The sequence below is a fragment of the Varroa destructor genome, unplaced genomic scaffold (assembly GCF_002443255.2).
Source record: "Varroa destructor unplaced genomic scaffold, Vdes_3.0 BEIS01000005.1, whole genome shotgun sequence".
In the NCBI taxonomy this organism is placed as follows: domain Eukaryota; kingdom Metazoa; phylum Arthropoda; class Arachnida; order Mesostigmata; family Varroidae; genus Varroa; species Varroa destructor.
Genome location: NW_019211458.1, coordinates 41503947 through 41576035, shown reverse-complemented (window position 1 = coordinate 41576035; position 72089 = coordinate 41503947). Strand labels below are relative to the sequence as shown.

General features: G+C 37.8%; 1 protein-coding gene and 4 long non-coding RNA genes across 7 annotated transcripts; 4 read left to right on the top strand and 1 right to left on the bottom strand.

Annotated features, from left to right (window-relative positions):
- The first annotated feature begins 4650 nt into the window (after positions 1 to 4650).
- On the top strand, positions 4651 to 10621 carry LOC111251899 (uncharacterized). The gene is made up of 4 exons (XR_015328826.1): positions 4651 to 4832; positions 6273 to 6385; positions 6887 to 7032; positions 10450 to 10621. It is a non-coding gene; the product is annotated as an uncharacterized LOC111251899 (long non-coding RNA).
- Positions 10622 to 18283: 7662 nt separating this feature from the next.
- LOC111251379 (cholinesterase-like) lies at positions 18284 to 42099 on the top strand. Of its 2 annotated transcripts, XM_022807895.2 has the most exons (3): positions 18374 to 20137; positions 37542 to 37694; positions 41358 to 42099. In XM_022807895.2, the coding sequence occupies exons 1-3, from the start codon at positions 18591 to 18593 to the stop codon at positions 41602 to 41604; spliced, it is 1947 nt and encodes a 648-aa protein (XP_022663630.1). In that variant the 5' UTR covers positions 18374 to 18590; the 3' UTR covers positions 41605 to 42099. The 2 variants fall into 2 exon arrangements, with proteins under 2 accessions (XP_086846623.1, XP_022663630.1); XM_086990497.1 differs by lacking the exons at positions 37542 to 37694; positions 41358 to 42099 and adding an exon at positions 21549 to 24746 and having other exon boundaries at positions 18284 to 20137.
- Positions 42100 to 55853: 13754 nt separating this feature from the next.
- LOC147755707 (uncharacterized) lies at positions 55854 to 56721 on the top strand. The gene is made up of 2 exons (XR_015328889.1): positions 55854 to 56305; positions 56464 to 56721. It is a non-coding gene; the product is annotated as an uncharacterized LOC147755707 (long non-coding RNA).
- A 446-nt stretch (positions 56722 to 57167) lies between these two features.
- Positions 57168 to 60062, bottom strand: LOC147755706 (uncharacterized). The gene is made up of 2 exons (XR_015328892.1): positions 59357 to 60062; positions 57168 to 58675 (listed from the first exon to the last, which is right to left on the bottom strand). It is a non-coding gene; the product is annotated as an uncharacterized LOC147755706 (long non-coding RNA).
- Positions 60063 to 64968: 4906 nt separating this feature from the next.
- Positions 64969 to 68728, top strand: LOC147755705 (uncharacterized). 2 transcript variants are annotated; one of them, XR_015328891.1, is made up of 3 exons: positions 64969 to 65679; positions 66456 to 66565; positions 66719 to 68728. It is a non-coding gene; the product is annotated as an uncharacterized LOC147755705 (long non-coding RNA). The 2 variants fall into 2 exon arrangements; XR_015328890.1 differs by lacking the exon at positions 64969 to 65679 and adding an exon at positions 65693 to 65968.
- Positions 68729 to 72089: the final 3361 nt, after the last annotated feature.

Genomic DNA, 72089 nt, shown 5'->3' with positions numbered 1-72089 from the left:
TAGTACCTATGATTATTTACATGGTATTTATAGCCGCGGTCAACCCTATTAGACTCGTTCGATTGGCAGGTCGGATTGGTAAGTGTCGAGATATTTTGACGCGGATAATTACAGAACCGTAAATATATATATGTATGGTTCATGCGTACCCTCGAACCCACTTTAGTCAAACAGAGACGTTTTGCAAAGACCTGACTATCACTAATATTGGGCCTGCTTGCTAAAATTTATGTCATAAGTATTTATCACTTGCACATAGACTGGAAGAACGCATCTACAGCAATAAAAGTTTGTTGAAACGCAGCTAATAGGATTATATGTTAAGGCGAATTAATGCGGCTTCAATGGCTTGTCAGTAGAACCTTGTAGAATTCTCCAGTAGTAGCCTTCTGCTTATTGTCACGCTATTATTTGTAGCAGTCTTGAATTGATACGCGTTTGGCTAGTGTCTCGGTAGTGAGAAAGGACAGCAGAATATGATATCGTTGAGTATAGTCTCATTCTTGCGGACAGATATTCAAAACTGGCACCGTGTACGTAGGATAATGCCTATAATACGCAATAACAGGATATTTAGGAGTCTTCAACTAGTTGGTCCGCGTTGTGCTTACATAAATTAATAGGCTGTTTTTGTATAAGTTCGTTTTCCAGCAGCTGAGGAAGGATCTTATCAGCTATGTTGCCTTGACATTTCTATTGCGGTCTTTTGATCACGAAGTGAACTGTTAACTTCATAATAATTGCAACAGATCTAATAGTAACAATCTAATTGTGCTACTGCCGAGGTGGCACAGCCTTCATTATGCGACCGTGTCCAATATGTCTTCAGATGGTATCCTGTAAAGTTTTGGACGGAAAGGACGGCCTTGTAGCAGTCAACAAATGACTGCGTAGGCAACATGCTGTCTTTACGGGTACAGTTAACCGTTTTCAGAAGAATAGAAAAGAGCCGTGGACAAATGTGATTGTATGCAGGACCACATGAGCCTGTTATGTATGCAACAGGCTCATGAAAAACATGTTTGCTAGTCACTAATATGAAAAAAGTTATAATTATTTTTCCGAAATGAAACAGATTTGGTGGATCAATTAGAGTTCAAATCCAACAACTTCTCAATTTAGACAAATAGCACGTATACATGTACGCATAAACTGTCCAAGCTATTGTCCATGTGGATCAATTATTGCTAAATACCTTGCGTTGAGAAGGAATTGTTTTGCCTCGGTATTTCTGTGCGCGTATTACTATCATGCTAGATCTGCTACGCAAGCCTATATTCATAGGCCAGGTAAATATCTTCTCGAGTCTAGAAGTATACGAATTATAAACTAATCGCGCTTCAAGGCAAAGAAAAAAGCGCAAGAAGGTATCAAAGGCCGTCTTCACTTGTCTTCATGGCTCTTTCTTTTTGGTCGTCATCAGCAGGGTAGCCAATGCGATGTGACTCTTTCTAGAGAAGGTAAACGTTCCACGTCCAGAAAGATGCTGTACATATTCTGCGTTTTTAAAAGCCTTCTAGCAGTCCTAATCCACACACTAGCAACTCAGCAGATCGATATTTACTTTACGACACTGTCTACACACTGTTTTCACAGTGATTGTTGTTTTTTTATTGTATACTTTTTATTAATACGTGCTTTTCTATCTAGTAGGTATAGAGGTCTCTATTCGTAAGTAACACATGGTGCGATTGCACGATCTTTTTAAGGCGACAGTATAGCTTCTTCGAGATTTTTCAGCCGACTGGCTTAGTATCGAAATAGTTTGAAGCGGGGATCAACAGAATGTTATAAAAGTCGTCCTCTTCGTTCAAATGTGATAGTTAATTGGGTTCAGTGTTATTGAAAGTAATATTAAGGCACCTTCGTTAGCGAAAGTATAGACGCATTCTGTCGTATCCAGTCAACAGATCTGAATTATTTCTGGGAACAACGCTACCCGCACCCCAGGTCGAGCCGTACGAAACCTGAGTTTACACAGTTATAAGAACTTCTACAAAACAAGCTGAAACCGGATCTACTACCAACGAGAACATAAAATCACTATTTGTATTACTCCTACTTAATCACTACTAATTATTATAAATACTAGTATTACTATTATCATCATAGACAAGGAATGTTGTGTTATCGACGAGTCACTTTGAAGCTCTCAGTTTTCTGAAATGACCCGAACCTACTCGTCCTTCAAGAGAACAGCGCCTTACGCTGAGTTCTATGATCTGAAAACATTGGCCTTACCCCTATGGCTACTTCGTCGTTTTACGGAATGATATCATATGCAGCTAAGAATCAACTATCAGGTTACGCGGCTATAGTAATTCTTAATTAATCGAAACATTCTGAGAGACGATTGTAACGTATATGAAATGAGATCATGCCTTTACACTGGTAATAAGAGGGCAACTCTTTGATTCAGCGTCTTCATACGTTTAACATATAGCAAAAGCTTGAGGCTTTCATTAATATAAGGTTGGTGCTTTGAACCGACAGGCGAAATGATCGGCATACGTCTTTTTCCAAAAAAGCATCGTTGTTTCTGGTGAACCCTTGGCACACTGAATGAATTGAGTATATCAGAAACCTTAATTCAGCCCCGTATGATAGTGTTTGCAGTATTTTTATAATCCTTAGCTAGAACTTGAGAATCTCCTTCCTTATTTTTGTTGTTGTAGTTCCAAATTGCTTTTGGATACACGTTGAGGGTGATATCAGGATATTTGCAACCAGTAACAGCGATCCTTCGATGTAAAAGCACTTCTAGCTTTTTTCCATTAAGACCAGTAATGAATAGATCCTTTGAGCTTTGGTAAAGTCTGAATAAATGGTTTCAGTTTTACGTTCAATATTGCTGATACGTATTGCTTCAGTAAACCCTTCTTTCCGATGGTCGATGGTATTGTCTTTACAAGTTAAAGCGCATACGAAATGAGTTCCTGGCTAAGTCAGTGATAGCAAACCCAAAATAAAATTCGAAATGCTTATCAGACCGTTAAATTCAGTTCAAGAAGCTGGCATTGTGTCGCGGATCTCTCGTAGAAAAGGATTATAACGCCTATAATAGGACAGTAATTTTGTATTCTTACGGCTGGAGTTACCTCATCATTAGGATAAACGGTATTTGTATCTTCTAGCGAAATTAAGGGTTATCTGAGAATATACTAGATGAAATTTAAAGATAACAAAATTAGATAAACGATATATGTTGAATGACAAAGGCAGTGAGTGTTGTTAGATTCAATTTTATCGTGGTATTGCCATAACACAAATCTGTTGGTGGAAGCGTCACGTTTTTTCAACGACGCACGAGTTTTCACTACAGTTTTCTCGTGGGTTATCAAGGCTGATGTGACACCTTGAAACACATCGTCATGTTTTACATCGTAAATTTTGAATATTATAAAGGTAAAGCTGCTTGAAACATCAGTACTAGTACGTTGTCTAGTTCATGATTCTTACAGCCCTGCTGGCTATTAACATAGTTGTTGATATAATTGAGCACCCTATTCCAAGTTTAGGTTGTGCTTTTATTTGTTTAATTCTAAAAACTCTAAACAAATATATGCCGGCTTATACGCAGGCTTGTGCATGATGTATTTTTTATTACGTGTTCGATGTGATATCCAATATTCTTCTTTAAATTTAGGTGACAATTCGCTTAATATGCTCATAAGGTTCGCAAGCCGATATGATTATTTTAAGATGGCTAAAAATAGCGCCGGCCAGTTAAACGTGGCACAAGAAGTCGTTAAGTTGGGCCTGGTTTCAGCTAATTCAACGCATTGCCTGCGCGCCATGCCTGTGAATAGTTTTGAGTGGGCAAATAAATGAAGAAAACGTTCGATCGAGCAACGAACGGAGACAGATTAAACTAGATTTCGATGAAAAGAGGGCCATCGACTAGACCGTTGTCGAACCTACACGATAGGTGTTTCTTTCCTTTACCGGTTTTCAGTTGAGGTTTTTAACCGTTGTTAACGATCGTTTGTGGCATCGGCGCTCGGTAAAGATAGATTTACAGTTCATATTTGGATCATTCGTCTCGTAGTTGTACCTATAAAGGTTAATATCAACAGGGTTTATCATGTAAAAGTATAGTTGTTATCGGAAAAAAGTTGCAGCTAATCTAAGATAATTAGATTTTGTCTATATTATAGTTATTGACAGCAAAACCAGTAAATGTGTACTAGCTGAGTGTGGTATGTTTCTCTCAACGTGCAATCAGTATTTACAAACGAAAGTATAAAATAGGAGAAGCAGTATTATTACGGGACTGGTGACTGTCATGCTACATATGTACCATATCTGTCCAGCTTCATGTGTGGGCACCCATGTTTGCGTACTCATTCAGCCTTTCCTTTGTAGTTCCTTTCTGTTATACTATCAGCCCATTGGCTCGTTTCGACTATAACGTTGATTCAGAACCGTGTTCTGTGACCGTGTAGCAATTGTCGTGTTTCTGTGTATCGAATCACCTGTGTTCCATTGTCATTAAGCTCTAACATCTGCGTCACGCACGCAATGCTTATCGTTGTACACAGTTTACTTCTACTTGACTCTGACTATAGTTACTGTAGCGAGTTGGCGCGCATTTTCGAATGCGGCAGCTTCGTTCTCGCTCGATTTGGGTCGCTAGCGTATCAAGTAGAGTATCCGACTGAACCTATGTCAGCGCAACCCATTATTTCAATAACAGGATGAATTTGTACGGTGGTTCGCTAATCACAATGTGGATTTATTTGTGTAGATTAGTAGTTTAGAATGGATGGCTGACTGCTCAAGAATGACTTCAATTCTTTTTGCAATGAGCTGACGACGATTCACCGATTCGGGCGAGTGCATCACCAAAAAATAGAAACATAACAAAGCATCGCTAGAGTATCATAGTACCGCAGAATTTTACCGGTTTCTTTGTTAGCAGTTTTCTAAATTAAAACTGACTTGGTCATCGGTACGCTTGTTTTTGCACGTCTATTTCCTAGTAATATGTGCAAATACGTGAATCAACATTACATCCTACAACTTGGCATCTAAGATATTAATTAGATACGAGCTTCGCAAAACACTCGCGCATTAAAAATCATATCTTATGCTTGTCACTTGTATTATGAATACACAACCTATTTTAGAGCCTGGAGAGGGAAAGCTTTCTATTATTCAGTTTGCAAGATAATCCTCCGGTTCCAAGTTAAAGAAATTCAGTCCACTGACCTACTGGCGGACGTGGCTCTCCGGCTAGTTAAACGTCTAGTTCCTTCTATTAATATGATAAATTATAATGCCAACCAGAAATGTGATCGGTTTAGCACGTTTTCAATGGTGCTTAACGTGCTCCAGTTAGTAAGCTGTTGGATCTTGCATGTGTCCCCAGTTCATGTAGTTTATTGCAACTAAGTTTCTTTATACTAAATACATTTTCCTTAAGAGCAAAGGCGTCTTAACTTACACGTACATACATTTCCTGCACGACTTATATCTAACCATAGGGACAATGAACAATACTTTTCAATATACGAAAATTATGAACATTGAAGCCCGTGTTATCATAGATAATTATTGCCATTAAATGTGTTTTTAGCTTAACAATTACAAATTGAGACTTACTTATGATGTATAAATCATATTGAAAGCGATGTGATGTAACCAGTCTTGTAACATAGTTCAAGCAGCTGATGCAATGTGACTGGCCATTAGCGTCGATTACTATCCAAATAATCGTCGCATAAGATTTGCTATTTTCAACAACGAACACTACAGTGCGTCAGATATATATATCTCATAAAGATCTAAAATTATTAATATATGAAGTATGTTCTTCAGTGCCAGTAATATCCCTTTATTTCTCGATCAATTTATAAATCTGTTGAGGAGAAGCGATTCAGCATCTCCTTTATAAATGTTCTTCAAACGATATGTTAAAACCATAGTGGTAGAAAGTAATTGTTAGAAGAAATTGAAAATAATTGAAAGAAAGTAAAAGACTAAAGTGGTTTCGGTAATGGCTTCCGTTTAAAAGGTTATCTTTTTCAGAAAGGCACGACGAGAAGAACTGAGTTTTGTTTAAGAAAAACTGGACAATTATTTCATAGATTATATAGTCACATAAGCTAACGTATATACGGATATAGTAGTAATATAGCGCGTCGCCATTTCTAGAAAGCAAGCGGAATAAAAGAACTAGAATAAACGATTCTTTTTAATTCAAGTTTTTTTTTCCATACCGAGTTAATCATGGCTTTCGCTAGTATAATCTAATAATCTTCGATTTGTAGTCTGGAAAACCACATCAGCGTCACTGCGTCAAGCGCTAATGGAGTTATCATCATTTAGTTAGCATGTGACGGACCCATCGTTTCAAAAGCTCTGCACTAGAGGCTGCTTAATGGTAAGATAGTCTATCGCTAAGGTTTTTTTTTATGTTCGTAGCCTTAGATAGGGCATGTGGCAGCGTTTTTTTTTCAAACCGCATACAATGGCTGATTGGTTTATGTTTATGATTCTGCACGTTCGCTTTAATCAACAGAAATACGTTCCAGGATGGATATCATGTGTGAAGCACGGATATGTGAGCTACTTATTTCATGACGCCTCAAAATAAATACCTTCTTATGGATAGGTTTTGCAATGTTAGGCACTATGCTCAGCTTTGACTACTCGACTATTAGTCTATAACTTAATGCTCTGGTTTAGCACTACCTATTCGATAGTTCAACACTAGAAGAATCATCTTGTGACGCTACGGCCTGTTAAAAATTTTCATAAAAAGATTATTTTTGACGATCTCAGATAGTCTTAGATGGTCCATTATGTAGCCTCGGTGGTTAGCCTTTTCTTCCGATAACCATTCAAAATCATTATAATCATAATGTATAATATGCGCACTCAGTGCGTAATTTACAGTACTTTTACAGGTAAAAATCGACAACCTGCGGTATTATACAGTTACTTGCTGCAATCTTGTACAGTATAATATATTCTTAGACAATGAGGTGTTGGAATTGTCATGTATCAAGCGCCGACAATATCCAAATTGTAAGTATTTATGAACTCACAAATCGTTCAGGTATTATCATTATGTGACGTGTGAGTTTTAATTATTAAGTAAGTTTTAATTGATGTTTAACGGATGAATAACGGATATTAAAACGCACAAGCAGTGCTGTGTAAAGAAACAGTAAAATATATAATGTTGTTTTATCTACAACACTTAAAAACTGAATAGGTATTTTTGTAAGTGAAACCTGTCGTCTTGCGGTAATCGCACATTTTCATCAACATTTTGGGCTTAGAGTAAAGAAATACCACCTCTGTTTACGAGAATAAAGTCGGAACGTTTTTTTTTGTTATGATTCCTAAATATTAGCTATGAATAAAAGTTGACGCCGCGGCATACGAGCCCAGAAGTAAGTTGTACAAACGGCCCGTCCGAAGACTTTGCAGGAATACATTTAAGACTACCAACCAAAAACACACATCTACTAAACGGAGGAATATTTCTCATATAAATGAAGTAGGATACGGCGATTTTACAGTTGCCATTCACAGTGTTTTCTTCTTTTGTCAAACAGCGCCATTATTGGTGACTCTATATACCTACAAGACGCTGACAAGTGCCATAGTTATTCATTCATAGAAAAACTACTATGAAGACTAAAGGAGATAAAGGTGACAGCACAGTGACATCGATTCGAATTCATTTTGTTCTCTTTTTTTTTTTTCGTTTTCGCGGTTCAATAGGGGTATTATTATTATTTATTTGATTTTTGCTCTTTGCGCAAATGTTACTATTGCTCAATGAATCATTAGTTGAATAACAGAATGCTTTGTTAATATTTGAAATAGTACCGTGCTTACATATGTCATCGGAGCGGTTAGTTGTGTGGTGAATTTTTATTGTTAGTGTTCAAACATGGCCGCCGCACTTCACAGAGAATACGAAGACTTGTACGTAACTCGGCCTTTCCGAAGGTAATTGAGCCAGTTAACAGAGCTATGCTAGTATGTGTCTCGATACGCGGCTTTCTTGGCTCATAGCAAAAATATACGACTTTATGTGCTATGTTACTTTAATTCTAGGCGTTAACAAATAGTGACAATAAATTAATAAAAGAGAAATAGAAAATAGCAATGGCCAGGCAACTGCTCATATATGTTACCCTGCCATTTTATAGGTCTAGAAATCTACCAAGTTTATCTTCTTCCACTTGGTGGAAAGCCCAGATATGTACAGCATCCTGCCTTACCGAAAGGAAATTTTCAAAATTTGTCCGCGTAGGTGCTGATGATTAGTTCAAAACACGACAAAGCAATCGATAAAGGTTTATTATTATTATTCTTCTAATATATATATTAAAAGAAGATTTTGTATATATCTCTTACATCTATTTTACGACACTATACTAAATGGTACAACTATGAATACATTATTTATGTTAGTAGATCTTAAGCCCGAAATCTAGAATGATGAACAGTTTTGGCGCCAATAGTCAGGCTGAAGTGGGTGAATAGTCCATTCAATAATTTAACAACATACATATTCAGAAAATCCATCAAGTTATGAAATATGTCAGTAATTATTAACCGTACATCTTCACAATGATATAACATTAGCTAGAGAACCTAAATAAACTCGCGCACGATAAATCGCGAAACTATATTAAATTGAAGCTACCCGGATGCATAAAGCGTTTACCAAGTAGACTATAAACAAAAGAAATCAATAGGGTTCGCACAAGCATAATCTATTTTACACTGATCTCGTCTTTATAGTTGATAGAAGTTGTCCCATTTCGGGTTTTACGTCCAGTACTGCCATTGAGCGTTGCTTTAAATGATTGACTCGCAGTACTAAACAGCGCCAAATTTCAAACGAATATTATCGTATGTTAGCAGACAAACATGTTCCCTATGGCAATATTACGGACGTACGAAACCATCCTTGGCTACATCGCTCATGGGTGCTACTGATGTATATTTATCAATATAAATACGATCCGCGTTACCACTATAGCTCTTCTATCGATGTGCACCTGTGTCTCGAAAGTTAACTCGATAGATCATAGCCAAAAGAAACTTAGATCGACACATAAATATATAGATTAGTTAATGATTATCACTGTGTTTCGAAAACAGCGTAGTAGTAAAATATAGCACTTTGTACTTCGTACACAAATGGCAAATTCATATTATCTCGCATCATAATATCTGTGTCACACCCGCTTCTCTTTTCTATTATATTTAAAAGGTACTTTATTTATTTATTTATTTAAGCGATCAATTGGGAAATGTACCTTTACTTGCGTTAAGAGACGCTAAATCATTCGAAACCGCCCATTCATAAATGTATTAGCTAAACATCGTCCCCAATATGTTATTGAGCTCAGTAAAGAGAAATAGCTATTTTTATATTCGATCGGAGTATTTTGCTCGAACCTTTTATGGAATCAGTCATTTTAGGTAGCTTTTTTCGGAATCACGATATATGCCTATGGGAAACTCGTAATGGCTGAGATGGATCTACATTTCGGAGAAATTTTGCAATTACTGATAGCAATTTGGCCGCAATCAATGAAACAAACAAAACCCTTATACAGTTTTTAGTTTTCGGATGAAAAATACCATATGATAGATGAAAATTTAACACTGCGTTTTATGTAAAGGATCTAATCAATAGACCTCGACGAGCTGAACAGAAATAATTTCTAAATAAAAATGGCGAAAAAATAATTTGTTTATGTAATATAATTAAGTAATAATACTTTTGAGTGAATGTTTCATATATGTAGGATAAAAGAAAAATGTTCTATATCGTTATCTCAAATAACTATCACGACGCATCAAAGTCAATTACTATAGAGATCATATATATTCAGCGTTACGTCACATGTGAACTCAGCGTCGTTCAATGGTCGTTTGGTTACTTGGATAAATAAAATATATCAAAGCAGAGTTGTTCAACAAATATCAAACTAGAGAGAAGCTATGCATGAATTATCGCCGTCGGCTCAATCGTTTTTCAGAGGTCAAATAAGAAAAAAAAAATCAGCTAATGTAACACGAGTTTTCTATATCTTTCTGATCGAACTGATCAGGGCTCATATTTGTATTACTTTTTCATCAACCATAAACCAGGGGAACGCCAGAAGTTTGAGGACCTAAACAGTAACTTCAAACAGCCACATTTATTTGCAGTTACTATTACACCCAACGTATCATTAATGGATGACAAAGCAAACTTTTAGAATAATTATTACTTTCGAATATATATGTATATTAGTTTGATTGTGATCACGTAATATGTGTGAGAGCAAGTTTCTAAAACTGCCGCAGTGGTTATACAATTTACCAAAAACTATCTTTAGAAAATTTCGTATTCAATCATGATAGTCGTCAATAATGAGGCTAGAGAGAGGCCCCATATGATCTGCTAAACTGTTTGTCGATTTTAAGGATTCAACAACGAGAAAAGAAGAAGAGAGCTTCAACACTACCAAAGCTGCTTCGGATGAAGATAGCGAGAAGGACATTGAATAGATCAGGAATTATATTGCTTTTTAATTGATTCTGGGAAGCAACACCAATTACAATAACAATAAAAAGAACGAGCGGTTTGGCAGCTACATTTGGCGATTTACTTCATTTTTTTTTTCATCAATAAATTAGATAATTCACAGCAATGACAGTTACATGTTTAAACTTTTCATTTTCAACACCTAGGAGTACTGTTGCGACATTGTTTTAAACACGCCGGCCACAAGCGTCATATGCGGCAATATGCCTCAATTGAATTTTTAACTTAAAACAATATTCTAGAAAATTCACTATGCTCTTATTGCTTTATACTACTATATATAATGCGCAAACTTGTCTTCTCAAGTTAGACGGGATCGAGCTACGCTGACACACTTTATAGAATACCCATAGCTTGTTTATATGTATCATTGAAATAAGCTTCCCACATATAACCATTATATTTTTATATTATTTATGGTGATATAATAATCTATCATTATAAACAACTTCTAGAATTCTATTTTTGATATTGTAGAAACCGATACCATTATCATTGTTATTGCAGAAAAGGTTATGAAAACGAAGCCGAAGACAAAGCAGTAAAGCTACACATTTCACAAGATATACTTGGTGTAGTATGTAACGAAAATACTATGAATTTATGGGACTAGTTTTTAAATCTATATCCAAAACGTTAAAAATAATTTATTCAAAAATTGTCAAAAACGTGTTCAGTATTGTATATAACCGTGTAAGAGATAAATTAAGCTCATTATGTTTTAAAGAAATATTTTTTTCCTTTTTGTACATACCGTAGCGTGTATTAAAGAAATCGTAAATCATTCATGAAATTTAACTTTTAACTTAATTTTAAGTTTAAGGTTCATTTAAAAAAACAGGTACTATTTTAAGACAAAAGTTACTTTATAGAATTATCCTATTTTTAATCTGAAATCTATGATTCGGAATACGTTATATGATCGAAATGTACATGTAGCAAAAAGATAAAATGCTACGAAAAATAATGCTACTTTTACCACTAGATTTTACATGAATTTCATCGATATGTTGCAACTATCCAAACATCCAGTATAAATAATTGTTGTTGTAATATAACATTTTCTTCTCCATTGCAAATATATCACCAGTCTGATTAACGTGGGTTCCGAGTGATGCCAAATAAGACACGAAAGGATCGCTGTAGCAATAACGTGTCACAGAGTTTTTTTTTTTTATGGATAATCTCGAACAAACAACAGACGACAATGTGCTATTTGTCACTCAGCTTCCCTGGGCTGTGAAAATTTATTAAGTTGCAGTCCATTCCTCTAATGAATGATCTGAAAAGGCCCCAAGTAATGAATACAATATATGATCAGCCGTCTACTAGTCACTTGCCTGAAAAAACTCTGTATGAGTTGTAGAATACAAACGAGGACAATGTGTTGTCACGCCCCACGACGTAGACCCCGTTGTTGGTCTCTGACGCGTGTTCCTTTTCTTTCAATATTCATCCTCATCATTTTGGTTTTATTAACGCCAGCGATTACGTTGACGCCAAGATGTATCCCAAAAATATTAAGAGTAAAATTTTCGGTAACACCTTCTATCATTCCCATAGACACTTCAATGATCGTGACCGGTATCCACTTCCGGTCCATCATTGAATCTTCGTTGCTATTGATATCACAGTGCTTAATTTTACAATTCCATTTGAAAATTTCTAATTCAGACACTCAATTGGTATTTTTGGCGCAGATGTCATATTGTAGGTCTATGATCTCTTCCGTAGTTCGGCGATACGTCTTGTCCTTCAAGAGATTTCCCTAATACAAACATGTTACTATTGGTGATTCTATGTATGTCTTCTTCATAGTATTCAACTTCACCCCATTCTATCTTATCCTATATTTACTAATAACATTTGGCAAATAATACAGTGACTTTAATAATCCTCTTATTTGAGAATATGCACCTTCGCAACGTTCGCCTCCATAGATCTTGCTGTTCATTTGTTATCTGCCCTAAGTGAACTATTCATTCATTTGGCATGCGACAATAACATTCTGTTGGAAAGCTTTCGAGGCGGTTTCCGTCAGCTACTATCGACCAGCGATGAACTCGGTGTTCTAGACTCGATGATCGGCTGTACCGTGTCGTCCTTCCTCTGAAATGAAGAGGAAGCGTATGAAACTCAGACCAGCCGGAATGAAACCACGAGAGAATGAGTGCTATAAGGAAGCGACGGCGTTAGTACAGATTATTTTCGTATTTCTGAACAATACATTCTCCGAAACCAGCTGCAGTCGCAGACTAAATAGCCGATCGTTAACCCGAATATATTACGTATATAGTGCTAAATTGTGCTTGTACTATGTCGGTATTAATAAGTGAAAATGTATTTACTGCACGATTTTTTAATTAACGTATAAATTATTCGTAGGCACAACTCTGACACAGGTTCATAGGATCCTGCAGTGGTATTTGCGGCTCAGAATCAGATGCACCCACTTAGTCTACAATAGTTGGGCTTGTAACTCCAGAGATAATAGATACCGGCGTATCGATAAAGAGACAAACCTCTATTAAAACGATGTTAAAACCGTTTATTTATCTATTAAAACATATATTACCATTTTTTTGGTAGAATTTTTTCGTAGATGTCCTGTGGTAATTATCTATTGATTTATATTGTATGAGCGGGCAAATTTTTTTCATAGAAGGGCATTGTTTAGCCTGGTATATGCATAAATATGCAAGATTTTTATTGTCCAAACAGAACGTTTTTGAACCGTCTGCAGAAACGCACATACATTTTACGATTCTAGAGATTAACTAAACCACCGACGCATGATTCTCAGGATTGTGTACATGTGGGGACCGCTGGTAAGATAGTGTTTTCTCAAACTGGCTAGTCGGTCAACATGTCCGATGTTTTCTATTCTACTATAATAATATCTGTAGGCTCAATACAGAATAAAATACATATTAAAAACGAACGAAATTATATTAATAGTTTAAAAAGGTTCCAACACCAGGAATATTTTCAACATACAAATTTCATTCAAAATGAATTCTCTCCAATAGGCAAAACGTCCGACAGAAAATCCGATATTTAGTGGTTTTTGCTAATTTTAACCTAACAGAAGGCCTGACAGTCCCATCAATAAAAAAAAAGGCGTGGAGATCACTTTGACACAAACTCATACATAATATTTTTATTCTACATTATTTGTAAGTTGATAACGTCCGATACTAATTATAATAATCGTCTGATACTAATACTGATTCCTAAAAACATGTTTTTTTCCCGGTTTTAGCACGAGCATCGTTCTTGAGTTTGTTCCAGTCGAATCAAACATCGATTATCTTTTATTGAATATATTTTTATATGACTTTTTTGGGATGAACAAACTGGAGTGAAGAGCTGTGAAATATTTGCTGTAAACTTTGATAGTCGCGTCAGTAAATATATAACCTATCAATTGATTAAAACCAATTTGAGGCACCTAAATTGCTTGGATAAAAAAATGTTCAAGTAAAAATTAACAACCAGTATTGTACGCAAAGGCCTTGCCCACTTGCTCATGAAGGACTAGAATTTCGTTATTAGAAGAACGTTAATGAAAAATTATTGATAAATTATGTATCATCCATATCTTTATACGTAATCTGTGTCAAAGCATTTTACGTAACTTCGAAATCAACTAGAATTTCACAGTGTATCACAATCAATTTAGTAATATCGTTTACCCTTTTGATGAGACGTCACAAGGGTATGATGACAGCGATCAAATTTAATAGCCGTGTTATTTCTGCTAGAACCCGTAGGAATTCTACAATTTTTCAAATCAAGTATCTCGTTACCCACATCCCCATTTCTCACCAAAGGTGTGAAGCGAAAAATGCCACTTGTTTACCAAGCAACTCTTTGGTGTAAACAGGCAGCTTAGAGTCGCGTGAGTGAGCGATATCGCTTTCCCATACGATCATCGATACACCTCTGGGAAAGCGTCTCTGTACCATGTTTTAGAAATCCCGGTCTTGACTAAAACAATAGATAAGATAGGATAGATTTTCTTATAAGTTCATTCTCCGGCGGTATTTTTTTTGTGAAAAAACTATCTATCCAGACTATCAGGTGATACAATCTGGCAAACGAATATCTCGCAGAAAAGCGTTATCTAACAAACGACATTCTATATCAACAGATAGAGCGGTCAGAGAACCGTTCATGGCTACTACATATATAAACAAAAAAAAATACATATATATATATATATATATATTTTTTTTTTTTTTTACTAATTACAGTACGTATATATAGCTGACTTAACAGGCGAACCGTACGAACAAAATATTATTATATACTGTTCTAGATTCAACACCAAATGACCATTTGTTATATTCACTAATCATAACTATTTATATTTGTAAAATGTATGCGCCCTGTCGTCTATTTGGCATATGAATAATAATGTTTACATACACAAAATGCAAATTTATGTACGCTAGTTTAATTTATCGTTCATTATTTCTAGTACTCTAATGGTATACACAGGTCATTTGGTCAAGAGTTCTGCACAAAAGTTTGCCCCAGCGTAAAAATTTGCCCATTGTGTTAACAGAATCTTATAGCTAAAAATCATTAGCGCGTATCATAGCGTTTGCTTGTTAACGCGTTCAACTGGTAGATAATCGCTTGATGTCCTTCGAATCTAGAGCGCTTACTTGCAAAATAGAGCCGATATGGCAGGTCAACCCATTAATTCAGTCAGTCGCCTGCGCTGTTTTCGCTGGCAGAAAAGGCTGTCTTGACCAGTGTCGCGATGGAACGAGGAGTTGAAGGTTAATGGGGCAGATGTTTACATCTTAGAAATCGATTTATAAATCATATATACACGACAATTATGTGCTGATACTTCGATATCTACACTGTCGTTCCCTTCGGGGATTTCCTTCGTTACAGAGTTCCTTATAGATGAACTATGAGACGGAAATGTATAGCAAGTATCACCTGCTTGAACCTGCAATAATGACATTTTTAAACAAACATGTCTATTTATTATATGCAAAACAAGCATGGTCTTGTAGCGCAAGAATCCACACCATCATATAACGCCTTCAGGTGATAAGCATCGCTACTGACTTTCTGCGTCTCTGTGCATTACCCACTTATTTTTATAATCGCTCACTTCCAAAAATGAACCTAGATAGAATGAAATCATACTCAAAACCTTCAGATTAATCCAAGAAAAACACTATCGAAGGAAAGAAAGAAAAATGTTTTACGCATTTTATACTATTTGCACGTCTTTGCTTTGGTATTGTCTAGAAGTGCAAAAGCTTTAAGAATAACAAGCGAAAAAAGCCAGACTCGTTCCACATCGTTAGGTAAAACCAAAAAAGGATATATTTATTCAAACATGTTCAAAGGTCCAGGTGCCGCGTTACCAGCAATGTTGAAAGTTTAATAAGACATACAAGTACGAAAAGCTCCCATATCATCATAGAATTGAATTTTCAATAGCTCGAATTTATTAATTGAAGAAATTCTTAGTTTTTCATGAGCACAAGCCAGTTTGATTTTGATAAAACTAGAATTTTCTAAAAATAAACTGTCCAGTACCTTTAAGAATTTGTGTTATACTTGCATTAGCATATAAAGTTGTACGTTGTGTTAACCAGACGAACATCATTGTAAGAGGATCCGCTATGACACGGAAATAAAACGATATCCATTTAGAAAAGGCTTTGTTTTAAGGCCTAATAGCTACTCAATTCATTATATTAGAAAGGGATAGTAGGTTAGCTATAAAGTAGTAGGAACTACTCAAAACGTTCCATTGGAGACGTAAAAGTATTCCCGTAACGCCAAGACTTCGCTCTTTTATTCGGTTATCTTTCAGAGATCTGCTTTTCAGAAATATCGCATATTACCCTTGTTCCCACGACGTGTTAACCTTAGGATACAATGTACATATTTGGGTTTGAACAATAACCCGTACCTCTTAGCTGTGAATAATTCAGATTCACGTTGCTATAGCTGGCCATTTCCTCGATCCTTTCGCATGCTCTGCCTATGCCAAGGTTAATTTCTAAAGCATCGAGCCTATTTTAACATTTTTCGTACCGTCTGCACACAACCAAGTACAACAGATACTGAAATTGCCAGCAACAGGTGCTCCTGTTTGTCAGCTTTCGCGCCGGCTTTACACAGAGAAACATACAGCAAAGTCTAACATCCATTTTCAATGAGAACATCCCTTTGCAGAGTTCTAGGCTTGCATACGTATTCAATCAATTAACTTATGTGCAATAGTTTCAAGCTTTCAGTCCCTTAATCTATTTGATAACTAGAGACGCTCTAAACAACGCTAATGATGGACGTCAATCATCCTGCCTATACAATTTGTAATTAGGTATTTTTATACGCTATACAATTTAAAAACGACATATCGTATAAAAGCACACGCGCTTCTCGGGACAAGACCAGTTTATACAAGCTTCCCAGCCAATTCATCTATTCTAAAAATAATTAGAATATTCACAGATAAAATGAAGGGCAATACTGACCTAGAATACAAATCGCTTGGGGCATGTGTAGCATTCTAACAGGATATTTGCTAGAAGTACCCAATGGCGTGGGAACTGCAATAAATTTGGCTACAACTGTTAAATGTTGGATGTTTGATATCTGTGTATCGGCTTTTATATGGCCCGTGTAATTTATCACCTGTTTTTTTAGGTTGATTTGCTGAAGAGATTTAAATTGATATGTTAACATGTATCTTATAGTAGGTACGCAGCTAGTACAGCCAGCACAGGATATGTATATTAAAATGATAATGATTGGAGCGTATTTTTCTTATATATAATATAATCTGATCTAGCGACCTAATCGTAATTATATATTCTTGTATAATAGTGATTTCACGAATTTTGATATCAATAGTCGTTCGTAATTAGCGGATAACTAAGTCTGCTTTATGTTGAAAGGGCACTTCCTCAAAAGTTCAGCGAACTTCAACTATAACGGGGCGTAAGGTGTCTAATGTTTTAGGCATAGCCACCTACGAAACCCAATGATGATGGATGACAGCCATTTTCTAAGATGCTCACGGCATTTTTCTCCAACCGGCTCCTCTTCTCTTTCGTTAGTCGTTACGAATCCATCAAGCCTGAAACTAGAAAAGTACTTCGCGAAATCAGTGGCAACATCTACCTAGCTGGGTAGAATCAGTTCGATTGATTTGTTCTCCTCCGGGACATTGATACCCTGCCACACTGATCACCAGAACGAGAAAAGATGTCTCTATTGGCATTCCCTATGACGACAAAATGTTCCATTAGACAAAATGCCCCCGCTCCAAACCATGTGGCTAAACTACATACCGTCAGCGTCGTGATCAGTACGACGATAATGTCTTTTCCAGTTAGTCAAACTGTGTCTCTCGGTTGTTTTCGGTCGGAGATAGCATCGAATACAATCTTCGCCGAACAGCTGGCGGTGAATCAGAAATACGATAAACGGTTTAATTTCTCAGCCATCAAAATTATAGAAACGACCAACAACATTCAGCCAATGACGGTGTCGGGCTTCCCCTTTCCGGTGGCATTGGTTCACGTCTGTGCGCTGTAACCGGCTATGTTAGTCAGCGCGCGAGTGGCTGTGTATGGATGTCATGCCCCAGCGGCAATGCAGCCACGGCGGCGGCCGCAGCCACGGCAACAACAGCTGCCCCCGTGAAACTGCCAAGCAGTTTAACTGCCCGTTCAGTGTTACGTGGGGTTCGCCGCTACCGCCACAAGTGTGAGGGGGTTGCGGCAAAAAGTTCGGCTTGTCGCTTTTTCTATGGTAGTTCGTTGTTGAAGGCAGAAGTCGACGTGCGTCTAGCCCCATAAAGGCTTAACAGAAGGCGGTGCCGGTGGTGGCGATAGCGGTACAGTCTAACGTACCGTGCTGTAATGATTGGCTGCGGGCACACGCGGGGGCAAGCGGCGAAAACTGCAGAAGACTTGCAGAAGCTGCCCCACTTGAGACAATTAGAATAAATAGCATCTATATTATTTAGTACATGGTAGCGGTGATGATGCGGCAATTCATATGTGCCGCTATATTAGTGGCTATGGCAGCGGTTGTTAGTGGACAGGACAGTGAAGTGATAGCCACAGCAACTGGGCCGATTCAGGGCAAGATTCTGGAGTTTGAAGGTAAAAAGGTTGAGACCTTCTTTGGTATCCCTTACGCGAAGCCGCCCTTAGGGGACCTTCGTTTCAGAAAGCCTGTGCAGGTCGACGCCTGGAGCGATGTCATGATGACGAAGGAGTTCTCAAAGCCCTGCGTACAGGCGACGTATATTCACGGCGAAAATGTAACCATAGACTACAAAGATTCAAGCGAAGATTGTTTGACGATCAATGTGTGGAAACCTCAAGGTGGTGCAGAGAAGAAGCCTGTTATGGTCTTTCTTTATGGAGGGGCCTTTCAATATGGTGACTCAAGCCTGTTTATGAATGACGGTCTTCCGTTTTCGGCACTTACGGATGTGATCTTTGTGTCGTTTAACTATCGTGTGGGTGTCTTTGGCTTTTTGAGTACGCGACACAATGACGCTCCTGGAAACGAAGGCTTCTACGATCAGTTGCTTGCATTAAAGTGGGTGAAACAGAACGCGAATAAATTTGAAGGTGATCCTGAAGCAATAACGCTATATGGCCATAGCGCTGGTGCATTTTCAGTTGGATTGCACATGTATTCCCCACTGTCAAAGGGCCTCTTCAAGCGAGTGATCTTCGAGTCAGGTACAGCCCTTTCGCTCGTTACCTTCCAGATGAAGAACGAAATCTCTCGTTTTCACACGCTTATTGGTTTGACCAACTGTAGTCACAGCGTATATTCCGAGGATAAATACAAAGAAACGATGGAATGCCTCCGTAAGGCCGACGCACATGATATGATCGATGGAATCTCCCACCTTGGTCTTTTTGCTGATATGTTTCTGCCTATTTACGACGATGAGTTCATCCCAATTCACCCGCTAATGCCCGAAGACGTAGAGGTCCTTAACGGTGAGGAGGTTCTTATAGGCACAGTGACGGATGAGGGCACTCTATTCATTAGTACGCCTCTACAGAATCTTCTCGCACAGGGAGTCGATACGGCCAAGACTCAGTACAAAGTGGTTCCGTCGACCATTTACCCGAGACTGTTTGATGCACCCTTTGGAGCGATCTACCATAATTTCGATCAATACTTTGAGAACGCGCTTGACAGTTACCCCGATGAAACCGCTTACAATTTGATCGGTCAGACGTACGGAGACGCCGTTTTCACCTGTCCAGCGAATTTGTTCGGTGAGTTTCTGGCTAAACGTGGTCACGCTGTCTATCGTTACCAGTTTACTCACCGCTCATCAATGAAACTATGGCCAGCATGGATGGGTGTCGTGCACGCAACTGATTTACCATATATGATTGGCTCGATGCTAACCCAGGAAAAAAATCTTGAGGATCCTCGCTACAATTACACGCCAGAATGGTTCCGTAAACACAAATTCACTGCTGAAGAAGTGAAGTTCTCAAAACAGCTCGTCCGAATGATAGGTCATTTCGTGAAGACCGGGTAAGTGAGGTATATAGTATTGTCGACAACAAGCCGATACCCAGAATGTCGACTTAGTCGTATATTATATAGTATAACTGATCCGCTAGCAAATATAATAGTGGCCTTAACAAATAGATAGTTAAAGTGTGTAAAAATCCTAATAATGATAACAGTAATCATACAGCCTTATTAAAACGTCAGTCTGCTTATCGACAGTCTTTGTTGAATCAAACGACGATCATTTCTCTACAGTTATATATTCTCAGTTGGGTGTGTTACCAAGATTCATTATATTAGAAATGTTTAGGTAAGGCGCTGGGAAAATGCGTCGCCTTTATGAAAGACAGGTTTAAAAAATACCACAGAAAGGTAGCCAAATATATACTTCAAGTAGCAATCAAACAGTCATCCGTTTGTCATTAATTGTTTAACTATTCAAAAACAGTTAAATTTCATTCAAGTCTGTCGTTCTTGCCATCGGTGACATTTTCTCACTACTTTTCAGTGACTTCAACCAAACTTGTAGCATTGGCTACTGTATTATGCTGCTCTTGCAACTTAGAGAACTCTAGCTGCAGCAAAAAAAATCTGGCCACGTAATCTTTTGCATTTAGTTGACAACGAGAGAACGTCGTACATACGTAACTATTATGAACTTGGGCTGACTGAAAGACGTTTATTTGTGGGACTCGTTGGTAAAACAATGACCCGCTAACCAGATAAATGACAACATAGTTCAACTCGGCACCATCTTATACATGAATCTCAGTTAGTAATGCAATGCGCAAACGACCGTTGTTAATCGCCTGCTAGTTGCTTTGATGGGAAGTTTATGATGATCCATTCGACGTACAGCCGTGAACGCTTTAACCCGTTAGGTAGGACTATTTCAAGGAACAATATGAAAGCTTCAAATTTACCGCCACTCACCGCCAAAGAAAACAAACAAACAAACTGTTATCAATATGTGTTCCAATGGTCGGTTGTACAGAACACAGTCGACCGTCAAGAAGAAAGGAAACCTTTAAACAGCTACCTATTTTGATCTTCAAAGATGCCACTAATGGGCACGCACAGCGAAGGCGTGCTAAATAGGACGCGACCATCCCGTTGTATACCTGATTGTTTACATTTAAGAAAAAGGCCATTTTAAGGTAAAACGCTGTAATCGTCTATTAAACTATCCACCAGGCAGAAAGTTGTAATGCGTTCACATTGAACGATAGCTTCTAATGAGTAAACATCAATAAAATATACACCTAAGAATATAATCACTGTATCATTAAGAAAAAAAAACTATTGGATGTTGTTACCGTCAGTGTACCGTACGTTGTACGGTGATAGTGATGGCATCATTATTTAGCCCTTACCAGATGCCAAGGTAATTAATCAGTCTGTTTGTCGTTTACTTTCTCTGACCTTCTCATAGATTCGTCACTATGGTCACATTTGCCACGTCTGTGACTGCCCGCCTTTACGTCGCTATAAACATTTTTTTCATCCTTCCAACATTAAATAAATTGAGCATTTATTTACGTAACGTCGCCAGCAGCGGCAAACAAGGTCAGAGCCGTCGCGCGAGCTTATCTGTAGTAGTTGGTTCGATGCAGGCCGTGATGATAATTCACATTGTGTTACCAACGTTAACCGTGTATGTCATTAAAGATATAGCTGACACAGTAAGATATTTGCGAATGAACGAAACGTAGAATACAAGTACGAAGGTATAAGTGCCTCTGTCAGGCAGTTGAATTGTATAAAAAAGAAAATTATAAATAGATACCTACAGAAAATACCACAAACAACGTTCAAATAACCGATGTAGCTATTATGGGAAAACTAGTATGACTCATTTGTAAATGTAAATAAATAATTTATGAAGAAAAATTTATAATCGAAGAAAAAGCCGGCTCACTTCAACGATACCACACTCGTATAGACCCTGTTGTTTTGGTTACTTATAGTCCTCATCCTCTAGCCAGTCAAGCCTTTCTTATGCGATCCATCGACGGATGAACAATTTTTTTTAAAGTATTTATTTTCACAAAAAAAAAACTAGATATATGGGTGCTTACCGCTGCTTGTTTTTGTTATTTATATATGCACGATGGTTTATATTTTATCTGTTATTTGTAGCAAAAATAAATAGAGGAGGAAATCGTGCTGTGTGGGTCATTGTCACAGGTCAAGCCTTGCCAGGCGGCCATTAAATCCCAATTCGAGATACTATAAAGTCGCTTGTGCAGATATGGCTCTATCGGCGCCGCTAAAGTATTAAATCTTCTGACAACACTCTGTTTACTGTGCCGAGGAGGAATTTTCGTAGAATCGATTTTAAGCGGCACCACCTGCAGCCAAAATGACCTAGAATTTTTGATCATAGAGAAAAATATATGAGCCAAAGCATCTATACAAACATCAGGTGTTTAATAAATCTGAAATGATCAATATCTGCCTCAGAAAGTTCCGAAACTTGAATAGCTAAAGATGGAAAAACCAAGCGTAACAGAATATGGTAAACCAATACGAAGAATGTCCTATGCTGCTTGTGGTAATAACAGAGCGTTGTTATTTCTCGATCCTAAAAAAGATGGTTTATTCCAAGATGTATCTGTTTTTTTTAGTTTACAGTGCACAAGGACTGCATCTTATTCTAAGCGTAAGTTAGAATCGTGTTCCCTAAAGAAATCGTTCTGTATCATGTGCAAATACAAAAGGTGCTAACGTTCTACTGCAAACAGTACATATAATCAAGTGGCATTAACAATTACCTTTATTAGAAACACACTTGAACGGAGGCGTGCGTATCGAGCACCCATTAGCTATACTCAAAGATTAAAAAAAAAATGTATATTGTACATGTATGCTCAGTGAAGCACAGATGTCCGTAGTATTCACCGCGACAGACAATATCACAATTGATCAGAGCAGTATGAAGTTTTATTAGCATTATAACATGCAGGATGAAGAACAGAAAATACTAAGCACATCAGATATGTTACCAAAAAACTAGTTTTTGTATATTAGCCTCTCTAATTGTGGCGATTAGCGGTGACGGCAAAGCAACGAGCCGCATTCCCGTTAAACATTTACGACGAACTGATGAATCGACCAAGCAGTCGGCTTATCTTCTTTTTTCCGCCCGAAAGTATACGTTGGTTTCAGCGCCGGTTGACGATTTACCACTGGATAAAACGAGGTGTCGTGAAAGGAAGTATTTCGTTTCTTCCAAAAGCACTGCTGGCGATCTTCAGATCTTTTCCCGCTTATTTCTTATTCACTGATTTCATCTTCGTAGCAGAACACTCAGTCAGTCCTATAGATTATGACAGCTAGCTCAAATCCAGTCCGCGCTGAAAGTTAACCCATCAGACAAATCGAGTCAAATGCGAGAGCAGGTTGGCCGATAACAACAATGACGACGACACAGATAACAACAATATCTGCACGTAGTTCAATGGTCGTCTAAAGGCGCAATTGCAACGGCGTGCAATGGGTCGCTTACGCGTGTGTTTGTTTATCTGTCCGTCTATCTTGAGCATTACGACCCATGGACTACTGGTGCCTTGGCAGGGGTTGAGGTTGGGCAAGACGGTGCCGCAGGTGCACAGGTTTAGCGACAACATCTGCAAAAGCAGCTGTGTCGCTAATCGCTAACTGCTCGATGTAAGCAGTGGGTCGTTGTGCTTGAAGTTACCTTACCGCGGCCCGACACTCACTGGCGCCGATGCAGCCCCATCTCATGCTGGTCGTTTTGGGGCTGTCAACGATGGCAGCGGTGACAGGTCCTGGAAGAACCGCTCATTGGTTGCTGGAGTATGCCGACACTATGAAAGCTAGTTAATTTTTTTCAACTGTTGCTTGACAATTCTGACAAGTTACGAATATCAAAGCCGGAGTAGTAATAGTAGAAACAAATCACTTACGGCAGTAACTGTAAGCAATTCTACAATGTTCCATATTAGAGGATTATTTGTTAATACTGATAGCAGTATCGTACAATCGGTATGAGCAATATATATGTATTAATTGCACGTGCCCGTTACTTAAATTTCTCGGCAAGACGGGTGCCGGCGTTTTGCCGTCAAAACATTGTAATATGGTAGTAAATATAACTGGTGTCGTTATGCAAACTATTCATATAATATCAGTGTTATCTTCGGTGCGCGAGGGGTTCAAGGGAGTGAATTAACTCATGGCAAAGAGGAAAATCCCTGAGTTGTTCTGATTATCTAACACCGACGAACTTCGCCTTGCCAATGAAGCGTTGCATGATACGATAGAATATAGTAATATCTCCTAAGCTGCATGTCGTGAGCTTTGCTATGTTATTAGCGATGTTTAGGTATGGCTTTTTTCGGGTGGACAGAGGAATGAAGCTTACGTGGGGCACACAATAAGGTTTCCTTCTACGTTAGAATTGTGTCCTGTTACGTAATTGATGAAATGTTTCATTTAGTCGCTTGGCGTAGAAAAGATGATGTATATGACTTCACTTTTGGACACTTGAAATCGAGTAGACGTTATTTGCCGGTCGATTTTTGGACGTAGGAAAGAAGTGCGGCTAGAAGCTAAACACGGACAGAATATCCGTTAACTACAGGTCTGTCCATCTGTACTACGTTGATTTCAATTTATGTCGAAAAACAGGGTTGTAGTAGTTATTGTTAGAAAATGCCTATGGGTTTTTATGCTGTTTATTATATATTTACAATCGCAGATTTTACTATAACTTGGTGTCGACGTAATACACATAGATTGTGAGTAATCGGTAAGGTAACAATCCGCTGTTTGGGTGTTCCTATTTCAATAAGCATAATACAGCCGAAATTTCAGTTCGACTGTGTTTAACGACATTTATTCATAAAATTAGGTTATAATTTAGTTGAAGAGCATTTATAGAAAATTTTAGCGCATACGGGACACTTTTACTAGCTTTTCCCATAGATGAAGTTACGCTTCTTACCATACCTCTCCGTCTTCTTCTTCTTCTTCTGTCACAAAATCTTCGACCTTGCTCAGGCTAGCCTTTCACCTTTATCTATAGTGATTACAAGTTTTTTTTAACGAAATCAGCGCAAATAGCTACATGCGGGCTCCATTTAACTAAACAATGTCTGTTAGCAGGTTCAGTAACAGGACGCCTGTACGTACGCATACTGTAGTTATTTTTACACGCAGGACACAACAAGACTTAACAGGGGTTATGTAATGAAATGATTATATTGTCGAAACAAGAAGAACCTGCACCTACAAAATTATCAAATCCAGACCAATAGTGATCCAGAGTCACTCATCCGTCCAACTGTGTCTTGTTTAGGGATATTTAACGTTAACTAAAATATCCCTAAGTAAGAAGTTACCCCTAAAAAATAAATAAGAAGTTACCAAACCAAGCAATATCGTTATGCACCAAAAATTTATCTCATCTACATAATGTCATTGTTTCTTGTTCCCTTTTTGATTAGATTTGAAATGCTCATAGGGTCGAGCTTGCTTCCTCTAATAAATTTATCAGCAGCTCACAAACGGTTCCTCCTAGTCCTTTCTGTTTGCTGCTTTACGTCAAGTAACAGCCGGAAAACGATTATTCTGTGCTCAGTTCATAATAAATAGTTTCCATTGTAGCTCGTATGAGTCAGTCACCAGTCAACATCTATTGCCACTTAAAAGCCTAACGCTACAAAGAAATGCCTATTAGTTAAAAGACGCTGGTTGAATTCGTGTCGCTGCAATTCAATTGATGAAAATCTGTTTCAAAGATAAAGGCAAAAAAAACAGCATGCGAAGCGTACATGACATGATGAACTATGGTGTACATGAGATTTCGACACGTTTGAAGTATACGCTTTTGCTATCACAGATCACCCACCAACTACAGATACTATATATCGTAGTTCCAGTTAACTTTTATATCGTTCACTATTTCATTGGTGCTATAGCCGTTGTCAGATTTCAACAACGTGTAGCTGGTTTTTGTTATAGAAAAGAACCATGATCATACCGCCTACATCCTCGTTATGAAGAAGAACAAAACACAGCCCTGCTCCTATATCTGTTAAAGCCTGCAAAATGCCGACCGTTGCAAGTAGTTCTGAACGGTACGATCTATTTGCTACGAGACAAAGAACCGCTATAATGATCGCTAGGGAAAAAGCTAAATGACAGAGAAGCAAGACATGCTCCTTGTGAGCTTTTGAAACAGCGTCGAAACGCCCGTACCAGACACACTCGGTTTCGACATTTGTCAAATTGTATAGATAGCATATATAATTTTCCTTTTATGTTGTTATCTTTTATAGATGGTTCAATTTTGCTGGGACTATATTATTTGCCAGGTAATGCACACAGGGCACAGCAGATGTTTGCTTTTCTTTTTGGATACGTAGTTTTTTTACTATAAACACAGGAGAATTTTTGTGCAATACGAGAATTGCATCACTAAAGCATATGCAGGCCCCCATACGCTACATCTGTTTTTACTCTAAGCATGGCAGGATCTTGCCTGCCGAACTTAGGCCATCTGGTGGTCGTAGACACAGTTCACTAGGACTAAGCCATCTAAACTAACGGACAACAGTGTATGCATCAGACACGGAACACGACAGACATAACTTAGTAGTTGCTGCCGATTGTTTGCACCAAAGATTAGGATTGATTGATCATTAATATTGTACTGAAGCTAAGACTGAACATGTTTTCAGCCAATCTCCTCCTTATGTCTATGATATACGTCAAACTAACGCTTTTAATTTCGCTTGATTTTCACTGGTTTAGCTTCGCATTTGCGATGATCTACCTAATTGCTCATCTATCACAGTGCAACATATATATATATATATATATATATACACATATATATAGTGCAGAAACAAGGAAACGATCAATCGGCCCGTAAGGCTTTCCATTTAGTTGTACTGATGGTGGTTTGAAGTCTTTGACAGGCATCTAAATTAATGTATTAAATAAGGAATTAATAAAGCCAATAATAAACAGCGTTAATTGGTTTCCATCAGCGTAATGGGCAATTCAACTGGAAATACAATTGCCCCCCACTCTGCCGTGTTATTTTCTAATCGTGTTATGTAGAACTAAGTTTACACTAAGAACTACTGACGATTTTCAAACATTTCAAATCACCACCTAAAAAGCACGTCACTGTTGACAAAAAATCAACGCTTTAAGATGCGAACGCTTATATGATAAAAATTTTATTGAGCTGCCGCTACTGGGCGGCTTTTAACCAGAACCTCTGCGTGGTCCGGCAGAAAAGCTTACCGAGAAGTTGGGTGAAAATGTAGTAAACGAAATAGTTTTAGAGTGTTACACTATATGAATACCTGGGGAAACAGTAAATTACGATAATGAAAAAATAATATTTCAGTGAGTACGCCCAGGTGTTGCGGACCATAGATCTACTGAGTATTTTACTTCTGCTTCAATTTAGCTTGCATCAATATAGTGTTTAAGGCAAGTCGCTGTAGCGCTCCTTAACGGAGACCTTTGCACAATTCGAAAACAACGGAAATTGTACTGAAAGAGTATGTTGGTAGGTGCCAACCTGAACTACATGAATTTGAGTAACCTATAAGTTACCGCAACCGCTGTTAGACAGTTAAAGTAAAACAACCGCTATAAGGATACGCGACTTCTAGGACGCTTGTGCTCCATATCAGACAGAGGAAGAGATCGTAAGTTGTTGTTGCAAAACTAGGTTAGGGCAATTTGGCCGATTGGTTGAATTATTCAACCACCCCCAAAACCATTGGCCCCAGTGGCTTTGGGGGTAGTTGAATAGTAAGAAAAAGGATAATCTTGACCTCATGTTTGTACATCAGGGCATGTTGATTGTCCAAAAATAGGATACTGCCGGATGACCTTATATTCATCCCTGACCTGAGGAAAACTGCGTTGGAATATGCCCGTATTTTTTTCGTACTAAATTTTGTTGCAACTGGTATGATTTATGTGAGCGATTTTACCTTGGCTTGATAGCTAAAAAATAACAAATGTTCTTTGCAACAGCATTTGCTCAACAATTTTTGGCAAAAAAAGATAACAATTTCACTGAATCATGAGCGGAATGTGAATTTCAATAGACATAGAACCTTTTGCCGTTAGAACTGAGGACCAATACAGACGGTTAGAAACAAGTATTTCTGATAGGTATGCAGAAACCAGTGTTTTATAATGTGTTATATACTATCATTGATTAGCAAGCTGGGAAAATGTTTAGTTTTCAACGGGCTTTTGAACAACAAATACTGTTTGATGTAAGTACATATATATCTATTGGACACAGGGCTCTGTTATACAGGTCCTTCTAGCTACGTTGATTGCCACAGCGTTAGCTGGCGGAATCAGTTGTTAATGCAAATGTGTGTAATTGACATGGTGCTGTTTAGTATGACATTCAGGGCCAATAGGTATTTGGTCTTCTATTTGCTACCTTTCGACAATAATAAACACTTTTTTTTAATGGCGGTCGCTAAAAAAAAATAGTCGGCATTTAAACATTTTTACAGTTCGTATATATAGGAGCCTGGCAAGGACGTTGCGGATGTCTTGTGACTTCGAATGCTATGTGTTTAGCTTTCGGGTTATGATGACAAATTAATTCATGTTTCGCAAGGCATCACGGATTCTGCCTTTTGATATTACTGAAATAAAAAATCGATAATGTTTTATCTGATTTTAGTTCAGAAGTGAGCACCTTGCCTTACTTATAGATAGACCATGAAGGAACTGGCTACAAATGCTCCATGGTTGATAGGGACATGGAAAAAGGAGAGTACTTGCGAACAGGTCAGCACGTATATCCTTCTAAACCAATGGGCGCATGCGTTAATTCGTGTTGGTAAACTTTGTCCGAAAATGTTTTCTTTACGCAAACCGTTAAATGTTTACTACTATGGGTGCTGACTTAAATCGAGATACTATTGCATAATATGTAATGTTTCCTGGTACTAGCTTTATTTTTGGGTGGTTTATTTCGTGAGTGTGGATACGTAGGGTAAAAAGAACGATATTATATGGTTGCTAGTTAATTTGGAGGGCTAAAAATCATTTTAGCAAATTTCACTAAGCTTGCACATGGCGAAGCGCTCGGCCCTAGAATTTGTTTGCGCTACAGGCCATGTTATAGGCAAGCGTCCAGGACAATCGGTTTAGGATTTATATAAATTCTATTAATCTACAGCAACCGTATATTGTCCTATATGCGGTTTCATGTACCAACTGCTACGACTGCTCGTTTCACTAAACGAGAGTAATACCGGCTAATCAGCCATTTTCAATTTCACCTTGCTCAGACATCTTGATCGTTAGAGGTCCGCGCATCCCTCGCTCTGCCTTGTTTCATACAGTAGAGAAACCTCTATTACATGTATGTGTAATCTTCTATGACGTACATTCTTACTGACGGTATCTATCTGACAATCCGTTTTCGATCCATGCGTGTCTATATGACGCCAGCCGAAGGTTAATTTACTTCGGCCAGTTCGACGTCGGCTGATGGTCTACTTATCAAACCAATGACTGTAGACGTGTCCGAATCCACCCAACGGCCTTAGCCGAAGGTCCAAGATAACTCTTTCTGGCCAACTCGAAACACAAACACTGATGAGACATTGGCCAAAGGTCGACCTGGGCCTGAACGAAGACAGGCCACCTAGTTATTAACTATGCCATTACTGACACGTCATTAAACCTCAATCATCATATATTTTAGCACGCTGCTTTACCCATTCCCCCCTCATTTAGCCTCTACTGATAATACCAGAGCTGTTAGTGTCCCGAAGAAGAAGCTAGCGTGTTGTGATTTCAAACATCATTCCCGCTTCTCATTCTCCACGTATTACTCTCAGCAATTCCGCTGATATTAACGTTATTGACTTTGACCGTCGTTTAACCCCAGTTATACGTAATATCTCGATATGCTGCCAATCCGGCGGCTGGCATTTCGCTCAGTCTCGTTGTCTGTTAGGCCATCGTTTCACAAGTTGTGCTTCCACTGTTACTGCTAACGGGGAGGAAAGTTTCACCCTAAGTCGCTATCCCACAGAGCAATCGTGCGGTTGGTTGACTGACTCTGTTCTTCGGAAATGCCGTAGGTGGCCGATCGGTCGTTTTGCCCCTACTTCGGACACATAGACGACGTTCGTTGGCGACAACGTTCGAAAAGTGGAGTAAGTCCCGCCAGCGATAGCATTAGAACACGCTGCCTATTTCTTCAAAGGCAACAGTCTGCATCATTGCATCCCTAGACATCTTGTGAATTAACAGTTGTGCACTACTACTACTACTGCTGCTGCTGCTGCTGCTACCGCCGTCGATATCACCGCCTCTGTGTTTTGTTATATGGCTGTTGTGGCGGCAGTATTATATATTAAAAGTAACAACAAGGTGAAAGTAAAGGCAACAACTCTGCTGTCTTTAGGGTGGTTGTCGCTGGTAACGCTATTCATTCTATCTACTGCTGCCATTGGGGTAATAAACAGCGCTTGCCAACAGAGCTGCGTATGTTGTTGATAAACGAACCCGTGCGCGGATGTGTGCACACGTATTGGCCGGTGAGTGTTGCGAAACCTATTCGCCCACGGCCCTTTGAGCAGCCAGTTTGCCCCGGTGTCAAAGATGTTCGAAGGCCATCTAGCCGCAGCAGCGGCAACAACAACAGCGGGGGAATCGGCAATCCCGGTGGCAGTGATGGTAACACAGCTTGTAAATACCACGGCAGAAAACAGAAGCCGGCCTGACAACGAATATAGGATACTCGCAAGCTGCTTATGGATATACTTACACACGCGTAGTACACGAGTCGAATGTATGAAGGCAATAAATGCGCACATTTACGTGAATTACGTGATCGTAATGACCGCTGGTATTGCGAAAAAGTAGCATGGGGAACGTCTTGCCTAGCTAGTGCTTGTTAATACGCACAAAAGAAGATTAAAGTAATACATGTATTGTAGGCAGCGATTACGTACAAACAATTTGGAGCAATAGAAAAACAATTCTGTACGAGAGAGATAATTTGAAGACTGAGCGGTCTTGCTAAGACAGCATATTGATCAGACTTGCAGATCGGTTAAGATAGTGTCTGACAAAAATGATCCACGTGAAGATAGGATCTTGAGACACCGATAAGAGGTTACAAATTATGGATATAGATACATAGACTACAGCTATGGTACGATTGATAGCAAAACGGAGCTGCAAAAATCCTTTCTATTTATGTACGTGCGTAATCAAACAATTTTAAGGCTGTGCAAACTGTTAATAGCTTTATTTGTAATTTTGATAGCAGAATACTTTAGTTTAACGTAGTCAACAAATGGAAAAAATGCCAATGTCATAATTAGCTATGGACGGAACGGTTTATAGGAATGTCGATGAGTTTGGTTAGAAATAGTCTAACTTGGAAGATACATGTTATTCTTTGCATTTATAAACATAGTGCTCACTGATACATATTAATTTTGTTACGCTGATCAATAACGGGAAACTTCTAAATATCTAATGGATTTATTTGAAATGTTTATATCTAGTTATTAAACTTACGAATAGTTTTGCTTCGTCTGAAAATTGCACGGATAGAACACCAAAATAATGGACCTGCAGCTGTTCTTATGGTGGTAATGTATTTGCCTGCTAAACTTAGACCCACGTGAGGTGGTTTAGGTTCTAGAGTACGTGTAAACACATCTCGTTTCGTGCCGGAAGCCAGTCGTTGAGAGTAATACTTATCGGCAGTAGCACTGAACGTAAAACTTGAAGCATTTACTAGATAATTAATTGCCCTATAAGACAGCGCAGTGAAGGTAAGGCTCGACACAATAATATCAAATCGATCATGTAAACTTGGTCAAACCAGAGTATTGGAATCTACTTCGAGCAGACGGATTGGTGCCGTTAGAGTTCATGATGAATCAGTCAAACCTCCTTTGGCGGGATTGGACCCCGAATTGTCCACCGACTGAGTAGTGGTAGCAGGTTGCTTATGAAACTGGAAGACACAACACTCATTTGGGTTAGCATTTGGGCTTAAACACATTGTGGTCTTCAGCTAAAATCGAAATAGTAGAAAAAGCGACAAACATGCTTATGATTTATTTTCTCAAAGTAAAAATCCCGATCCCGCCAGATATGTCGTAAGCAGCCAAAAAGGAATTGTGAGTCTGCTATGAAAAAGAAAAGCAAGTTTTCTAAGTTGGCATTATAGAAATTACACATGGCTTACAGCACATAAGTCATTTTACATTTTTTGTTGTCGCATATTCATGAACTTTAGATAGAAAAAAAATCTTTAGGTTTAAAATTCAAACCTTTACCGAAACCTAAGAGTTGTTGTAATATTGTAAAGCTTAGTTTTTGACAGGAAGCTTGGATTCTTTTTAGCTGTCATAGAGTAAGCCTAAAATAGCTCGTATTCTTTCAATGACTAACCAGATTATTTAGTTTTCTTGCCATAATTGTTTCCTACTTCTATTTGGATTCGATATGTAGCACCGTCGAATAAATATACTGTCATTGACTTCGTAATGTAAGTTGGCAATTGCGTCGTATTATAGGCACGCACAGTAACGAAGTACAAATGGTTCGCTGTTGCAGTTAATTGATCAAGTTTTTCTGTCGAGAACAAATGGCAATTACAGGTTGTTCCACAAAGGTTACTAGGCAAACTTGTAGCCTGAAACTTCACAAGTTGCCAGCCTTAGTTTGCTACTTATTACCACCTCCTCTCATACGAGCTCAAATAATGTGAAATACAAAATAATGTTCTTTAAAGATTCTATTGATCATCAGTCAAAAACATATACGTATAATTCCGAATACGATTTTTTGACAGGAATAATTCTTTTCGGATATTCCTACTTAAGGTCCATGCGCAGTGTGCGTTAATTTCGTTTACTTTTTTTTCACAAATATCATTTTGGTGAGCATCTGGCGCGTTTGCAAAAATTTAAATTCTGTTGCAGCTCCCTCAACAACGTGGTCATGAAGAATTGGTAGATGGTGATTCGAAATTGTATCTAAAGATTCATTTGATATAAAAATTTCAACAGTATACAGCTCATGTACATTTTTACAGAAAACATAAACCAAGAAAGCAACGCAAAATTTGGTTACCCAACGTTTATGTTTCTTGCGTGTCGACGCAAGAAAGCTAAAAAAAGATGTTTTGTCACTCTCATTCATTTTTCAAGAGTAAGCAGTATGAAATGGAAAAAGAAAATATTTAAGTTACAGAAAAACAGGTATGATATTTATTCGGCCAGCTAAAAATTACGTGCAGCCTTTGCAGCAGGTCCGTAACTGATCTAAAGATTTCGACCCCGACGTCGAATCTAAAGGAAATACAGGTTGTAATTTATGTACTGTATAATTTTTATAATACTCATGCTTATTTTACCATACATGCAAAAGTATCGCGTATGCTACACGTAATACGCTTTATATTTGGTAATTAAGCTGGTTATGGTCGATCATTCAGTGAAAGTCCTAGGTGACGGAAAGCATACTATTGGTACGAAACGAAGAAGCTGCCACACCATAACAGTAAATGTAATAAATACGAAGTATACAAAGATCATATAGCATGCGCCTAAATAGCAATTTTATATAGGTCAACAAACGTGAAAGGCTAATGAAGGAATCACGCAGCGGATGCAATAATGCCGTAAAACGTTGTCGTAGAATACTGTTCCGTCACATCACTTTTCGGTTGATCTGTTAGGCTTGCGGTAAGGTACTTTTTTCGTATATTTTTCGAAACTCAATCGAAATAAACAGAAAAAAAAAACAAATATAGCGTTTTGACACATGTTTACAGATTTGCTCAAAGTACAGGTGAATTAGGTCGATTAAGTCAATCGACGTAAAGCTAGCTATACTTTGCTTTGAAATACAGTGGCAAATCTTTCGGCTGAAGGGGCGATACGTTTTGGGCCGGCATATTTCGTTTGACATCAGCCGTCATCGCAGTAGCACGTCTTTCAGGGTAGGGACAGGCAAAAATGCGTTTTACGTGTTGTAATTAAATAACGTTTTTCATCTATCGTTGTCGTAATCAATTGCGCCTATCATGCAAAATTTGATATGTAGTAGATTTACCTTATAGATCTAAAATATTTAATAACGTTAGCGATTCAGTGGCGCAGGACGCATTAGAACGCTATTGAGTCGTACGAAACGGAACTTAAGTTCCTCAAACATTTTAATCTATTTGCAGGATTTGATGGAGAATCCCATCTGTAGTCAACTAATATAAGATCAATACTAAAGTTCACCTCGCTCTCAGTCTAAGACAGATTCACAACTGCACACTTAAAACGAGATAACGTCTTTTGAGAGCTGTCGTGACTTCTTTGTTTCCTGTTCGGTGATAGGACGCTGGTAAAGCTCACATCTGTCGACTGTTTCCTTTTCATGACCCTTGAAACATTTTATCAACCCCCTGAAACGATAGTTATTAGAGAGCGGAATTTTCCATGAACAGCAGGCCGCATGAGATAAACCTGTTACGGATCCATTTATTTCGTTAGGTCGGTAAAAAAAAAATGGTACAACAGCTCCCAAATAGAGACTAATAACTCGCTAAATTAGAATCAGTGTTGTTATTTCTATGCAAAAAAAGGACTACATAATTTTCGACAGATTAAACTGTAGGTGAGATAATTAATTGTAAGCAAAAATATATTGTTTGGTAGTTTGTTTAAATAAGTTCAATGAGCAGTGGCTGTCTACCGTATCTACGAAAGCAAATAAAGCCTCGTATTCAAAAGCTGTTTATACGTTGATGTATCCACTTGGTCAAGCCAGATGTATATATTTGCTGATGACTGAAACTAGAAATGTTATGTCAAAAGCTTTACTACCCTGGCTAACTTAATCCATTCAGGATTGTTTTACTGTTCACATATATCTTGTAATTTTTCATAGAGAATATTATTAATTTCTTTAGCGGAAGTCATCACCAGACCAAAGAAGACTGGTATTGTTGAGTAACTCGATGTAGCTTAGTATAGAATATCATACTGCGCCGTGATACCAATTGCAGATAGCTAAAATAGGATAAAATGCCTTTGAGTTTTGAAAAACGTATGAAGACTATACATTCAACAAATGCTAATTTCAATTTTAATATTTCGGCGAAAGGTTACAAGCTTAAGTGAGTCTTAGAAGGCTCTAGAGACTTTATTAGTTGTCGTTTATCACTGTTTAGTTATATTTCAATGTTTGATTCTTCCAAGTGGTTGCTTTATAATTTATTTAATTGACTAATGGAAATAAAATCTTCTGCGGACGCGAAACAGTTGTCGTGCGTCCAAATATAATCTCTCCTTCGAATTTCCCAATATACCTAACATGTGTAGCAATAAAGCAAGATAATTTCTAATCAAATAATAAGACAAAAATACTCTCAGGTATTAAGTGTGATCGATAACCATACATTTAGTGAATTAGACTGTCTATTAGTTATTTACGGGCGCCGCGTAGCGGTGCCGAACGTCGCTATTATATCCGCTATTTTCAAAGGCTTGTATTATTAAACGACCCTTTTGAATTAGTGTATATCTAGTCAGTCTAGAGGGTTATTTGTTCTTGATTGCGGTCTTCGCCTCGTTCATTTTGAGTTACTATTTGTATCAATCGTAATTTAGAATGGAACAATCTGCGACACTCCCTTGTTTTCTTACCTTACACTAGCCGCAGACAGATACATATGCTTTCTCTATCTACTTTTAATTTCTTTGCTAAAATCGATCGGACGCTAAGATTTATAAGCACGTGAGTTTGTAGTTCATTTTTAGATTTTGTGATCTCGAATAATCGCTTTCTAGTACCTCACAGCTAGTATTGCCTTACAATCGAAGTTACAAGATTATTTAGATAGATATATATATAAACACTCGCGTCTACGCGTGCAAAACTTGTATAGTGACCTCGGCGCGCGGCTGGGCTTTATCGATGATAGCAGTGCACTGCTTCACCGAAGCGTATTATAAGGGTAGATTTTCATTAGTTCTGTTGTCTAGAGGGGGTTTCAACGGCAAGCAGGTGATAGAAATGTAGTATCAGACAGATGAAGTAAGACAAATGGACTACAAGCGAGTGGGTTGACTGAGTCGGTGAAAAAAAATTAACAGTAACTTACAGTCGTTGAAACTTGGTCCATTTGCTAGCAATCGATCTGCTATAACATATATGTCTGCAAGCGTGTGACTACCTAGTAATCGAGTATCAGGAGATAATCTTAAGGATCTGCTGTGAGGGCCAAAGGCTTGAAGATGACAACTGTTATCATGAAAGGGTATTGGCCGGGAAACAGGGCAAGCTTCATTAGTTCCAAATGTTCCCATCATGGTAAAACGGCAACGTTTTTGTCTACTAAAGTCAGACACGCGTGAAGAAGTTTAGGTTCGAAACCGGGCGTAGACACACTTCATTCCACAATATCGTTCGGGAAGTCGGCCGCTTGAAGCAATGATTAGCGACAATGCCGAATTTAACATCTAGTTGGAACCTTCGAATTGGCGCCCTATTGTACACTATAAATCTTGCAAATGTATTATTACATCACGTACAGAGGTTATCACAGTAGCTAGTAGAACTACGAATATAAAAGCAGATGGATCCGATGGTTATCATTGTTTAATTGATTGTATTAGACTGAAGGTACACGTTTTAGCGAGAATCATGGGGACATTATTGGAATGTACCGACTGACACTAAAAATCACGGCAAATTCTTCCGAATTTCTGTCGTTCACGCCCCGCTGTGTGGGGATATTTTGCTTAAACTGCATATTCTTTCTTCAATAGTATCGTTTTGTCCTTTTTCGTTTTACGCTTGGGAGGTGTCGGAGTTATATTTTTTAGAACGCTTTATTTTTTTTTGTCTAGTTATATTTTTTTTGAATTGTCAAGCTGTCAACTATTCATCGTTCATGAAAAAATAACCAAATGCCCTTAAAAGGTGTTAACGGCTTTGCGGTCATGTCCTCTAATTTCATCTGGGAAAATAAATCGGTGACCATGTTCTTCAATTTTAATTGAAGAGACTAAATAATAAAAATAACACAGCACATATGTGATGTTTAATTTTGTTGCTGAGATGATAGATTATTTTTGATTGGCGTGTGGCGAATGTCTGATTTTTTTCATCGAGCAAACTCGGTAAAGCTGCGTGATTTATCGAAAGCTACTTTACTTTTTCTTCTACTTTACAAAGTTGATTATCCATAGATTATGGCCAATTTGATCACAGTGCGATTTTACCATTTGCTTGTATTCCAGAAATCGAAGTAAATAGTTTAAATGATTATAGCATCTTACAGACGCATTACTTCTATAGATATTAATACCGGTGTTGAAGTCGTGATTGATTCGGTGTTTCGTTATTTTCTGTAATGTTTCAGCAAACCGACGATCCCTGACTCGACTGGTGAGTGGCCTCGGTATTCAGCGGCTAATCAGAAGTACGTGAACCTAGCGCCCGAAAATATATCCATCGCGGCTGATGGACCGAAGAGGGACAAGTGTGAACTATGGAGACCCTACCTTATACGAAAGTACGAACATGATGCAAATTTGCCGCCATTGAAGATGTTTTTTTTCACTTCATAAGTTTCATGTAAATGTATCTAAGTTACGAAAATCACGATTTTACTAGACTTACCGCAATTAACCCTATACTGTCTTTAAATTCAGATACGACAAAGGTCAAGTGTGTACGTCACATATCTTGGTTGTGAATAACCAGTTTTTGAAGTTCCAACTTGAAAATTAGCTGTCTGCCTTGTTTCGCTTTGCTTTTTGGCTAATCGCTAAAGGCCTTATCCTTTTGCCGCGGTGATTATGGCTAACTAAAAAACCAATATATTAATTATCCTGAAAACTCAAAAAGTAAGCGTATCTCATGGTTTGAATTGAGCTTTTATCAGAACGTACGCAACAGTCATATTCTTAGCTTCTGGTAATTTTAATTTTCGCGATCTAATGACGCGTCAAGATCATTTTCGACGTTACAGTATCTGTGTAGACGTATGAATACCGCCTTTTGACGTAGAGGAAACTCATTGCGCTTTAGTCGAAAAAGCTTCTTCATAAGGTTTTCAAATCGATTGTAAAATCTATATAGAAAATCACTTTATGATTCTACATCTCTACTAGGGGAAATCGATATTTTCAAATAATTGTTTAGTATAAAATATTAAGCTGCTACAGGTACTTCTGGTGGACTTTAAGGCTGAATGTCTTTGAACCCAGTTAGACTGGAATGATAACCTTCTAACACGCGTTAGAGATACTCTCCTTTATACAGTTTCTTTACACACTTCTTCCGGTGCTCTGACCAATCATGTATCTACCGTTCGCGTTTCAGTATATAATCCATCTACTTAGGGTTTTTCGAAGTAAGTCAACAGTAGGAAATGGTTTCAGATTAAATAATTTTTCGGGACATAAAAATCCCATAATCGCACGCACCGAAATCGAGATAATAAAGAGATTGCGGCCAACGTCGGGCAATTATTTGCTTTGTCCAGGAAATGACTGACACATGGCGATGTTGCTTTGCGTTATCATTGAATAACCAGACCGCGTGCTTTTGATTGCCGTGCCAAGAGTCCATGGGTCCTTTAAAAAAAATCAAGATAGGACGCAGCACTTATTGTCTCATTGTCGGTGAGTAGCTCATAATGGCAGATATCCCTGACATCCATTGCAAGCACCGCCATCACAGTTTTGCCTGAGACTACCAACCCGATACTGCCACCGAACTAAATTTTTCTCCAGGGCAACGCTATTTTCTCGCTTGGACCCCGTCCAACTGGCGGTAAAAACTGAAGCATGCCTCGTCTGCGGCGACCGTGTTCTTAATTAAGATTCCGCCAATTGTACGTCGAATAGGCCATGAACATTTTTAACTGGGTTCAAGTTAATTCACGGGGAACCCATTTCTACTCTTTCAGCATTTGTGTTGCAATTCTGTAACATGCCATGTATGGAATACCAATTCTGACCGATAGAGCTCTAGCAGTTAAAGCTGTGATTTTATAAAAAGCTTCCTCGATTGTGGCAAAGCGTTCCTGTTTTCATTTTTTTGAATTTCGACATCTGGTCATCTACTCGTTTGCCTTCAATACTTTAATTTCCGTTCTTGAAGCGTTTTTGCCATCGCGTATTGTGCTTTCGCCTAGGGCCTCTTTGCTTAAAGCATTCACCAATCTTTGATGAATTTGCGCAGCACTATGGCTTTTAGGTAATAAAAACGCGAGACTAAAAGATGTTTTTCTTTTTGAATTCATTTCGTTTCGAGTCGACTGGTTTTCATTCTCCACTTCATAAAACACTGGCATGTTTAGCGGCCACATTTCGTCTGCTACCGCGGGTAACAGCTTTATGTAATCGAATGTTCATAAGAGTGAGAGGTACATGCTTCGTTTTAAATTAGAGACAGCTAATGCTTTTATTTTAATGTTTTTTACGATTTAGTTCGGTATACGTTTAAAAAAAATGCGGCTTTCGTTGCGACCTATATGAAAACGGACGATCTTGCAGAGTTTATGCACTTTACTAATTTACATAGAATTGCGCATTTTTGTAAACCACCGAGGCGTTATGTTAAGAACCACTTTCTATAAATTATAGCAACTAACTGACAACTTCTAACTCAAGCTAAACAGTTAAATCATCAAACGTGCATTTTTTATTCAAAATATTTAGCACTGTATGTTGACATCAGCATTATATAAAAGATGTTTGTGATCAGGTCAGTTAAATCGGCCCAGTCCTTCGATGGAGTTTTCCGTGCCATATATTCAGAATAATCATATAGCCCTATGTTCTAATTTGACGAGAGATGCAGACGGCTACTTCATTTATTCAAATAATCTCTTTACTGGTAAGGTTCATATAGTACAATCTTATATTTCTAAATATTGGTAAAAAATAGTTTACTATCCACAGCCTGTTATGCTAAACAAAAAATGTCGTATGTTCACTTTAGCTCTAGATGTGACATTTCTGTAGAGCTGAACCTTGATACAACTCTCAACGTGCTCACTATACGGTATTATAGTCTATGAAAAAAGAATCCTTATCGTAATTAGTCGATAATTTTTTCGTTTTTGGTGTCAAAAGTATCCATATGTATAAGCACAAAGCTTGGCCGGTTATTATGTAACGGAGCTCCACCAGTTAGCTACAATATGTTACCCATGCGATGATATCACTTAAGATTGGCAACAGACATTCAGCCTTTCCCTATGTGAAATCGACTGATCCATAATGGCCTTGATCGACGGAGCCACGGCTTCATCCCGCGACTGCAGCTCGGCCATAGTTTACGCAACAGTTACGTGTATTGCAGGGGGTCTTCACTTTACTACTACCCCATTGCTTCGTGATACACAAGCATTCATATGGTATTTGAGATATATACAGCTCGATAGCGGGAAAACAAAATGCAATTAGGCAGTGTTCACTGATTCGACTGCAGTTAATCCAATATAACAAGGCTATGCGTATTTACAACGGACCATTTCTGTACGTTCGTCACATAGGGATAAAGTATAGCTGAGAGGTACTTCAGTCGATTTGTTTGCGAATAAGAGGTAAACACAATACTATATAATATATATGAAGCAAGAGATCAACTTGTGTTTTCCACTTCAGCGGAAAGTTGCCTTCGGATTTCATAGCTAACATGCAGCTGGATTAGGTTGTTGTTGCCAGGCGTACGACAACACTGGTATATCAGAAAATAGATTTATAGTCACTGTTGATAATCGTCAACCTCTTTTCTGGAAGGGTAGAGAGAGTGCATTTGACGAGCAGTTAGGTGAGCACGATTCGTCTATGTTTCGAATAATAAAATATCCGGCTTGTTTGAAAACGATCCATTTAGAACTTTTCTCTCCATTTTCTATTTGATGTGGTAATTTTAAAATATTTTTACCAACTATAATTGACTCACTCAGTATGTAATGGTACCAGTGACGAGGACATTTGAGACTGATATCATATCGATCTATAAGTATATATGAATATATAAATAAATCATTTACTTGATCATCAGTGACGACCACTTATGTATTAATATATCGTATGATGATTGCATCATAATTTCAGTACCATGAATTCGGCTCCCACAAAGACAAATTTGTGAGCGATACTACAGTACCCAATATTTTGTTCTTTTGTTATCATGTTTTTGGCGGATACTGTTTCAGAAACGAAACGATGACATCGTCGACATCTACAACCAAGAAGCCGATTTCTTTTGGGCCCATGAAGAAGGCTCCACCAAAATCCACAAAAAAGTCGAAATTTGCTAAAAGCAACAACTACCGCAAACGACTCGAGGGACGCTACAAGAACGACTCGTTCAGCGCTGTCTTGAGCACATATTGGACATTCTCTATGATAATGCTTATGGTGACAGCGTTTTCGCTTTATGTCAGGGCTAGTGCGTGTTAGGAACACTCATATGTAGGCTTAGAAATAATAGATGTTTTAACTTGCCATGAAGAATGACATTTACAAGGAGACAGAGGAAAGGACCATGTTGTACGAACAGGTATATCATTCTTGTGTCGCTCTGCGAGATAAGTTCGAAAAAAACTGTGAACTCCACAAGCAGGTTAAAGCCCCACTGCTTGCTGAGTTAAATAGAGATTTTCGCGTTCAAAAAGTTTACCTAGAACTCATATCAGATGAGCGGCCCCTTGCATGCCCCGTGGCATTTATCCAGTGGTGACATTTGCCGAAGTCAAATGCGACGTGACAAATAAATCGTGTAGTTCTAATGAAGTGGGAATCGCTACGGGTAGTGATTCTAATATGCTCTCTGTAAATAACGTTTTTCATAGGACGAGTATAATCTTTTGTTTACCGTTGCATTTCTGTACATATTCAAACTTTACGATGACGATATACTCATATATATATATATATATATATATATATATATATATATATAGATAGATGTAATAAATTTGCTAGAGAAAATTATATGTTTGCTGATTGAAATAAAACATATACTTTTTATATCGTATTGCATGTGCACTATTTGTAGCAATTGAATGGAGGATTTGTAGTTGTGATATCAATACAATTGTAGATTACCTTGTTCTTCAATGTCTGAATCTTGGTTTGTTTAGCTTAAGAGTATGATTTGAAAGAACAGAAAGACCTGTTTATGTGACTGTGTACCCTGAGAGCGTTTCGGCAAGGTGGCAGACACAGCTATAATAAGTCACTTAAACTTGAAAGTTCCGAATAAGTTGAGGACACATGAAATGCATCTAAAAGGCACACCTTTCAATAGCAAGGATTTTGATTATTCTATGGCTAACTTACAGTAGAAAGTTAGTCGTTCAAATAGAAACTTTGCTAACTTTTTCATGCCCACTATAGTAGATAACTTCGTCTCGTTATATTTCTCGACTATAATGACGAATTAGATTAAGTTCCACTGCCCTGTGCCTTGGAAACGTTTCCGTACTTAGTGTACCAATTTACTACTCAAGATTACGTGGTAACCTTTATATATACACATATCAATGTGCATTTCTTTGACGTTTACTATTAGGTAATTATTACATAGAACAAATATAGGTAAGAAATATAAATAGCAGACAACTAAGAAAAAATGCCTTTTATAAGCATCATTATATTTATAATTGCAAAAAACAATATAAGCCTTTATCTTCATTATTCAATTATTCAGCAAGGTTGTGTTTAATCGTGCCTATTGCCTTATAACAAATCACAGTAATTCGCTCAAACTATGCTGCAGAGCACCGTCAGATTATCACTAGCGGTAGCTGGTCAGCTCCCTTCAAATAAATACGTGTTCTATTGGGGAATAGAAGGATCACGTAATTTCGATCGGGGCTTCGTTGTGCTGTTCAGTAAAATTCAAAAATGAAAGAAGGCGGAGTGATATCAATGCCAACACGTGCTTCATTTATATCAACGCAAACTAGTTACCGATGTACATACTCTGACCTTCACCGAAAGGCAAATAGGCTATAGATGGAATCTTACCCTGTGAAAAAAGAATGTGTACAGAAGACATTAATACATACAAATATGCCGCTTCTTCGGTAGATGCCTTGTTTACTATATCAATCGAGGTTCGTTAGGAAACTTTTTGCTTTGAGCTTTGGCACTATTTATTACTTTGTTATTATATATTATATAATTATTTTTTAGGGGCATAAAGTAACAATGGAAATTTGCGTTCTGCAATCATCTAAACATGTATGCTAGACAAAACAGAAAATGTTAATCTGTGATTTTTCTATGCTTTACTCCATTTTACAGCACTATGCTGCATACATCTTGTTATCTGAACTGAAGCACTCGGGCTGACTGTGTTCGGATTCTTGAATATCGATTTGACTTGTATACAGGTAGATGATTATATCGACTTCTTTTTTTGGAACTTTCACTGTTTAAAGTCTTCGTTGCATTCAGGTACAATAAAACTAGAAGTTCAACACAAAGTAAAGCTTGATCCACGCTTTAACCGGAATGAATTAATGCCGCAATGCTCTCACGCAGTATACCTCATATAGGAAGATTGCAGATTACTTATGGTTATACCATTGATCAAAACCAACAATGATGCTAAATTCTATAAAACTTAAATGGTATTCGTATTATTCAAGGGACCTGGTGAAAGAATATCTAAAACTATTTTGTTAAAGTTTCATAGACTTTGCCAGACTTTGACACAAGTTTTGTACGTGTCTGATGCTGGTGAAAAATGGTTTTCGTGCTTTTCAGTGTTATTGATGGGATTCTGATAGCTATTTATTTAACAGGTTTATTTTTGAGTCTGATTAAAAAGAAAGACTTGCCCTTGTCCTATAAAAAAGAGTCGCAATGTCTTGTTAATTACCATCATCTCAAGCTACGAGTGATTTATATATAAAGTCACAGCTTAGACATTTGACGCTCCTTTGGTTCTTTAAGACCCGATTTCAGACAGATTTCCAACAGAGTCTCTGTTGGATGTCTAGCCTCTTGCCCGTGATGCACATGTTGTTTCAAACCTATTATTAGTAGAATGAATACATGAGTTTTGGTTTCAAGTTTTTTGTGATAAAGGTTCATTATCTTACTTATTATTGCCCGAAAAATATGCCTCAAGGCTAATTGCCTAAATAAGTCAGAAAAGATTTGAAACAACCAAGTTGTAATGGGCAACATCGAGCGGGAGGATTTATGAAAATAAAAATATCGCATCATATTTGTTGGTCCCATTCTCTCTCTAATTTAAACTTAAAACTTCCCAAACGCTCTATCGTTCATATTATTATAATTATACGTCTAAAAAATTATTTTTTAGTTCTTTTGAAATATATTTTGGGGGGGTAAAGGTAAATATATAAAGGGTTGATTGATTAATATATAAAGAGATTGCATTAATTGTTTGCTTATATACGTTTATGTAGTACATCTATGTCGCTGTCAAAAAAGCAGACAGCTGCCAACACGCTTTCGCTCGTCGAGTTTTTAGCCAAACTCCTTTTTTTTCTATATCTTAGGCTTCATTTTCATGAATAAAATTCTGCATAAAGTCGAGCATTGTCAAGTTCTGATGGCAAGTGTATACAATGCAATGCTCTATCCAATTAATAAGAATAAATATAATAATAATAAGGGAATAATAATAAGAATAAATATTACTACTCTTATTATTATTTTTGAGGCCCCACTTGGTCAACAGATAAGTTGCCATTAGAAGCTGTCACTTTTTAAATTTATATTATTACATGCACTTAGGGCATAAATGATGTACGCAAGTCGAAACATTCTAACCGAATAACGTTTAATCCTATTTCATAAGGATTCTCTTTCCAGCTCGACAAGCATCTTACTGAAACGTAGTTCGAGCATTAATGATTTTCTTCCCGGTTTGCGAAAATCGCCATTACATACCTATCAATTCTGGAACTTTTCAACTTTCTTAACGACTTGTTTCACGATTTCCAGGATCCAAGATCCTGGATGACTAGGAACAGTTGAGACAACAGAGACAATTATTAAAAGACGACGATATTCGAGCTGGGCCCTTTGAAGTTTTACAAGTTAAAGTGAACGTTTTAACAACACTGTTTCTATGTTGTTGATAGAACTGACTGAGAATGTAGTTAACAGAAGGTCCAACATGCTCAGTGTCCTTAAGGATACGTTAATATGTTACAGCACTAACTCCTACAAATTTGAACTGTCACGCATATATCGCTTAGTTTTTTAAAAAATACAAATTTTTAATGAATGAATAAAAATGTGCACCAACGGGAAAGAACCTTGCATGACAGTGGATGGAAGGCTTCTCAATACCCCTCTCCCCCCCCCCCGTAGTAAATACCCCCAACAAAAGGCACACCGTTGCAATCAGCATTTTCGTAGCTCAAACCTAATGAATGGATACTGTAAAGCATGTTGATTTATTGATCAGATGCTGACGTTAAGGTACGGATTAGCCAGATGACGTTAATTCTAGGTAAAAAGTTCATTCCGATCAGTTCAAGCTGTACTGGAACTCGAATTGTATGAACTAACTGCGTCAGAAGTTGAAGCTGCAGTTCGTGAGTGACTTCTCTACACATGGTAGAAGAGAAGATATACTACCAAGATCTTCTTTGTGAAAGTTATTAAGGTTAAAGTAAGTGAACATCATCTAGACACCAAAAAGTTCTATGCTATGCGTCGACAATTCGTCACTATTAAGTGTTTCGCTTTTTTCAGGTAAAAAAAAATAAGCTCCTCATTACAGTGATTGTTTGGACTAACTTCCAGAAAACCATGCATTTTGTCCTTTTGCGCCCGTTATTTGAGAGCAGGTTATTCATACAATTTGAAATCCAAGTTTTTTTTTTTAGTAAGTGCCGTAAGGATCTGTCACTTTTTGTTGTTGAAGGTTCTATACTTATATACGAAATCAACTCGAGATTGTTTAATTCCCTATGGTGCAAATTGTACCATTAAGGACAGCTCATAGCGGATAATTTACGTGTAAGCAGATATCTGCATTCTGAAGCATGGTAAGGTAGGATATCTTGCAAGCTACCATTTGCCAGCCTGGGTGTTCACTGTTACTCGAACCGTTGGTTTTTTTTGGCCAGAAACTTTTAGTTGTTTATTCTATATAAATAAGTCATCGGAATTTCCTATTTGTAGATATATTTAGGTGGTTCCGAGAATCTGTCCTCGTTAGAAACCTGACTAACTAAACTAATGTGGGGTTTTTCCAACAAACCTCACATGAGTTTAGTTGGTCAGGTTGTAATGTCACAAGCAGATATAATAATACCTTATTTTCCTTAAATCTACATTTTTCCTTTATTCTTTATTTTCCTGATGAGTACTCCTCGGTTATTTTTACCAGCGCTGAGATTTGAACTAGCGTAGCAGTATGCTTGTTAGATATAGTTACCATGACAAAGCATTCAGAGATGGGCATTTGGCACTCAAAGCACGTCGCATCTGTATCGTTACGTTACCCAGTTACGGGAGTCACTGAAGGCTAAAATGTTTTGCGCATTACATCCTAAGCAGCATTAGCAGAAAGCTAATTACTTTTTATCGCAACAATGTTTTGCAACATCCGAACTTAAACTACTTACATAGATTGCGTATTATGGCAAGACATGAACCAACGTTTCATGGCCTCGCGTCGAGGGTCATATGCTGCCAAGTCCAGTAAGTGGTTATACTGTTGCAGTTCTGCCTTGGGAACACCATTGATTGGTCTGCTAAGTTAGAACTTTGTATGTTAACGATCATAGAAAACAAAAGTTAAACTAGCGCCCCGGTGATGTATGTTACAGTACAGTGTATTTCTTTATAAACTGCCGTCATTGGCGGGGTTGCGAACACGCTGCAAAAATATTTTTCCGTTCGAAGATGTGCTTAAATATAGGTATCAGCATTGAATTTGATCTTGACCTTATCGCGGTTAACTTATCTTGAGCTAAAGTTTTTTTTCCTTGCTAATTTCAATTCTACATATAGATATTAAAAAAAAACCTTAATCTTCGTCATAGTTTTCATCAACTATTTTACATAATAAGGTAGCTGATTGTGGCATCATTCACACCAGTCAAACTAGTAACGAACGTGATAGCCGATCGAGCCATTAAAAAAAATGGAGAACGTATGGCCCTCGTTAGTATGGCAAACATTGCACCGACTTGCTAGTTCACACACATGCCGGAAATTGTCAATTGGCTTGTGATAGCATTCATCTCCGTTTTCTATAAAGGGCTCCGTCTTACACGACAGACAAACACCACAGGGATGTGGACACCCAAAACGAGTTTAAGCATCGTTGATTTTACGCATCCATGCGGGGAAAGTTGCAGTGAAGCAGCGAAAGGTATCTGTCTTCCAGCGATAATTGACTGCGTTTAATCGAAAATACAATAATATATTTATATCGCTAGCGGTATGTTTTGTGTTACCGACCATACTCAGTACGTCGAGACCTGTAGTATCTATTGAACATCTGGCAAATATATATATTTTCCTTTAATATCTATTATTTTATATAACCTTTTATTTTTTTCCTATTTTATTAGTGCACATACAGACGAAAACCTTAGCAACAAAGGCTCGGGGCAAAGTGCAATGTCTAATAAAACTATGTAAAAAAGCTATACTTAAAGCGGTTCGATGTTGAAACATCGGAACGCTTTACTTTGTTCCAAGGCGGGGGTACGTTCAAAAACGGCATCGAACATCTTCAAACCAGTGGATAATATATATCACTCAAAAAAAAGATATACATATTTTATCAAGTTAGATTTTATACAAATGTTGACTTTATACCATGTTATAGTCACAATGAATAGATTTAATACGTAAAATCACTTCGTTTGAATTGCGAATGAATTTTTGCCAGTACGAAGTGTTAAACGAACACAGACAATGCTTTTCTATGGAACATTATACTCTAGATCGTACAAGAGCCACACTGTTTCTAAAATAGGCAACATCTTTAACCCATCAATGGTGCCTGGTAATGAGTATATAGGTTCAAGCGCGTACTACCAGAAATTGAAAAGGTCTTACTAGATGCTCATAGACATATCATTTAGTTAAACTTACTATTTTTTTCTATGCAATTGAATTAGCTCTATCTAGCAGAGAACGTTTCCTTTAGAATCTGAACCTACGATTGGTCACAATACGGTAGGTAATCGAACTGCGAGAACACAAAGGAGATTTTAAAATCACTCCTTCAGCCATTACTAAAAGTGGCCTAATCGATATGTCTTAACCACATGAAATATATCAAATCGTTAAAGAAAATATTTTTTAGCTATGCTTGTTTTTGTACAATTTAAATCAACAATACTCTATATAGTAGGATATATTCAATAATGGTGACTTCTTTGTGGTGTACAGATTCAGCTACTGGTGTGAGATCCGCTTCACATTAAACTTACTTTCAATTTGCTTTGGACGTAACTATCAGGTAGATCTTTGATCGTTCCGCTAACTTAAAGTCTGTTTATAAAGGGAATACGTCTGCGTGGCGCAGACAGGTCTACTGTACAGTGACCCAAGAGAGTTTTCTTCGGTTCGTTTCGAACACGGTGAGCTCGAGTAAAAAAAGTCTCAATGTATCGATGGTCGGCAAATGTACGATGCATTTTTTGATATAATCTGTTGTAAGATTTTAGGGGTATGGATAATTTCCTAATTAAAAAGACAAAAGGAAGGGCTACCTTTAAAGTGGAAAAGAGAGCTGAAGCTTATAAGTATTTTACGGTTCTCTGCAGACCGCGGCATGATACGTTTTGCTATAAGGCTGAGGCTTGGTTATAGCTATTGAAGACTATTTTTTTTTGGATTGTATTCGATAATTGTTTGTATCTCTACTTTTTAGCTGAAAGGTTGAATGCAATAAGAAAACAAGCCAGTTCACTATTAGACTCCTATATCTTTTAAGATTGCTAACTGGTATCCAAATTGACACATAAAGTTATGTAATAAATCATTTTACGGCTATGGTTTCATCCGTCAACTTTCATGTATCCATTATTTCTTTATGCCTTATTTGCATTTCTCAAACGTACTGTCAAATCAAACCTTAAGAACTAGACATTTTCAATACTAATATCGCTACATTTACTATAAAAGACGTCAGCCGTACGAAATGAAAACGCAGTGCTTCCATTGAGCGAGCCTTATTATAGGCTCAGGTAAGCATAATTGTATCGACACATTTACAAGCAAAGCATGAATTTTTCGCGATTTACTTAGTAAACACTATAATAAAATTTCTCAAGTATTTCTAGAAATCTACTTATAGGTTTACATTTTCATTCATGACGTGGGTCTAGCGCAGCTATCAGATAAATGTATTATGAAAACTAAATCCTACTGCCATTATTTCGAGGTCCTACTAATTATACGGATATTATAATAATAGTGCAATGGAGTTCCACCTTAAAATAAACTACTTATTCTAGTTTAACGTATCCATCTATAAGTAAAGGTCATCAATCACTTAGGCGGCCATTCTACACAACAAAATTTCAGCTCTAATTACAGCAACAACTAGGCTTTAGAACTTACCTTCTTTTCACAAAAATTGTGTCGAAAGCTAAATTAGCGGTCAATTTTGATGTAGATAAGTCCGTCAATGCTAACATTTTTCGGCCTGTCTATATGTGTGAAAAAAACAATGGATGATTTTCATTGAAGACGTATCTTCTTACAACGAGTAAGCCTTAAGGGTGTCTTAAGGGGTACCGATAATATACATGTGTATATTGTAGCAGTTCAGCTAGATCGCTTTCCAAAAAACGGCCAATACTTCGACTGCAAAAGAAATCCGACGCGGCCAGCTAGTTTAAAAGTTCTGCTCGTACTTAACGAGCAGAATCGAGGCATATATCTTATTTGAGCATTATATATCGAATCTACGTTTACGCAGTAGCACAAAACAGTTGTTAGTACACGAACGTTCCTTCTCGCCGAGCGCCAAGTAGGTAATTTTGTGTATTAAGCCTGGTAAAAAAAAAATTAATGTTATTTTTGTAGAAATTCTAGAGAAGACAAGGCTTTTTTGTTGCTAATACAACAGGTTTGATTTTTTTTTTTATAAAAGTATCAAAAAGAAAGATTGACTCATTTTGGTAAGACAATGCGTTTAATTTTCATAACTAATGTCCATTTGTTATGCTGTAAGACACCACAAAATATCGTTTTTAGCTTAACATGGTTCCATCGCTTTGAATGTCTGTATCGAAAATAGTAGAATTTGACAAATATATAGCATTTACAATTTTGATAAATTGATTGATCCATCTAGTGTGTCCTGACTGTTTGATAATGAAACTAAAAAACTGTTTTCCTCTGATGGAGTTACTGAGCGCAGCTTCCATTATCAGTAAGTGGAGAAGCTTTACTCCAAAAAAATCAAGAACGATACGCGGTAAATCTGATTGTAAATCTCTAATAAATAATGAGACCTGTCTTTTTTGATTTCATAAAGACTGAGAGGCACTAACAGTTTTGCGTGATCATGTATCACATAAAATTGCACATAAAAAATCAATAAAACACATATATATTAGAAGCTAAATACTGAGGCTGTCAGATTGGTATTCTTTATGTACTGTAATATAAACCATGAATATGAGTTTGAAACTACAATCCGTGTAGTATTATAAACTCATCAGATAAACTTAATTGTTGTATAAAGCAATTGTCGTAAAGTATAGCTAGCAACTGCTGATTTCCTCTTTATCGTTCGGTTTCGGATCGAGATTTTCGCTCGGAGATCGATGAAACTGCTTATTTTTCATGCAGTTTTCTCTACTGTATCTAGGTATCGTTAAGTAAGCGTATTACAAATAATATTAGTCGAGATAAAAAAAAGTTTAAACTATTGACGATAATTTTAATTCAATATTAAATTAGAGATTAAAATAAAAACTATTTCGACCGTTCGATAGTCGTAAGCTGGTTAATAAGATATTTATTTAAATGTAATAATAAGCGACTAAGCATGTGCAATCTATGAGAGAAATTAGTTGACTGTTTAATTTTTTGTTTTATGCTGTATAAAACTAGGTTTGTAGCATCAGGTTAGGTGAAAGTAACGTATTCAATTAGGAAAGAGCGGGTATTGTACTTCCTTTAGGCTGAACTAAAGGTTGCTTCATCGTAAACGTCTGCATGTATACTGACCCGAGATATGTTTTCCCTATCTGTAATTCTAGTTGTCTCTTTGACTATCGACCTTCATCCATTCCCCTCAAGCCAGCTTTTTTCTGTAGCGAGATCAGCAAAAACCTACAAGCGCAGAGAATTCGTTCGTAGAAGCTCGACAAAAATGTTTCATATATCATTTTTTTCATATTTCATATTTTGCCGCCGCATAGTAACCAATTATAAAGTACCCTATCTAGTGCCTAAACAGTCGATCTTATAGGAATCTGAGAATGACTATACGATCTGATGAGGGTATATCTTACAATTCCGGAACTTCATAAGTATTTATTCGGCAAGATGAATGTCCTAAGTACTTACGAGCAGTTGCTATCTAACGCAGGAGTTGACAATATCCAATTCGTACTTTTTAAATCAACGATGTACTGCTCCTCCCTTTAGTTCGAAGTAGTGGCTTATAGGACAGTTCCCCTGGGAATTATGTGACCTGCGTAAATACAATAGACTATAATCGATGTCCCGAATTAGCATGATATACTCTATCACTGCAAAAACAAACACCTATTTTAAATAAACTGTTCGCTAGAAATGTACACCACTGATGGCAGTCTATTACGATACCATGAAAGATAGCCCTGCAGGGGAAAAATGAACAGGTACAATAAGCCTATGCAAAAGTAACTGCTGCCAAGTGATATTTGGCCATTGTGAAGGCCGATGCTGCACTCTGAATGATTAACGAGTGTTACTACTAATGGCATCCCAGGCAACACTTTCAGCTTGAGACTAGTACACGGTGGTGGCTGCCTTTACTATTTTGTCGTGCTTAATTTTGGATTAATAGTAACGATAACGACCACTGCGTGACACTGTAAACTGGTTTTAGTGAGTTAGTTGGCTGGAAAGCAGTTTAATGCGAGTTGAAACAGAGCAAACGAAATAGATTAGAGAAAAATTTGAAACGAGGATATTTTATGGACCATGAAGGTCTTGCTACAGCGTCTATCGCTAAGCCATAGACTTCTACAAAATGTTGTAAAAAATTGCTTAATAATGAAAAAATTTACGACCCATTCAATTTTCCTGAGGGCTGCCAATCTATTCTCTTCTAATCGCTCGCCTCTTTTGCCCTCATTTATCTTGAATCTGTACCATTAGAAGTTGCGCCTTTTAAATGAAGTTGTTATATAGTGCTGTAGCATAGCATAACATAATCGCACACGTTTTGTTTCGAGCTGGGAAGTACCAGTCGTCTGAAGAAATGCTTCACCATTGTGAAAAAGTTAAATCGCTTATTAACATAGGCATGTCCAATACAAGAAATTCAAAAAAAAAAAAAAAGAAAATGATATCCAACTTTTTACCCCACTCAAGTAACTGTGGATTATGAACGTGGATGCATTTATAATAGGCACTAGTTAAAAATGGTCCCCAAACTGTCTTGCTTGTTACCTTTATCCTGGAGTATTGTTTTTGTCCTTGGAGACTATCTACTCGATGTTACACTCATCGAATTAGCTGAACTGAGATACTCCGTCAAATTTTTATAGTTAATAAAATTTACTATGCTATTTAAATGTCAGGCGTAGTCGAGACGTGAACCGTCGTTACATGATAAAGTGATTTGGTCATTTTTGATGCCTATCTATTACAGTCTACGTAAACGACTTGAAACTTTTTGTCTCAGAAGTTCATAATAGTATGGATAGAATGTAACTAGAGACCCTTAGATCCAATTAGGGTAATTGGAAAGAGATCATTGAAGTGTGGGTGCTATAGAGTAGTATAAAACATTAGCACGTCCTTTTAACAAAGAAGAAAATGGTTCTACTGAAATTACTTAATTTTTTACGTCTAATAATGTCAAGAACGATGAAGCTTAATATCACGCCAAAAGAACGAAATTTCTCTAAAAGCCTTATAGGTAGCACCAGGCAGTAACACAGTGTAAAATTCCGTTACCGTCTTGTGCAAACCTTAATTACAATCCTTAATTTTAAAGCGTCCTTTTCTATTCAAAAGTACTCAACATTAAGGTAGGACCGACTCAAGTACTTATGGGCGTTATTTTTTACAAATATGCTAATATTCTTAAATGAAGAATAGCTTTCACTGTGCACGTTCATTGTTTTATTATAATTATACTTACACGCTGATATCAGCTCGTTACATTTTTATTTGAAAATAATTGCTTTCGTTTGCTTTACTATCTCTTGTAGGTTGACGTTTTCCACATGGCGAGTTCAAAGAAGCGGGCTAAATATAGGACCCATGGTCAAATAGACACCTGTGATGAAACAGCTTTTTAGACACGCCTCCTATGTACCCCATGGAGCTATTAAAGCCACAGTTAACATTGTATATAATTATGGGTATATTTACGTTTACTAGGGTAATGGTTAGTTTATAGAAGGGCATATCGTATCTATTCTCCTAATCATTATGCTTCATGAAAACACTGTCTATCCACCGAGAAATTATGCTTACTTAATATAGATGTCTTTGTTGTGTACTTTAGTACGTCCTTATATAATATATGAGTGCGGCGAGAAACAGTCTATTCAAATGCTGGACAGTTGGTAGTTCCTTTACAAGTATTTTTTACTAAAATGCGCCACCATACAGGCCCTACTCATTTACTTCAGCCCTAATCAAGATACGTAAAAACAATGTTTTGAAAAATTTAAGAGGAAAAGGAATCGAGTTGAGAATATTTTTTTGCCGGGACGCGCTTTTGTGCCACGCGATCGTAGGCAATGACATAGTTGTTAAGATTGTGGGTTCGATTTTAAAATATTTTTATCTGTATTTGAAAACAATGTTTTTACAAGTGACGCTTATATTACTGTGTTATTAAAGAAATGATGGCACTTTTGTTTATTGCTTGCTTTTTCCGTCTTTTGCTAATGGTCAAGTGTTGGGTACTATGGGTGAGCTCGCAGTTATTGTCATAAATTGGTTTTAATGACAAAGTATATCTTTGAATCCAGACCGCAAAGATAGATGGAAGGACGTGGACTTACGAAACCGACCTACTGTTGACGGCTAGACAACATAAGCGCCACCTACGGAATTTGTTCTGCATATTGTAGGGAATCTGTTGGTAAGAGATATAAGTTCATCTATCAGTTATTCTACTTCACAAACTTTCAAGGTAACCCCCCTGTCAAGAAGACGGGTGGAATGCGCGCGTTCCTTAGGTCGAAAGCGCCGTTTTTAAATGTAGCAAGTTACTATTCAAAAATTGTATTTCTGAAGACAAGAAGAAGCGTACTTTTGGGTAGTACTCTACGCCGACAAAAATTTCCGTGATACACGCTAGATTTATCGCAGGTTTTTTGAACAATTTTTAAACCTCAATAAGAGGAGGATAGAAAATGTAAAAAATCTTGTTTTGTGATCCATGGCATATCCGTCTTTGAAATCTGAACTTAGTCTAGAATCTTGTAATCCAAAAAAAATTTCTAGCGCAACGAAGATCGACAAAAAACATTGTAAAAGCACTAAACAAAATCAGCCACTACTTTTCCGCCAGTCCAATGTTGTCAGTACCTCACGGTATGCGCATCTGAAGAGGTCAGCGTCTCTATCCTTAGCTTCTCTAGAAGACTCAGCGGTCATAAAAGGATGGTAACTAATTTGAATTAAAGACAAAGCAATTATATTTACTGTGGTAAACCTTATTGGAAACGGATCATCATGGAGTTTACTGTCAGGAACTCAAGCACTTTAGACGCCTTACTTTACCTCGTGTATACATGCCAACTATTATGAACTGCAGCAGAAGATAATAGAAGTACAGATCTGTTATTGATGGGTAAAAAAGTATATCGCACAAGCTGATAACTTCAGCGTTCAGGCGAGTATTACAAACGTGCCAAAAAGAATGCGCTGGTAGCTCGTATAATATAATAATAAGGGTGCGCTGGTTATAGGTAACTGAATTCCCTAAATATGGGCCAAGGTAGATTTCAAATTCGATCTTTTTGCGTCGTCACGGTAAATACTGTAGGTTAAGACAAATAATAAAAAAAATACATACAAGTCAACATTAGTCCAGTTAATTATACCGAGCAAATTTCGTAGTAAATACAGCTACAAATAAAAATATCTTACATACAAATAACACTGAAAAACAGTGTTTGAACAAAAAAAAAAACCTAATGACGTAGTTTTTGATAGTTTCAACCCTGCAACAAAATCGTTTTCGCTTTTGCCGAGGGCTTTTGGATATCGAATTAGGTCAGAAATCGTTTTATGCCCACGCGTATATTCGTAATGTAAAAAGACTACGATTGACTAATAGCTTCCTTTTATAAAGTGAGGAAATTATACTGCTAAACTACGTAAAACATAAAAACACCCTGCAACAACAACAAAATAGTGGAGCCGCAGTGGTTTCGTTAGTTTCATGCGTCGTTTCTTTTCTCTTTTTCTCGGCCCCAGTGCTTAACACTTCAACTATGGTATACAAAAGGCTAATTGCTCAGGGGCAGCTGGCAGTATTCCCAGATGACTTTCGTTGCCTCGCGTACCATATCGACGTCGTGATGTGTACCGACATTTGTCGTGATGAACTTTTCCCTTCATTCGCATACCTGCCTCTCTTTCACCAATAACAACCAGCATTCGCAGGCGTGTAGTACCGAACAGAATGATAATGCAAAGTCAAAGCCATGTGATGGTCTTACCCTGACATCGACCGTTCTGTGTTGCCTCGAAAGCTTTTGCCCCGTCGCAAAAGTGCCTTTGTGCAGCTTGTACAACCTTAGCCGTCGAGTAACGACACGAAAATGAAAGCGACACGAATAGTTGTAACATGGGTGACCCAGGGCCCGAAATACAGCTTTCGGCTGGAATTTTATCTCGACCAGCGATGGTATATATAAGTGTTTCGCCCGATAATATGGTCGAAAGAGATACAAAATAACGCTCGTCAGGAAAATAACCATGTTGTACACTTCAGGCTTCACTGGTAAGATCTTCGATGTTGAACATTCTACTCGAGCTGGAAATGGGTGTTGTTGAAAGTGACCTCACTAACGAACAACGAACCAATAAGAACGCATCAACGATCTAAGACGTCGGTTACGTGAGGTCTCAGACTTAACTTTTCTGAACGAATCTTTTCAGCCCGCCAATCGATCGACGTATCTAAGATCATTGTTACAAATGTTGCATTCCGTCTTTGCTCCACAAGGCAACTGACCGTTACGTTGCCATAACTATAGCCGTTGCGAGAAGATTAAAGGGCAAGGCCTTAGACGCAATGAGCGCTGCCGAAATCTGTGTTCCGATCACCTGTGTCAATGGCAAACGATCGCAGTAGACAAATCAAATACGAAAACGTATACTGTATATTTTAATAAATATTCTTTGTTTCATGGCTAACTTTTCTCCTGAACGTGTCCAAAGCGTTTTCGGCAAACTTCCAATTTTCCCCAAACTATTGTGTATTTATAATGTACTTGAATTGAAGGTACTTTTTAGCTTTTTGCCTTCCACCAATACATCCTCCGCTTTAATAGAAATCTGTGTTTTAGCTTATTGTTGCATCCATCGGACCTCCTCCCCCCCCCCCCATTCATCAACCCTTACTGTCTTTCTTTGAACAGCGCTCACTCCTTTCGCCCATGATTTCCAGTACAGATCGCTGCGTAAAGAGCCCAAATTGCTAGCTTCCCTGGTTTCTATCCTATTTCAAACTATTTCCCTGGTTCCGTCAAAGAGGTCTCATCATCTCACTTATTATCTGCGTGAGAAAACCTCTATGGCAAACATCCCCTCCCTTCTTTTTGTTATATAAACGCTTATTTAATTTAAATAACGTAATTGGATAAACTGCCTTACATTTTATTTCTTTATTCATTTGGCCTTTTTTCTTGCCAGGTCTCCCTTCTGTCATTAGCTATCGCATGTTGGGTATTTTTTACATCGGAATGCTGGGTGTTTTAGGTACGAATGCAACCGCTTTCCGAAGTTGCTGCAGTAGCTTCAGTTAATAAAGTGGTTTTTTAAATTGAATAAAAAAGTTCACTTGGCAGACGAATACAAACCACAAACGAAAATCGAACCGGTGACTATTCATGGTCATCACAATTATTTTTAAAATTAATCAACATTAATTATACTAGTATATGTATAGAACGTTGTACATGTGGGACCGATCAATATTTTTACTGCAGCTGACGTATGTGACTATAGCGATGTCTGCCGCCCGCAAGCTTATCGTATCGTTTCAAGCATGATGACTCTACTAATAAGTGTTTACAGCTACGACGCTTGCCGTTCGTTGTAGTGACGTCTTTGACAATTTATTTTACTTTGTTTCGGCGAGGCTCAGCTGTATTATCTCGTCGTTGTCCCTGTTAATACGCTTCGGGTGGATTCCCTATATCAGCTAGCCAAGTGACCGATAGCCAGGCGAACGACGATAAACAGATGACCGCTGCGTCACGCACACCGCATGAGGGTCGTCGGATCGAAGGCTTTTCGAGAAAAACAAGCGTCAAGTCGCGACTGGATTAGGTCAGTCAATTGTTGGCTGCGGTGGCCATCAGCGACCGTAGTCGCCATCGACATGGCCACAAATAACGCCAAATGGATCAAAATTCGCTGTCCACAATTTATAACTACGTTATGAAGAACTAGACCAAATCTGATGCCGCCGTTGTATAGCCATCGAGAAAAAATTATGACTTTGTTTTTATTTATTTTTACTGACCGGATCGACTATATTTTCTCTCTCTCTCTTTATATAAAAAAAAATATATATATATATATAGTTCTGAAAAGTTATTTACAGTATGTTTAGAGCTCGAGCATCAGATAACTGCCATTATACTCTACAATACGTTGTTACTTGTATGTTCCGGCTATAAAACTATCGGCTCTTCAAGTCAGCTTAATTAGGCAGAAACTTCCTTAACCTCCAAGAGTCAACCAAATAGGGCATCAACCTATACAGGTGATAATCTAGAGAAAAAAACGTACGGTAAATACGACTCATAAAGGATACTTTTTAACCCAACTGGGAGAGTGCTCTTCGCACCTTCAACGTTGTATGAGAAAGTGTGTCATCATCAAAAAAAGTCCTCATGATTCATATACGATATCTTTTCTTCTATTAATCTAGTAAACTTTAGTTTGCATTGTTGGATGACAATCTCTTCGCAACAATTTAAAACCTCATTATCGTCCACTATATGATGTAGGATTCTCTTTCCTATAAATATCCTGTTTGCCTGAGGTACACCTATAACAGCTTGCTCTTCAAGGTGGTAGTTCCATGTCTCCCAGAGCCTAGAATAATGGCACAGTAAGAACCTCTCTCGAAAAGTGAGTACTGAAATAGACAAATTTTAGGCTGGGAGCTAATTTGTATTCTCTGATATTTGGGAGGTAAGGGAACAGGGTATGGTCGTGCTTAATTTGAAATGTTTGTACATAAAAGGAATTCAGAAAATACTACCTCTGTTATAGCATCGAAATTTGTGAGGAAAGGGAAAACTATTTTCTGAGGATCGCATCACGGTTATTTATCACCCGTTAATTCTGGAAATTAAGGTTTTACAGTTTGCAGCAGTGATGTGTTCGATCTGGTCAGAAGAAGTTATCACGCAATATATATACAGAATAAAACAGGTGAAATAAGATAAAATGGTTACGTCAAAAAAGTTGATATTTTGACCGGCACCATGGGTTCAGATAATTTGAATGGTTCGAAAAATTATCTAGAATAAATCAAGATTGACCACGAACCCAAGTCGTACTTCTCGAACTGCCACATATGTATCTTTTCTTTGTACTTTTTTTTGCAAATCAATATCACTTTACAGTCATCACTAGTCACAATTGCTACTTTTATGGTAGTCACAATTACTATGACTTTGATATTTCATCACGAGTCGGAGCCGGGTAGTACGACGCATGGGAACAAGCCACAATGGGAACTCTAAAACTAACTCAATTCCTGCAACGGAGCGTCTGTTCGAAACGTCGATGAATTTAGTCCGGTAAAACTAACCTGAAATCTAATTGTTAAGGTTTTTTGATCCTAGTATCTTTAAATAGTAATTATAAGCAAGAGGGCCTGCGACGGCGCTACACAAGTTGGTAAGTGACAACTCAGAGTCATTCACTATTTACTCTTGCACTAGGCATCGTTTTCCGCCAATTCAACGAGATCTGCTTCGTAGCAACGTGTAGAGCAGTACGTATTATATTCAATAATGATGATTTGAGTCGAACACCTGTTAAATATATCAGATAATATATAGAACGGAGAGACTATGCTATCCATATATTGGGTTATTTTTAGATTTTTCGAACGTCTTTTGGTTTCATATATGAAACTTTATCTTTGTTTATACTGACGGTTTATTAAGTAACCGTTACCTGCCTTTTTGCACTAATCGAACATTGGTCTCTTTTGAGTTTCCTTGGGCTCAGTGCAATAGTCTGTTTAACTTTAGAAAAAAGGTTGCCACAGTTTAAAACAGTGATGGGATTTGCCGGGACATCACGCAGAACCTGTTTCTGACTTTGGATTTCCAGATTATGCTATTACTTTTCACTGGATATTTTTTTTAGATTGCACGCTTTCCGGCTACCTCTTCGACGTTTCCGGATTTGTTTCCAGGGGTAGTCGTGTTGGATCTCAATTGACACATACGCAAGTTTTCTAACAGACCTATGAAACGGCGTAGCAAACCTATAAGGAACAATTAAATCAATTGTTGTTTTCCAAATCATACGGTTATTGGAAGAGCGTCGAGAGGCGGCAAAATTCAAAAATGAAAACAAATAACCGAAACCCCTTCATAAAATACGGGCATGCGCCCAATGACCGCAGGGTAACAAACCTGATACTATGTTCGGCCTAAGGTAGCATAAAGGTCTCAAGCATTTGGACGAAGCTAATTTAATTTTAGTAGAATCTATTTGAACGAGATGTACAACGCATTTACGATGATTTACAGAGTAAAATAAAAACGGAATAGCACGCGTAATGAATAGAAGAACGAATTTTGGTCTTCACGTCAGATTACTAGCTCACCGTCGATTTGGCCGATTGGCAAAGTCTTTGGCAAAAATATTATGTTACGGTTCACTAAATGTTAAAGCCTTATTGTGCGATAGTAGCTATGCGTGAGTAGCATTGTTCTAGATTTAAAACAGTAGTCATTTGTCAGAATTAAGCATTTCTACAGAGCTCCGCCTGATAAAGGTGAAATACCAGCGAGATTGTATCTCATAGGATTAAATCGCGCACGTCTCGCTGCTTAACCCAAGTTTGTCCTTTCTTATATTGTTTTATATAGCAAATAGCTTTCGTAAGCCTCTCATGTTATATAGTTCTTCGGTAACAATGTTTCTACATTACATACAAAGGAGTCCCGATATTCGCTTGCTAGGTTGACTTCTATCCCACTCGGCAATAACAAAAATGCTTGACGATTCAAAAATGACCGGTTTCTTGAATCTTAGAAGCGTATCTTAAATCAAGCGAATCGGCAGAGTGCGAGAAAAAGCACCTGACTGTATATATAGCTGTATTTGTGTTTCGATTTAACAGACTTTCTAGTGATATCTGGAACCTATTGATTTAACTGTAACATTGTCTGAACCATAGTGCTTCAATAACAGCACAGGTCTAGTCTTCATTTTTGAACTGAGGTATTCGCCGTGCTCCACTTCAGGCTGAACAGTGTCAACCAAATCTCAGTTATTCCGCTGTTTTACTTCACACATTTTCTTCACACAGAAAAAGTGGCAATATTTCATTAATCGTGTCGGCTTATCAAAAGCTTGAATGTATCCTGTGTAAAGATAAAATTTTGATAATAAACCGTCTTTATCAGCTTGCCTTTTTTGTTCTGAAGTCAGCCTATTAATCAAGCTGGAACCGCATACGACTGGCACAAATTATTATGGAATTTCAATGCTTCACAAATAATGAAGCGATATTGCCATAACTCAAGTGAGAGGCAAAGTCCGTCATCGAAAAGTCATTGAAGGATGTGCCTTCTCGCCGTCATCGAAGTGGCTGTCGAAGGTCAACGATTCAATGTCCTGCTTGAAGCTGTACCAGAATAAGTGGTTCTAGCAGCTAGAATCAGTGCGTTTAAACTCAATGAGGATTCGAAATTAATCCGAAAAGAAAAAACTCAGTCTAAAACCTAAAAAATCAGTCAAGCGAACGTGATATCGAACCAGCTCGAAAAGCAAGATACATATGAAAGTGACTGGCTGCAATAAAAAGAATTTAAATTTCCCGTACATGTATCATACGCAGGCACTTTTTTTCGTGCTATGCACAAGCAATTAGCCGACGAAAATACCTTGCCTAGGTTAAAGCATCAAATGATTATGGTCTGGAATGCTGGAAGTGCTACGTAGAATATTCGAGGTACAGAAATTGACGTGGACGCAGAGAGCCGTCCACCTTTTCCACATATGTTTTGTTTCGTATAAACTGCACGTAACGTATACGGGGAGATAGCAGGTGTCTTCTCGTTCTATGTTGCGTAGGGGGCCATAGGGTTGCCGCGCTATTGGGCTTGCCGTTTAGAAAAAGATGTTCCCTTTTCCCATTTTAGTATTGGCTATATTTTAACTATGTAACTTGACTAACGTTGGATCAATCGACTTTCAGAATTCTAGGCTTTGGCGTCAACTGTATAGTCTGTAATGGCTCCTGTGCGGAGCTTACTCTCGCAGAGGTCAGGTCATAACAGGCAACGGTGCATGAAGAACGAATGTACAAAAAGGCTAAGTCTACAGTTTGATCTTAATTGAACCTGCTGTACATTCGTTGCTTTATACAGAGTAATGATTTAGCTCTAGAGACCAGAAAAGAACTAAAACTCTAGGGTACGGAACGATACTGCTGAGCTATATTTCTGGCCAGTCCTATGGATTTACTTAAGAAGAAAGCATTTTCTTAAGTAAAGTAAATCGATATGTTATTGTCTGAGGCTAACACGCCTGGAGCCACTGATCTAAGCGGAAAATCGGCTGAAAGTCTCTAGTTAAGCGCACGGTAATGGGAATCAATATGGGAACTTTTTTAAGCCTGCAAAAAAATTTCATACATTCTTTTTCCGAATGGGACGAAACCTATTAGTACAAGTAATTCGAAATGGACAATATTATTCTCATGAATTTAGTGGCGTGTGGGTAAAAAGAAGTGATACTTATCCTTGTTGCATATCGTGTAGCATAGAGACCATTAATAGACCATAAACAACAGCGATAGGAACGTTTCATAAAAATAAGACGAGCTCCAAATAGTGTTTCACACAGGGCCACTAGAACCCAGAGGCTACATCCAGATCGTCCTATGGACTTTCTATTGAGAATATAATGGAATATCTATAAGATCTAATGCGTTCATTTTTGGTTTTCGCTCAAAGGTTTTTTTCTGGTTACTGACTATGCAAGAGAGAAACAAGCCTTTGCGATTTAATTCTTTAATAAGTCGTTTACGTGCTGTTTGCCTCTCTTCACAGAAGCAAAGGGCTATTATAAATATACGAATGAATTTCGAACAAAAATACTGTAGTCGGCTTCCTGAGACATGTCGGCTGAGACCAATATGAGGCAAACTTTGCCCTCTAAAACAGGACCGTCGTTAATGCGTGAAACTTACAATGTCTGCACATAATAGAGAGATTTAGATAAAATAACCCTCTTATTACTAGAGTTATGATTATTTTCATCCTTTCCCAAAATGTGTCCTAAGGGTAAAAAAGGTGCTGCAAGGAAATTGATGCTTAGTTCTAATTTTTTAGGGGTAAGTAATTCAGTAAGTGACGATAACCAGTTGGCGGCTAAACTTCAACATTGACTATAACACTACTCGGCCTTATCGGGTCCTACCACTAAGTAATGGATCTTAAGTAGCTTCAAAATCGATGAACTGGGTTACAGCTGTCCCGGTACCTCAAAGAAGTTACGCCAACGAAAAGATACAATCGTTGTTCGATCATCGGTTATTTTTTCTGCTCTATAATAATATAAGTCCTTATGCAACAATCATTTGTTCCTGCATGTCATCATCAGAGTCTACCTAGAGAGGATCTCAGATCTCATGTTGAGTTTTATTCAAATGACTATCAACTGCGCCTTAGGCGTGATTGTCGTAAATGCATAAAAATTACTGAGCGGGTTGGGACCTAGAGGGTAGTTAGCTCGGCACTTACAAGGCTGCAGATTGAATGCAGAGGACGTAATCTCTCTTGAATTACTATCCATGATTTGTAACTCTATTCACTCAATCATTGGACGCTTCGGAGATGCTAAACAATTCGACAGTGGCACAGATATTCTAAGAGAGGGAATGATTTAAATTCGAATGCGAAAGTTAGAATGGGGTGAGAAAATAACGTTTCGCAAGCATTGACTCTTTACTAGAGAAGAGCTGTCAGCAAAGAGGCGACAACAGGTTAGTGCTAACTGCTGCAAACGATTTTCCTGTTTCAACAGTTTTGCAAAGGACCAAATAACTGGGACTCTTTTATCTAGTACACGCACAACGAATCTGCAATGAGTTTTAAAGGACAAGGGAAAGAAAAGCTATGCTTTTACGATATGCTGTTGCGGAATAGTCATTGTCACTTGCATAATGAATTTCTCTAAGCTGAAAATTTTTAGAACAGCGATTAGGTGAAATTAGGTAACGACATTTTGTGAGCGACACCCCATGCACCGGTAGCTAAATGATAACCGACGGAAGTGGGCGCAGAGGTAAAAGCTGAAGTATATACAGATTTATATGTTTGGCCAATTTATCCACTGTACTTTAAACCTAAGCTATGTACTTCAACAGAAGTCATCCACTTGACGAAATATCAGGTGTGTGATGGAAATCGTACCGTTCTGTTCATCGATACAAACATATCTACAAATATCATACTGTGTTAATGATGGACCGGAAGAGTTACTAGACTGCCACAAATCCTGTCTAGTTTTATATATGACGAGATATAGCTATATACAGTAAGTTTACGTGCTAGCTTAGTGGTTACCCTGTTTGCCTGCTAATCTTAGCAGCACACGTTATGATCTAGTACCACCTTTACTCATAACAGTCTGCGAAGGGATTATTCCCCATATTGGACTTCAACGAAAGTGGAAGGCTACTAACTACATGTCATCACAATGAGCTGCGTCGCAGTTAGCGATTGGGAACTATCTAAATGAGCTTTGCATTAGCGATATACGCTCGTATTAGTAATGTAGTTAGGAAGAACGCTGACAGTAAAAAACGATACCAATATAGGAAAACAACAAGGATTCAAGAGAAATTATTTTCATGTCCGCACAAAATCAAACAAATAGTACGATCGACGGGAAAACCTCGAGGAGATAAAATCGAGTTTATAAAATGAAGAAAGTGTACCATGTAGCTGCATAATTCGAAAGGTCACTGCAGTTTAGTGAGAGAGGTGATGCAGCAACAGAAGATCTTCAGAAGATAGTCGACGTTTTTCATCAAAATTACGAAAACGTAACGGCTGATAGGTTGTCGATAACCAAAATAAGTAGTAGCTGCATGGCGGCAATTTACAGTTTATATCAATTAGAGTCATACCGCAGTAACGATTCATCCTCCAAAATTAATGTGGCTGTCATTCAACATATACCATGCATAAATACATGGTGATCAATAACGGCAGGTAGCCATGAAACGCAGTGTCGGTCTTCCATGATGGCGTAATGGTAACGCGTTTGCTTACTACTAGCCTTAGGGCTGGGTGATAATCTAGCATGAAAAACGACGTAAACATGGCTTCTTTCGTGCTGATAAAAACTGTTTCGCGTATTTTGCGTCCGGTACTTAAACCATAAAATGACTTTCCTTCAGCAGTATGGCTGCCAATACAGAACGAAGTGGTCGACGCCCAGACTTGAACCTAAGCCCACTTGTTTTTAAACTTTGCAAGGACACACGGGTTTTATGGTGATAGTCCCTAGCTGAATGAACAACGTGCAATAGCAGTATCGGACGTAAAAACCCAAACATTTATTTAATGAACGAATGAAAAGTTAATATTATTATCTAAAGAATTATTAGTAGAACGCTAAGGAGAACAGGCGTCAACACAAGCACATACAGTTTAAAAACGGACGCTTTCCAAATAAACACGAATATCTACAGAGAGTTTTATAACTACGATTCGTATGAATTACGTCGACGTTCAACTTATATTGGCGTCTAGTATCTATTCCTTTTTCGTGTTTGGGCCCAAACTGTGTCGCATCATATCGTCAAACTTACAATAATTGCGATACGTGAACATGAACGTGCAGGCGGACTACCGACGAAAGTTCACCTTGTACCATGTGAGTTTTGCTTATTTTTTTAGGCAAAATTTCGTGTTGTGTAGTAGGCCAGGAGATGAAATATGCGTATTTTGCAAATGGCTTAAATTTCTACCTAATGATGCGTAGACTTTTTTTTAGGTAACGCTAAAGGAAAATTTCCGTTCAGAGATAGACGCTTACGAAAAAGTGACGTTGGTTGTACGATGGCTGAAATCAATGAGAGCATATTGCAAATCTGCCGAATATCTTTCTAAGTGGCGGTATTGAAGTTTAACGGATCAATTAGCTGGCGTAACGGATTTCTAAAGTGAGCATTTACCATTTTTTCGGAGCCTTTGGTAGAGGATTTACGTTTTATGTCATCACAGACCTTTCTCGGAAACGAAGATGTCTTCTGTCCGGCTGTTTCCGCAAAAAATATTACTCCCAATACGATTAATGTCATATAGCATGACAAATGTAGAGGGATTATGATGCTAGCAACGCACTTACGTACGATCGTGAATTAAGAAAAATCATGCTTTAGACATCTGTACTTCCTCAGGGCCCTCTCGGCTCATTCAGTGAGTTAATACGAGTTATCTATATAAGAGTATAACGTAGTATTTATGTATTGTTAAACGTCTGCATGGCGATTTTACGTTGCACACGATTAATTGTTTTCACCTTGATTAACGCAGAGAATACCTGACAGTATCAATGTGTTCCTGTCTGCTTTATGGAGACTTGACTGCATCTGTATTGTAATGATAACTTTTGTTGTCTGAACGTACTGTCTTTGCCGTATGTCGTAGTCCGCACGCCTGCCCTTAACCTTAGCACACGAAACAGAAGGTTGGCCGCAGCACAAACAGATGCTAATCCCGTCCAAATATCGATATCTCCAACTACCGCGCAGCGTTTGGTAAGTGTTCAATAACTATGGGGTACTGTGTTCATCTTCTTACCTTTTGTCATGGACAGGTCTAATATTGTCCTATTTAACATTATTGTATGTGTTCGAAAAACTGGTTGGGAGTTACATACATTGCCTGTAATATTTATCTGTTTTGTTCAGATTGCTTTTGCAATCCGCGTCGTCCACACCGATTCTTCCGCGGGTCTTTCGAGTTGGCAGCAGCAGCAGCAGCAGCAGCTTGTGGCAAGCGGGTAGAAGTAAACTTTTTCACGCTGGCAAAGGTAGCAAAGTGTTCCACGTCAACAGAAGCAGAAGATCGTCATTATTAAGCGGCGAGTTGGACATTTCGGAAGCACCGGTGGCTCACTGACCATCGCCGGAACCACCATCGATCAGGGAGGTAAGATCCTCTTAAAAAGAGGTGGCTCCTCTGGTCAACAACCTAAGGTTTTCGTGGTCGAGAAAACTAAGACTGCCTATGTGCAGAGCAATGGCTCGGCGCAGCGACAGACGGTCATTGTCGTGTTCAGGAAACGATGCATGAATTCTCAGTATCGAATTATGTACACAGTCGATATACATAAATACGCTGCAAAGGAATTCTCTTGATAGGTCTTCTTTTTCGTGTGCGTAAAACGAATGAGGGAATTTTTGTGTACGTTTGCATAATTATTCGAATCCGTGTAAGGCCTTGTTACTAGAATCTGATAGGACTTGGATATAAGTATCTTCATTTGCTTCCAGGTGTCTGAAAGTACAGTATTAGAATAGGATTTCAGTTTTAATGTCTTAAGCTTATACATTTGTATACGATTAAGTGTAAAAAAAACTTAAATTTAGTTATCAAATAGTTTTCATTTCATATTTAATCTTGTGGCTATGCAAAGTAATTCATTAAATCTGTGCTTAAATAAGAATTCGACAAGTAAAATTTTTACGAGGTTTTTCCTATTGTCAATATTGTTATTTTTGCGTTTTCCATCTGCATGTCCAAACCAAATATTTCTGAAGCATCCAGGCTTCTCCCAGTTATCAGCGCTTTGTCCTCATCATAGGGCTTTATAGCTTAGAAAAGCGGTGGGACTACCGTCATACATATTTGCACAATGTATACGTGTTTTTGACCATGTTCAATATATAGCCTTAGAAGGAAAAATCGCATTGCGATGCCACTTGAACAACGACAACACGCGAAACGTCTCAGAATTTCCTCGAATTTATTCCCTTAAACGTACCCAATTTCTTTCGGGTGGTCGGACATTATGATAAAAATAGAGGCGATTTAAACGGACAAAATGTAGCCTTTTATAATCTCAAGGAAATAGCTTATATCGAATCCAACCTCAGCCTTGTCGCAGAACAATGGTTTGTCCAAACAAATTTTCCTATAAGTCGGAAATTTCCATCAATAACACTAATTTTTTATATTTATAAGTAGCAATAACTTTCACTATAATAGCTACTTTTTAATTATCGACTGGGCGAATATTTTCTGAAGCAGGATATTAGCTTAACGTGCACCATTGTCTATAACGATATGCAAATAGATCTACGACCAACGCCTTTTGATTTTACGCTTGATTGCGCGAATTGTGCAGTCTGGGTAGATTGGTGAACATGTTGATTTTCAGGTCTATTTTCAGGTTTATGAGCTGAGACACTCGTATCGTGAACTTTTAATTTATACCCATTATAAATGAATTTTTTTTACATCTGCACGCTACGCCCTTCCGGTTTCTAGGAATTTCTTGTTAAATTACACATATACATATAATCTTTATGTGATGGAACTACCCTATGGTATATCGACGTTTGTCACGCTTCTATAGTCGTAATACTTTTTACTAGACGATTATTTACCAACATCGAAAAGAAAGAAAAGAGAACTTTCATTGAAGGCGGCTAGTCAGCACCGATATTTTTGAAAGCGTGAACATATATTGAATATATAAAGGATATAATAAATTTGTAACTCTACTATATTTATCGGTACATTCAGTAATACGAGCTAGTGGCTTAGCTATTGACAGCTGAGGTAAGTTGCTTCAAAATCATAGAAGACCATTCAAACCCATACACTGGCGATCATTTAAAGTAAAATGTTTTATATAGTACGGCAATATCAATCTCAGATCGCACCTTTCTAAAGACATATTTATAGCGCCTCGTGTCCCCTAACCCGTTCATCCCTTTACTTGCTTTCAATACTTTTTATAGTAATGCATGTTTCAGCTATAGGCAAGATAATTTGCCTTATTACAGTGATAAAGCAACACATCTAAAGCCCAAGTATATGGTCTTGTGAGATTAGATAAACGAACATGTTATGGCATCTGCTAGGTTTATAGACATATCGACATGGAGAGCCGTTAGCAACAATTTCCACTGAACGATGAAGGCACTCTGAAGCCTGAATTATCTAAGAAACATGAACGGCCTTAAAGCAGAAGATGTATAATACCCGTGTACGTACCATATAAATCATTGTGACAAGTAACAACGGATTATCACGTTGATATTGCATAAGATGACAGGTAATAAATAATTATTCCAACAAGTGCTTACCAGACTGCCCCATTTCACTTATGACTATTCATCGCATCAGGTGCCTGTTAGCGTCCATCTATTTACAATTATATTACAGCAGGTTGTGTGAAACGCAGGAGCTTTGAGCCTCGTCTTCAGTTGGAAATACCTTCAGTTGGAGAACGGAGCCGCTTACTGATGTAATAAAGTGGGGGGAGCGACTTTTTTCCACTTGTAAATATAGTAGTATACGAGATAACTTTCGCTTTTCGATCAATTCGAAGACACGTTGACAATGATAGCAGCAGATTTCACCGACCTCACGCTTACGCCCAGCGTAATTAAGTACTTGTTGAGGTAACTACTATTATTGCTATTGAATGGCAAAACGCCGCTGGCGTTGGAGATGAATTATGAATCACGCTCGGGCAACATCCTCAGCCGACAGGGCATTAGTTATTCCTTCTATATGCAACTAAGCTACGATCACAGTCAACGAGACGGGTCGTCGACGCCGCACTTTCTGTGGTTATTATTTTGATGGCAGTATGGTACACGGTTCGTTCAGCGGCGCGAAATGAAGTCGTAGGGTAAGCTGTATCTGTTAATATCAGCGATTTTTTTTCGTTCCATCTGCGTATGTACATTGCCAAAGCTGAACACAACAAAAGTATTGCAACATACACAGACTGTGGAACGCGAGCATGTAAATCGCAGTAATGTTTTTATCTATTTTATCGGCATCGTGTATTTGAAACTGGAACAAACTTGGTGCTTTTTAGCGGGCACGACGCATTGCGTATGGTAGGGCAAAATATATTTTGCGTTGTCAAACATGGTGGTCGTGATTCAGGCAACGTAAACGATCTGAGTACTATTCAATGTCTATTTTTGTTGCCTGCGTTGTACACATGCGTGTTGACAAAGCATTGGCCTATTAACTGAGTTTTTACAAGAAGAATACGTCAGATTTTTGAATCCGAAGAATTGTCATATAAGCATACCGAAAATAGTATTTGAAGTTAATTCGATTCTGAACATACAACTCTAACTGAGTAATGTTGGAAACTTTTCCATTTATATCCTTGTGTCCATTATTAATATATGTATGTTAACTGCTTCTCATCATAGCTAGTTTATGTTAGGTTAGGCATGGCATGGCATGTTTCAATATTCCATGCCGTGAGTTTATGTCAACAAACTACGTTTCCTTAAATCAGGGTTAGTTACTAAGGTGTTAAGCGTTCCAAAGGGATGCACTCCTTCTAAGGAAAAAAAGGTAGATCTGGTTGTCTTATGTAAGGCTATGATCGTGAACACGAAATGCGACCTTTGCACAAGCGTTATTTAAGGCCGTGTGTTAAGCAATGGTGCTTTTCTATAGATTTCCAACAAAGTGTTAAACACTCCTCAAAAAAATTCATGAACCTCAGCCTCATTTTTCGCCCCCCAAAAATTAACCCCGGCCTTAGTCTGCTTGAGCGTGATCTTTTCCAGTCCCTGCTAAACGTCTTCACTAAATATTGTACTATTTAAGTAGCATAGTAATACGTATGTATACGTTAATTTGTTGAGACCACTGAAAGTATAACATAACGAACTTTAAAAAAGGAACCCGGGAAAAATAAATAACGCATTAAGTGTTGCGCTTAGAAACATTTTGTTTCGTATTTGGGGCCAGTCACCTAAAGCCATGCGTGCGAAATATGTATTTATTCGAATGAATTGGAGCTTCCAAGGCAAAAAGGCAAAACTAATCCTGCCAGGAAATTTGCTGAATAACTATTATTCAGTTAATATTTTATTTAGATATTTAAAACCAAATAGTTAGAAAGTTTGCCAGGGCATTCTACTACATCGGTTGATATTTAAATATATATATATATATATATATATATATATATATATATATATATATTAAAAAGTAACTTTTTATAGTATTGAAGACAACCGTGTTACATGGGTACCGTTTGACCGACATCTTACATTGTGACAGATAAGAAAATGAGTAATCTGTGTTAACAGTATACGATAATTCAGTTCACTGCTTCTGATCATGATGAAGTTTATCCAAATCGTGGCCTGCACGACGCTTATTTAGCCTAGGGGGCAAGATAAAACTGCCATTACAGTTAGTTAATGTCATTTAAAAATATCATACAATACGACGTTTAAACGCATTTCACATCATTTTCTAAGATGTAAAGCATCTGACCTGTTCGAGAGAAACAGATCGACGGCATTGTAGTGAAACCTGCATTTCCATTGTTACCATACAAAAAGCCAATATAAGTAGTAGTAAAAGGAAAACATTTTTATTTTTCTAACTGTAGCTTATTTCTCCATGTCTCATATTGTACTAAATTATGTGTACGGTTTCGGCAGAAGGTAACGGGTTTCCTCTTGAAAAAATCATCTAATTACACTTTGTTGTGTTATGTTCAAGTTAAACAAACGAGAAAAGAAATAGAAATTTGTCAGCGCAACGTCCAAAGTAGGGTACAACAAACTCTCTCATATAAAGTTGAAAAGGATGGCTTCGACTATGTTTCCGCATGCGGTTTTGCGTTACCATAAAGCATGTCTCTACCGGCTCTTTTCTGTTGTATAGATTCGCTGACTTCATGCAACCGGTCTAGTCCGTAGCGAATAAGGTCCTAAGAGTTTCATCAAATGTAAATCATGACCTTTTTTGGATGATTTTCTAACTAGATCCTGGACTTTGAATGTTCTCGTAGTTGGTGGATCCTCTGAGAAGTCTTAGTTGAGTACGCAGATTTTTGATTTGAGAAAAGCACAATTTTATAAAGATTGATTCATTCCTATATTGGTATCGTCGTCTGCAGGTTGAAGCTGGCACCACAGGCACCCTTAGGAAAGCTCCTCTAATCACTGCAGACGACGCTTTTTTAACCTTTAGAGACAGATTTGTGTGTGGACGTTGGGCTTGCGAAACTTTTAGTTGGTAATTAAATACATTGTCCCATATTTTCGTCAACATTCA

Coding starts and splice junctions, on each gene's coding strand:
- LOC111251379 (XM_022807895.2), top strand. CDS start 18,591: ATGGTAGCGGTGATGATGCGGCAATTCATATGTGCCGCTATATTAGTG. Junction 20,138..37,541: donor GGTCATTTCGTGAAGACCGG/GTAAGTGAGGTA, acceptor GTAATGTTTCAG/CAAACCGACGATCCCTGACT. Junction 37,695..41,357: donor AGACCCTACCTTATACGAAA/GTACGAACATGA, acceptor ATACTGTTTCAG/AAACGAAACGATGACATCGT.